Source organism: Engraulis encrasicolus, unplaced genomic scaffold (assembly GCF_034702125.1).
Source record: "Engraulis encrasicolus isolate BLACKSEA-1 unplaced genomic scaffold, IST_EnEncr_1.0 scaffold_28_np1212, whole genome shotgun sequence".
NCBI classification, from domain to species: domain Eukaryota; kingdom Metazoa; phylum Chordata; class Actinopteri; order Clupeiformes; family Engraulidae; genus Engraulis; species Engraulis encrasicolus.
Window position 1 is genome coordinate 1,680,198 of NW_026945577.1, and position 55,750 is coordinate 1,735,947.

General features: G+C 42.5%; 1 protein-coding gene across 1 annotated transcript; it reads right to left on the reverse strand.

The window, feature by feature from the left end:
• Positions 1–13,030: 13,030 nt before the first annotated feature.
• LOC134443108 (zinc finger protein 37-like) lies at positions 13,031–49,726 on the reverse strand. The gene is made up of 16 exons (XM_063193040.1): positions 49,302–49,726; positions 49,126–49,218; positions 48,610–48,789; positions 47,053–47,232; positions 45,475–45,654; positions 42,607–42,677; positions 40,644–40,698; positions 38,850–38,931; positions 35,288–35,470; positions 32,685–32,867; positions 30,095–30,277; positions 27,611–27,790; positions 26,240–26,413; positions 15,241–15,308; positions 14,815–14,983; positions 13,031–14,554 (listed from the first exon to the last, which is right to left on the reverse strand). The coding sequence occupies exons 1-16, from the start codon at positions 49,311–49,313 to the stop codon at positions 13,638–13,640; spliced, it is 2,910 nt and encodes a 969-aa protein (XP_063049110.1). The 5' UTR covers positions 49,314–49,726; the 3' UTR covers positions 13,031–13,637.
• Positions 49,727–55,750: the final 6,024 nt, after the last annotated feature.

Below are 55,750 nucleotides of genomic sequence, written 5' to 3' on the forward strand. Positions count from 1 at the left end.
TTTCTTTTAAAATAGGCTACCCATAATATGGCCATTTTAATGAATGCTACTTTTACAGTAATTACAAAAGGCCTATCCAAAGCATTGCGTCCTTGTCAAGAACAGTTGACAAATACTGTTGACTTGGAAAAAAAAACAATGACAACACGCCTTTGATGCACAAAGCTGTTCGATGTCGGGTTGCCTACAAAAGACCGTTAGCAGCAAGAAGTCACCCTGCATTTGTAGCCTTGCTTGAGCGTATTCTTGGACTCACACAGAGCCGTGAAGTTAGTAACGCCCGCTGAGATATCATATAAATTTATCACCCCTCTCACATTCTCGTCGCAACTGTCACATCACCAAACGTTTTATCCACATTTCATTTGCAAACATGCATGACAAGATTGTCGTTGATCCTAACCCTATTACTTGTGTAACTGGACTTCTTATTGAGCCTATTCACCTGCGCACTGCTGTCATGCTACTGTAGGCTATGTGGCCATTATTGATTCAAAACTTGTCGAGCTGATTGTGAGTTGCGTCAAGTAACATCCTAATTCCCTCCGACGTTTGAAAACTAACTGAAGCTTTCAAAAGGTTCATTACAAACCATTCAGATTGTTTATCGCGAGGCATTCCATGCAATGCTTGGGAGGGAGTAATGGCATGAGCTGTCACTTCACCTTTGCTTTCTTTAATCCTACCTGCGCTTTTCTTCATCATTTCGTCGCTCTCTCTCTCTCGCTCGCTCTCTTCCCCTTTTAATCGCTCGTTTGCTTTTCTTCAATAATACAAATCGGTTTAAGCACACGCCACGGCGATTCTCCAGTGCTCGCGCCATGTCTGGGCTCTCAAGTCGTTTCCAAATAATGGCAATTACCACGAACTTAAAATATTATTTTAAGAAAGTAAAGATGAGTTGAATTATAACCCATACACTCTTCTGTTCCTATACGTTTCTGACTCCTCATTGCCGACTTCTGTTGTGGTTGAGGTAGCCTAGAAAGGGATGCATTTACGATTATTAAGCTACACGCAGATTTACAGAAAGTGCACCTTTCTTCGCACATTTCGCCGCGCCTCCCTATGGACTCTTTGGCGCCTGGTTGCACCTTAATAATCTGCTGTGGTGCTGCCGGTGGCTGCGCTGTCATGATGAATATTTATGCAGACTACAAGTGACCATTGTATTTAGAATAGGCCTAACCCAAGTGAGAAAAATACTGAATTTAAAAATATTTCCTCATGGTCCAACGGGCCACACCCGAATTTTGGGCCGGGAAATCTCCCGATAGTTATAATGGCCACCCCGGCATTGGCACACATGGTACCTCTACTTCAGAAGGAACCTGTGCAGTCCCACCTGAGGTTTGCCAACGGACGTCAGACTGGTTTAGGATATGATAAGGAGGTGCTGTAGTCAGATGAAACCAAAACCAAGCTGTTTGGCATTAACACAATTCAATGTGTTTTGAGAAAGAGTACTGCTGTCTATGATCCCAAGAACACCCTCCTCTCCATCATGCATGAAAGTGATATCATTATGGTTTGAGGGTGTTTGTCTGGCCAAGGCACAGGACAACTTCACATCGTCAACGAATGTAATGTCCAATCCTGAGTGCAAACGTCCACCACTACACTGAAGGGTGGGCCATTTTTGGATCTCCCAACATGACAATAATACCAGAGCCATCTAATATCAGAGTTACGCCACTCCCATAGACCTCTATGGACCAATCTTTCCACAGCAATGGCGGCTCTCATGGAGCCTCACGGAGCGTTAACATGGAAATCCCCATTGACTTTAGTTCTATTAGAAGTTACTTAGTTCCAGGAGGTGGCCGTATAACACAGAAAATGTGGTAAACGTAATGTAATTTGTTTGTACTTAATCTTTGTTTGGTATGTGATGGTTCTGTGTTAGTTTCCAACGAACAGAAGTTTACTGTTAAGAAACATTTTAACCTACGCGAATCACACCACCAACCGACTTCCTGGTCCCCGGTTTGCGCAACTCTGATATTAGATGGCTCTGCTCCTCACCATCATGCATGAAAGTGGTATCATTATGGTTTGAGGGTGTTTGTCTGGCCAAGGCACAGGACAACTTCACATCGTCAACGAATGTAATGTCCAATCCTGAGTGCAAACGTCCACCACTACACTGAAGGGTGGGCCATTTTTGGATCTCCCAACATGACAATAATACACAACATACAGTCAAAGCAACAAAGGAATGGCTCAATAAAAAGCATATTAAAGTCGTGAAGTGGCCTAGACAGTCTCCAAATATTAACCCTATAGTAATTCTATGGAGAGAACTGAACCTCCCATTTGCCAAGCTACAGCTACAAACTATTAATGTTTTGGAGATAATCTGCAAAGAAAAATGGGCAAAAATATGTTCTACTATATGCACAAACATTGTCATCAACTAAAAGAAGCATCTGACCTCAGTGCTAGACAACTAGGGCTCTGCCACAAAGCACTTTATCTTCTTTAGCTAGAGGGGTCAAATACTTATTTGCCTAAATTAAATACAAATAAATTAAAACATATTATTTTAAGTTATTCTCTGGAATTTCTTTTTGATAATCTGTCTCTCCATGTTTGAATACATATCATAAATTTATAGACTGATCATGTCTTTATTAGTGGGCAAACGGGCAAAATCAGCAAGGGATCAAATACATATTGGACTCACTGTATATATATATATATATATATATATATATATATATATATATATATATATATATATATATATATATATATATATATATATATAAACTTTATTACAGGCTCAGGGCCCACATTGGACACATTACAATACACTCATCAACAATACAATAATAATTAAAAAAAAAAAAAAAAGTGAAGGCATTCATGCCAGTGTTCCCAGCTAATAGACATATATCTTACAGATATGTTTTGCACAATCAAGCCTGCTCATGAACTTGAAGGTAAGATTTCTTAACAGTGCCATAAAAGTAGTTAGACCAAATTTGCAGAATAACCCACTTGCTCTAGTACTCCTTGGTTTCTTTAGGAGGATCCTAAGACAATCATTGTAAGCTACCTTCAGTTTCAGTAGACTCTCCTTCTTGTATCTGATCCAGAGAGGAGCTGTATAAAGAGGGGAGCAGTAAGTTCTAAACAGGTTGACTTTGACATCAGTAGTGCAATGATGGAATTTTCTAACCAGCATATTGGCTTGGACATATAGCACTCTCCTCTGTCTGCTCATGTCAGCATCATCCTCTAGAGTATCAGTTAGGATGTGCCCCAGGTATTTTGTGTTCATGTTACTGCATGGGGCGGCTGTGGCCTTATGGTTTAGGACATGGACTTTAGATCAGAGGGCTGCAGGTTTGAACCCCACCCTTCCACTCACTAACACACTCCATGGCTGAGTTGCTCTTGAGCAGGGCACCTAACCCCCATACTGCTCCATGCTCCAGGGACTGTAACCAATACCCTGTAAATAACTAAGTCGCTTTGAATAAAGTGTAATGTAATATAATGCATGTGAAATCGCTAACAACTTACAACTAAGCCTAAATAAAGGAGCCTTGGTAAGTCAACTTTTATTCATCCTACAGTTACTTTTTATGGATCTGTATAGTATGATCAGCTTACTGTACCATCAAAAAAGACAGGGGGTTGCAGATTCTTGGAACAGAGTAGCCTTGTGTCTGATCAGAATAACATGCATTCAGCTCACAGAGAAAGTGTTGCACTTAGCCTCAGGCTCAGACCAGCTAGGTGCAGGTCACAGTATTTTTTAAAAAAAACCCATATCGGCCCCAAATATCGGATATCGGAAATCGGGTATTGGCCAAGGGTGATGGGAAAAAAAGGTATCGCATTGGCCATTAAAAAAACCTCTATGACCCCTAATTACTTGTAATACAGTCAATCCGGAAAGTATTCACAGCGCTTCACTTTTTTCACATTTTATTATTATTAATACAGCCTTATTCCAAATGCTACAAATGAATCTCTGTTGCCAAAATCCTACACAAAATATTCCATTATGACCATGTGAAAAACAAGTTGTCTTGACAGTTTTGAAAATTTATAAAAAATAAAAAACAAAGAAATCATATTTACAAAAGTATTCACAGCCTTTGCTTAATACATTGTAGAACCACCTATGGCAGCAACTACATTCATGTTTTCATTTCGAAATGAAAAGGGATTAGAAGGGAGGTCATCTGTGTGTGTTTCAACCGTTCAGTACATTGAAATTGTGCATTTTGAGTCTGAACCTGGCTAAAATAGATGGGTGTGAGTTTTGAATGAAATCCTATGGAGAGTATGTAGTCACAGTGCATGTTGACATGCATCCTTCTTTAGATGTAATTCAGATTTCCAATGTTGACGGCATTCATACATCGCCAAACGATGTCAGTCCCACTACCATGCTTGACTAGCCAGATGATGCACTTTTTTGGTAAAATTTACTTGTTTACCACCACACATGCTTAACACCATCTAAAGCATTTTTTTTTTTTAATCTTGGTCTCATCAGACCACACGACATGGTTCCAGTGATCCATATCCTTGGTCTGTTTATCTTGGTCTCAAGAGAGATTAACAACATACGTGTCAGAATAAAGAGCATTTTAAGGTAGAGGTGGCAGCCATGCTTGTTTTCAGGTTCCCTGTTGAGAGGGAGGTGGCTCACAGCATTTTGGGTAGAAGGCAGCCTCAAGTCAGCATCCAATGTTGCCTTCAACATATCCCCGGGCCGTTACACCCACAAAGTGCAGTGAACTACCAAAGGGAGGAAATTAAAAAAAATGAATGTCCAGTTAGATCACTGGAAGGACAGCTTCCTTTGCCAATTTGAACACAGCCCAGAGGTGCCGTGGCAAATCGCAACAGCACTGGGAAACGGCACATGCACTCTCCCATCTTGTGTAAGTACTGGTAGTCTTTGTTCTGCCTGCTATGAATTGCTAAATAAGATGTTGCGAACTGGTAGATGCAGTATGTCTATGTGTGCACGTGTGTGTGTGCGCGTGTGTGTGTGTGTGTGTGTGTGTGTGTGTGTACGTGTGTGTGTGTACGTGTGTGTGTGTACGTGTGTGTGTGTACGTGTGTGTGTGTGTGTGTGTGTGTGTGTGTGTGTGTGTGTGTGTGTGTGCGTGCATCATACCTGACTGACTACACGGATATGCATCATTAGCATCTTCCTCTTTAACTGGAACAAGAACATTCTGCTGGACACTATTCTCCTCTTTCTGAAAAACACACAGCAGGCATTCATTGTTTATGTGTGTGTGTGTGTGAGAGTGAGTGAGAGAGAGAGAGAGAGAGAGAGAGAGAGAGAGAGAGAGAGAGAGCGAAAGATTGTTCATGTGTATGTGTGTGTGTGTGTGTGTGTGTGTGTGTGTGGGGGGGGGGGGGGGGGGGGGGGGGGGGTGTAGATGCGCATACCACAATATTGGTCAGGCTCTCATCCTGTTGCCACTCTTTCACTTCCTGACTCGTCCTGCAGCAGAGACAGATCAGAGGTCAAAGTTCACAATGATGACAATAGCCGGGTTTGCAGATGCATATATTTGCCCGATCACAACGAGATCTGCGTGGTGGTCGTATAGGGCAGGGATGAATGCTCAGCAACCAACATGGACAGAAATACTGTATCTGTACTGTACCAAAGACAAACACAAACGCTGCGTTCTGCTGGAAGCAGCGAGTGAACGGCTTCACAGACATGTGAACTGCCCACGTACTTCATGTCAGCTTGATGAGTGCTGCCAATCAGTCAGGACCCGTCAGGACCCAGCAGGGCTGGACTAACCATCTGGCATATCGGGCATTTCCCAATGGGCCCTGCACCCTCGTGGGCCCCTATTTTCAGAAATGTAAGGGGGAATTTTTTTTAAAAATATTTCTGCACTGCTAAGTGTTAGGGGGGCCTCTTTAAGCCAAAAGTGCCCGGGTCCTATTCTCCCCCAGTCCAGCCCTAGGTCCCATTAATCACAAAATGGAAGAGGTCCCATGTCAGGGCAGTGAGGGTAGAGTAGTTGCCCAGCTGCTCCGCAGTAGAAAACCAGTTCCCACATACTGTACCATGTGACATGAATGTGGAGCAGAAGTCACAGCAATAAACCACGTCGTGGACACAAATTCTAACCAGAATGCATTATAATTTCACAGTGGGCATGTAACTACTGGAGATTGCTGCAGGATGCACCATCAAGAACAAGCCAATTGTGAAACAAAAATCTATCCAGTTCATTACCTCGCCCACTAACCCCGACTATTTCAATATTTCCAGTGTTCTCACAGGATTTCCAGTAGCAACTGCTACCAAAACAGTAATGGCCCTTGTAGCCATGGTCAAATGGTGGATACTACAGGGGTCCTTTATTGCATATTTGTGTCATGCCTAGGCCAATCAGGCAAATCATCAAAACAAAGTAAAATATGAAAATAAGATTTTTGATGTATAAAACCATACGATTACCATATGATATGATTACCTTACCTGTGATTACTCAGGTGCCTCTGCAGCTGCTGTTTCAAGTCCCCTAGTTCATTCTTCAGGACAGCAATACTCTGCAGAAAACAACAATTGAGCATATACAGTACACTCACTTAATGTGCATCTATAAAAACTCATGTCATGGCTGTAGTTGTTACACAAGTGTGATCTCTCCCTCTTATGTATGCTAGCCCTGACTCATTTTCAATGTGGACATTGTTACTCGTCCATAATCAACTGTGACCGGGGGTCTTAAAGGGTCCTGGCAAAGTGTGTGTTTTTAACGACTACGCCACTGGTGGCCTTTCACCACCAGATATACTTGTATACCAATGGTTCTTAGACCATGTGTTTGACAAGAGGGTTCCCACACGCAGGCAAGTGAGTGAAAAAGGCAGAGACGTAAGGCTTCAGTCAACATAAAAGTGAATATTTATTGAAACATAATCAAACAGAACAGAAAAACAGAAATATGCTGCTGATTAAATAAGATAAGGCACACAAGGGGTTTAATAAAGGTTGCCACTCATATTACCAATATTACATAACCAATAGGGCTAGACTAAAGCATCTCCAAGGGTTGGTCGGTTACCTGACCATGGATGGTACTGACACACTCAAAGCACTACAAGCATAAATCACAGCAAACACTATGGTGTTCATTTACCACTACAAATATGGGGACGTGCACAAAGAGAACGGCCCAGGTTATAGAAAGATCAAACAGGCTAGGTGGGACCAACCATTGGAGGCATTCAATTTAGATACTAACTTATAGTGGCAGTCAATACCTCCCAAGGCCATGGGGTGGTGAAGCTGTACAGCAGCAGCAATTAAGCATAAGAAAATAAACTAAAAGAAAGAAACTCAAAATAACAAAACAGGGCAATAACTGGATCTATAAAACTCAGGCAAGGCAAAGCAGCAGTAGCATCTCTGCTGAGACAAAATCACAGTTAGCTGCATGATCACAAATGTTTACAATTTAAAATAATCACGTATGAGTGCTCTTACAAAAGGTTATTAAGATCTTGCAACTACAACATTGAAGTTAGGAGCAACATACAAATTCAATCTTTTAGAATGTTTTCCCGCTGAGTACACATTAACAAAGCATAAACATTTTGATTTACCTCCAGTCACCAGACTCAGCCTCAAACTGGTTCCTGGCGTCTCAAGTGGTCACAAGGAATGCCTACTTCACATAACGAGACAGTTGCACAGATAGTTAGGCACTAGCCACAAATAAGTCTGACATTGTAAACATGCACTTGTAGCCTTAACATACACATCACATATAATGTAGGAAAACAAGTAGTTCATTACCATGTACAAGCCAATCAACACAACCAGCAGTCAGTGCACTGTGTCCTCCTGGCCAAACCTTCAGTAGAAGTTCAGAATCTACTCGGAAGCGTTTGGCAAGCTGCAGAGGCAAACCTGTTTGTAAAACAGGTCATGAAGTTCGGCTACACATAAATATATATACACAGTAACACACAGGTAAACAATAAAACATACCTCCAATTAAAAGCAGCGAGGACTGAGGCACAGATGACAGCCAAAACTTCTGCCTACCCACAAGCATCCTCAAGATTAAACCTTTGGTAGCTGGGTCCAGTCTACCCGAAAGCGTTTAATAAGCTGCAGAAGCGGAGCGCTTCTTAATTAAAGCAGCGAGGAGCGGGGCAGCGGTGTGATGGCAGGGCTTGTGCCTAACCTGCCGGTTAGTGCCCTTTTTATCAATGAAAAGCTAATTGCTGAATAGCCACCAACCTGCTACCTGGAGGGGGTGTGTCATCTAGAGGAGGAGCTACGGTGGCTCCAAGAGGACAACACACAGACAGGTAGACAGTAGGTCGGTTACATTCTTCCCCCACAATTTTATCGGCGTCACGCCGATACACTGCAGTTTCCGAACACCAAGACTTGGGTTACAACACACGGAAACACATAACCAGACAGGAGCGCCCACACACACAATCAGCACACACATACGCAGGCAGGCACCCACACGCACGCAGGCGTGCACACGCAGGTAGGCGTGCACACACACACACACAATCACCTCGCCACACACACAACCAGGCACCCACTCACCCGGGCTTGCAGACGCAGGCAGGCATGCACATACCTGCCTGAGCAGTGAGCATTCACACATTCAGGCCACCAGTCAAGCTGTACACAGAAATAACATCAATACATACAAAACACACCATATAAAACAATGTGAGAAGGCATAAAACCAGGCTGGGTTGGCGCATCCCTTGGACCTGGCCAAGGAGGAGAGGGGCTGCCATGAAGGGGGGTGGGCCCGAGTGCCAACCTGCTGGCCACCGCACTAGGCCAAATGTCCGGGTTCCAGGCACAGCCAACATAGTGAAGTCTCTGTGCGGCCTTGGTCGAGACCGCTGCAGCAAATTCAGTCTGAAAGTACCTTGAGCTGCACCTGTTGCTGTGCCTCCATGCCCGTTAGCTGCAACCACTCCCGACCATGTTCCTCCTCCCACAGGGCAACGAATAGCGGACAGCCCCGACTGTGACGAACTCCGATCAGCCCCACGAATAAGGGCTCCACCAAAAAACAAGGATGCATTCGTCGGCTGCTCCAGCTCCTCAGTCCTCGTTGCTGGGGAACAATGTCAAGATCAATGGGGCTGTGGCCAGCGGCTCCAGTGGCGGTCCAGCTGATTCTCAGGGTCCCACGACGTGCCTACTGCTGCTTTGCCTTAAACTAAAACTACCAAGCCATTGCCCTCTAAACAGATATGAAAAACAAAACAAAAAAAATGAAACCCACGTCTCTGTTCACCCGTCTTGCCGACTACTGCCACTTTGTGACCGGGGGTCTTGAAGGGTCCTGGCAAAGTGTGTGTTTTTAACGACTACGCCACTGGTGGCCTTTCACCACCAGATATACTTGTATACCAATGGTTCTTAGACCATGTGTTTGACAAGAGGGTTCCCACACGCAGGCAAGTGAGTGAAAAAGGCAGAGACGTAAGGCTTCAGTCAACATAAAAGTGAATATTTATTGAAACATAATCAAACAGAACAGAAAAACAGAAATATGCTGCTGATTAAATAAGATAAGGCACACAAGGGGTTTAATAAAGGTTGCCACTCATATTACCAATATTACATAACCAATAGGGCTAGACTAAAGCATCTCCAAGGGTTGGTCGGTTACCTGACCATGGATGGTACTGACACACTCAAAGCACTACAAGCATAAATCACAGCAAACACTATGGTGTTCATTTACCACTACAAATATGGGGACGTGCACAAAGAGAACGGCCCAGGTTATAGAAAGATCAAACAGGCTAGGTGGGACCAACCATTGGAGGCATTCAATTTAGATACTAACTTATAGTGGCAGTCAATACCTCCCCAAGGCCATGGGGTGGTGAAGCTGTACAGCAGCAGCAATTAAGCATAAGAAAATAAACTAAAAGAAAGAAACTCAAAATAACAAAACAGGGCAATAACTGGATCTATAAAACTCAGGCAAGGCAAAGCAGCAGTAGCATCTCTGCTGAGACAAAATCACAGTTAGCTGCATGATCACAAATGTTTACAATTTAAAATAATCACGTATGAGTGCTCTTACAAAAGGTTATTAAGATCTTGCAACTACAACATTGAAGTTAGGAGCAACATACAAATTCAATCTTTTAGAATGTTTTCCCGCTGAGTACACATTAACAAAGCATAAACATTTTGATTTACCTCCAGTCACCAGACTCAGCCTCAAACTGGTTCCTGGCGTCTCAAGTGGTCACAAGGAATGCCTACTTCACATAACGAGACAGTTGCACAGATAGTTAGGCACTAGCCACAAATAAGTCTGACATTGTAAACATGCACTTGTAGCCTTAACATACACATCACATATAATGTAGGAAAACAAGTAGTTCATTACCATGTACAAGCCAATCAACACAACCAGCAGTCAGTGCACTGTGTCCTCCTGGCCAAACCTTCAGTAGAAGTTCAGAATCTACTCGGAAGCGTTTGGCAAGCTGCAGAGGCAAACCTGTTTATAAAACAGGTCATGAAGTTCGGCTACACATAAATATATATACACAGTAACACACAGGTAAACAATAAAACATACCTCCAATTAAAAGCAGCGAGGACTGAGGCACAGATGACAGCCAAAACTTCTGCCTACCCACAAGCATCCTCAAGATTAAACCTTTGGTAGCTGGGTCCAGTCTACCCGAAAGCGTTTAATAAGCTGCAGAAGCGGAGCGCTTCTTAATTAAAGCAGCGAGGAGCGGGGCAGCGGTGTGATGGCAGGGCTTGTGCCTAACCTGCCGGTTAGTGCCCTTTTTATCAATGAAAAGCTAATTGCTGAATAGCCACCAACCTGCTACCTGGAGGGGGTGTGTCATCTAGAGGAGGAGCTACGGTGGCTCCAAGAGGACAACACACAGACAGGTAGACAGTAGGTCGGTTACACAACGATAGATTTGGCTACCTGTTTTCACAAAAATACACCCAACAATGCTTGAAACCTAAGGGGCCTGACTAAAAATCTGAAGAGGAAGTTGAAATAAGAAAATACTATTTAATAGGCACTTTCAAGTAAAATTCACGAGTTATAGAGAAGTGGTGCGTCATGCAATTTAGTCATGTGTAGCAACTCTACACAACACATCAGTCGGTTGGTTTTCTTTTGTGGGTTTGCATGTGACATAGGTCTATGAACCTTGTGTTTCTTTTCCCTCTCTCATAACTTCTGAAAACATGTTTATAGGCCTACATGTTATAAGCAAAGAAACTGGATCTAACAAGAAGCGTCATTTTATTTCTTTTCCGGTATCCACTTTATGTCGGGTGAAGGCCCCTTTAGGAGACCTTCGGTTAGGAGACCTTCGGAGTCCTGAGGTTGAGAATAAATCAAGTCCCCTTAGCGCTGCAGATGGCGGTAGCGCACGTCTTGAGCAAACACCTCAAAAATAGAAGAAGAAGGGGGGGACAGCGCCCCCTTAGGAGACCCAACTTGAGCCCACGCTTTTGCATTGAGTGGGCGTGGTTTGCGTTATCTTTCTCTTATCCAGTATTTTTGTTATAAGTGTGATGGAGACAAAGGAGAGAAACACACACCTGTTTGGCTTGTGTTAGTGAGTTGTCTTTATCCACCAGTTGTCTCTGTAGTTCATCCACCTGGAGCTTCAGCTGCCGGTTTGACTCCACCTGCTCTGATTGGCTCCTTCCATTCTCAGCTGCCCTCTCTTCCAGACGGTGGATTAACATGCACAGAGTTGTGTACCTCTGTATCTCACTCTGATTGAACCACACACACACATTATTTAAAAAAAAAAAAAAAAAACACCTCAACAAAGCACAAACGATACATTTTCTACCAGTGATACTGTATACAACCTGTTTATATTACCACAATAATAAAGTTATTGGAATAAACAGGTAATTGGAGTAAAAAAACTGTTAATTGTTTACATGGAGTCTGTCGGTTGCATCATGTGTTCCACTCAAGTGTGTGATACGAAACTGGAATTCAGGCTTGTGATTGGCTACTTATCATTCTAGACTGTTTATAAGCAGATTATTATAAACTGTTTATTCAGTGTATATGAGCACTTAAAGTTACTTCAAAAACCCGATTATAAACTGTTTATTGTAAACGGGCTCACTCAGTATTCCCTGCTCGCAAACCCCAACTGGGAAACTCCAACTCCCATTGTCATTATGTCACAGCGAGTCCCTGCCAGAACACGAGTGCCTTCATTGAAACCAATGGCCAATTTTTCAGATATGTTTTCCCCATTTTTGCAGACAAATCCGACACAATTTAAGATGGAAAGCCTATCAATAGAGCAACAAGGGGGGGGGGGTCTGTCAATGTCCTGAATGTCAATGTCCTGAATGTTTTTGCAAGATAGTAACCTCTTACTGCATATGGGGTTGCTGGCGGGTCTATTCACTTCGCTGAAAAAACTCAACTATATCATAACATTACTATGACATCACTGAGCCTAAAGTAACAGATGAAGACATGGCCATTACAATTTTAGGTAACAGTAAGGTTATAGCATAATGGCTCTGCGCTAAAGGGTTAAATAATAATAATAATAATAATAATAATAATAATAACAATAATAATAATAAGGTGGGGTTGGGGGGCAGAGTGGTTAAGGACCATAGGCCTCGGTGAATAAGTGTGATTTTAGGTGCTTCTTGAACTTAGCCAGTGTGGGGGCTTCGCGGATATGGAGAGGTAGACTGTTCCAAGGGGTGGAGGGCAGCATCACAGAAGGCTCTGTCACCAAAAGTCAATATCCTGGAACGGGGGATGACAAGCGGGTCCTTAACAGAGGACCTCAGAGACATCTGGCCTCATTTTGCCTCACCAGGTCAGAGGAACTAGAATGGCTTCCTGGTTTTAGGCATTCCTGAGTGGAGATGGTGGTGTGAGCACATCACTTCTATCCTCAATGCCTCACATCACAATGCCACAAGTACAAGACAACGACGGGAGGTTAGATAATGAGATGGACTCCAACAGACACACAATTTTTCTTTCTTCTTCACTTTGACATTTAATAAACCTTTCATATTTAATAAACCTTTCCTGTTACAGGTGATTTAGGGTAACCAAAATATTTCCATTCTCTAAATCCAGAAAAACTGGCAAAATAATGAAACAAAGAATTGAGAATGAATAAGAAAATGATCAGTCAGCAGTATACATACATTTCATTTCATTTCATTTTTGAAGCAGAAATAGAACTGTATGATTTTGGGTACAAAAGTTTTGGATGTCGCTCAACAAACTTTTGCAAGTTTTTACAAGGAAATAACTGTACACACATGAGTTTAGTTATTTATAACAGAACTGAAAAAAGCAAAATTGCCTGCTAAACTAGATGAACCTGAAAAAAATGTTGCCTGTCGAGTTGGTCTACTTCCGAAGTGTTAACACGCATGTGTGAATATGGGTATGTGTTGCATGCAAGATGGCCTAGTTCTACCCATGTGTTAACATGCAGGTGTGAATGTGGATGGGTGTGTGACAAGATGTTGTACATTTGAACGTTTGACAAACTGTTTACAGTTGCGGTTGGGTGGGCTTGTGTTGTGTGTGAGTGCAACGGTGTCTTCTTAGCTACCCCAAATGAGAAGATGATCACCCACATTCATTGGCATCGGGAAGATGCCTCCTTGTGTGAATGCGCTGCTGGTGCTCTTTGAGACGTCCCGCTCGGCTGAAAGATCTACTGCATTCTGTACATTGAAAGGGCCTCTCTCCTGTGTGGACGAGCGTGTGCATCCTGAGGAAGCTCACACGTGAGAAACGCTTCTCACATTGGTCACAGCAGTACGGCTTCTCTCCTGTGTGAATAAGCTTGTGCATCTTGAGGGTGCTCGCATGTGTGAAAGTCTTGCTACATTGGTCACAGCAGTACGGTTTCTCTCCTGTGTGGATGCGCTGGTGCTTTTTGAGAGTTCCAGAATCTCTAAAACATTTGCTGCATTCAGTACATTTGTAGGGCTTCTCTCCTGTGTGGATGAGCTTGTGCCTGGCGAGGTTGTTTGCTTGTGTGAAATTCTTGCCACATTCTCCACAGCGGTGGAGCTTTTTGCCTGTGTAAATGCACCTGTGCAATATCAGACCTTCAAACTGTCTAAAACATTTGCTGCATTCAGTACATTTGTGAGGATTCTCTCCTGTGTGGATGAACTTGTGTCTCCTGAGGGTTTGTGCATGTGAGAAACTCTTGTCACATTGGTCACAGTGGTGACGCTTGTCTCCTGTGTCAGTGTGATTCTGTGCGGAGAGAGCATTTGTCCTCGTAACATATTTGCCATGATGTTTGTGGTGGCAGGGCGTTTTTCCTGTGTGTGTGTGCTGGTCTTGTTCGAGATGAGGCTCCTCTCCTGTGTGAATGTCCTGCTGGTGCTTTTCCATTGCTGACTTGCTGGAGAAAACCTCTCCACAGACAGGAGACTTAAATGGCCTCCCATTATCCACCTCTGTCTCTGGGACGGCTGTGAAGTTGGGGACTGGAGACAATGGCAATTCTGATGCCTTTCCTGCTATCCCTACTGAAAACACACATGCGCACGCACGCACGCACGCACGCACGCACACACACACACACACACACACACACACACACACACACACACACACACACACACACACACACACACACACACACACACACACACACACACACACACACACACACACACACACACACACAGCTGTGAACAGAATGTCTATAATAATCACAAAAAAACAGCATTATTTTGTTAAAACTGTCTTAATTTAGTAACTGCATGAACAGCTGAAGTCTTACCATTCCTGGAGTTTTCTCCATCTTTTCTCCATCCATTGTTCTTGCTGGTTGTTCTTTGATGACTTTGTGTTGCACAACAGTCAACTAATTGCACTGATGATCTCAAAAACTTGACTGGATGTGGATCAGAGCTGACGACTGGAGTCATGTCTAACTTTTCATCTTCTTCCTGAAATGCATTGTCAAAGAATGCAAAGTGCAATCGTGTAGAAAATGTCAATTTCAAACAGTCTCTGTACAAAATGGCTGAATATTTTTGTATTCAAACATGGAGGAAAGAGGAAATAATTGAGCCAATACAAAAGAAAGGAAACACAATTGCCAATTTTGACAGACAACCCTTAAAAGTGACTCCTCCCTAGCACTACAAAAAAAACAACAACCACTGGTTCAAAATGTTAAAATAATTATTTCTTGGAAAAATACCTCCACCACTTCCGTTCTAATGTCTGCAGATGAGGGGCTTGTCTGTTCTCTGGAGGTGTCCGTTTCATCTACAGAACAAGAAAAAAGGCAGAAGTGACATACAAATACAAAGAAACAAATCAAAGAGAAATGCCCAGTAGAATTGTTGATTGTATGTAGTAGACATTGGTCCAATGCAATGTCACGTTCATATCACATTGATTTTGTTACTGCATCTGACCCTGCCCTGTTTTGCAGAGACACTGCCCTGACCCAAATAATTGCTTAGACCCCAGCCTATAGGGGGAGTCACTGAAGCAAGTTTTAAAGGCTGATGCTCTTCACCGTTTCACTTCAAGGCAAGACCGTTTTTTTGCAATCTGACCTTTATTGATGATACAAAATACCATATTACATCACATTACAGAGGCGCTTTTGACCAAAGCGACTTACAAGGAGGAAATTCAAGCAAGTAGGCCTACAGAGTAGGGGGTCAGTAGGATGCAGAGTACAGCAAGCAATGTAGAACATTTAGAGAGAAGAAAATGAATGGAGGACCTATGAAATGTAGTGCAGATTAGTAGTACCCATGATTAAAGGTGAGTAGAGTTAGTTATGTTATGCAGGAAAGCTCTCTCGGAAGAGATGAGCCTTCATTAGCTTCTTGAAGGTTGTGAGAAATGACCGAGCTCTTGTAGCAACTGTTATTAAACTGGTTGAGGAGAGCAAAAAAATAAGGAAGGTTAAGTGAGTTTTGACTTCAATTCATGATGCAATGGTCCTCTTTGGATACATTTATTTGTATGACCCTAAGGTACTTCCATGCCAAAGACACAAGTGAGATCACCCCTTTTTTCGGAAATGAACACGTTTTTTCAAAATGGCCGCCAATGCGCCGAAAATTCTCTATAGAGTCTATAACTTTGCTTCTGTTATCGCTATGATGACAAACTTGGTGTCGAAGTATACATTTTTGGGGACAAGGCATCCAATAAAAATGTGTCTTGAGTAAATAACAACAGTTTACCCTTAAAATGATAATTGGAGGTAAGATTTTATATTTCAAAAATGTGTGCAAAAAGCATATTGCGTTCATACATTACGAATAATTAAATCCATATCAAATTATTATTATTATTGTAGAGAATAGTAGGACAACTATGTTCACAGCTTGGCATGTCATACCTACAATAGTGATTAAAACTCATCGCTTAGCGTCAAATGGCCGCCAATGCATCAAAAAGTCCCTATGAAGTCTATAACTTTGACACCAAGTTTGTCATCATAGCGATAACAGAATCAAAGTATACAATTTTGGGGTCTAGGAAGTTATACTAACTGCATAACAATGAACATTTCCCAAACGGCATGGTTGACCCGCCTCCCTTGGTTTGCTTATGGTTGTTTACTTACTAAGTGGGAGGAGTTCCCTTATTTTCAGGAACTCAGAAAGTACTTGCATTGCTCTTGACCTGACTAGTTGCAACGCTGAAAGTCTTGCGTCACTTGGAGGGCACAGCCTGGCTAGATACCATGTGCATTTGCGCCCTGTTCCTCAGGACCATGGGATTCTCATTACATTACATTACATTACATTGCACTTAGCTGACGCTTTCATTTGTTCAAAGCGACTTATTGTTTATCAGGGTATTGGTTACAGTCCCTGGAGCAATGTGGGGTTAGGTGCCTTGCTCAAGGGCACTTCAGCCATGGATGGAGATCAGTGATGCGCGGGCTGACCCGAAGTCAGTGGGCGCTTGCAGTTAACCGAGGGCGACCGCAGGCACGGGTTATGAAATATTATTTTTAATGATACTCGGGTCGGTTGCGGTCGGTCAGGACCTTAAAAATGATGCCAAATTTTATAGGGCCTAGTAGGCTATAGCCACTAGTTTACTTTAGTAAACAGACAATTTTCTTCGAAATAGATCAAAGTTTATTTGGCTGAAGAACTACGATGGTGTCACGAGCTCTGCAGGAGACTTAATGAGGTTCCTGCGTCGCTGAATCCTCTGCACGCAACTGGTGCAGCAAGTGCAACCATTGAGTGCATTTAGAAGAACACAGAGGGTGTTCTCTACACAGTGCAATGATGGATATAGCCTACATGTTTTCTTATACAAGTGTAATGGTTTCGCTCCTATGTTGCTAACATAGTTTGATTTCATTTCCTGTGTCGTAGTAGTCAAGGCTACCAGGCAATCCACTTGACGGCTGGCTCCGTCTCCTCCCCAACTACGTAGACTACAGATTCATTTTCTCCACAGCTAGGGATTCGTGTGCCTATGCCTTGTCGAAATAGAATAGGCTAGGCTACTATGGCCCATACAATGTCCAAATTGATGAGTAATTTACAGTGGACATACATAATAAAATAGCATTGTATTTAGGCCAAACTTGGTAGTCTGGGTAACAGAAAAACATATTGTGATCAAAATGCTCATATTAGAAAAGAATCATTTGTGAGAAAATGTAATAATCAACATAGAATATAGGCTACTTTTTGTTGGACAGAGCATGTCACATTATAGCATCGTGAGTGCTACTGTTAATCAGGTGAGAAGTACTAGCCTACGTGATCATGAATTGATCTTTACATTGCAGACATCTAAGATTACCAGAGCTCACGCTTTGTGTAAATGATCATTTGCACTAGAAAGAAAAGCGTTCATTGCCTATAGTGGCATAGGAAAAAGCTAAACCAATTTCAGTTCTGGAAAAGGACATAGCAGAGGCAGAGCCTACCAAACCAAACGAAGATAACGTGTTGTAGGCTACATTGCCACTATGGGTGTTGTGAGAAGGTACTCCCTCCCTTCTCACAATCGCAATGATTTTCAAAACCGGTGAGCGTTTGTTTTGTTTGTCTGGACTGTCAAGGAGCGCACGCGCACATTCTCGGTCACATGCACACATGAACACACGGCAAACACAACCCCCGAGTCATCTCTCCTGGTGGCAGCGCGCACCGCGCAGAAGAACCTTTCCACTCATTGACTTTGGGGCGGGGACTGTCACACTGTGTCACACTTAGGAGTGCGTGGTATGCACGGTATACTATCGTGCGAGGTATTTTTTCCCCCAAGGTATGGATTTTGTCCATACCGCTCTACCGCCATAGCGCATTGCGTCCTGCAGATGGCAGTAATAGACAACGTTTTGAACATCCACAAGACTGTCTATCGTAGTAGCAAAAGAATGTGGTTGTAGAACAGAAGCACAATTTCATTTAAGCTTTAAGTGTAAAATGTATAGTTAGTGTAGTGAACTATTGTTTTAAACTGTATGTGATTTCGATTCTGGTCTCCACAATTTAATGTACAGTGGTGTGTGAAAAGCAAGTTAGCAAGCTAACAGCCCAAGTCATTCATGTCAATGCTGGTGTCTGACAACAGAAATGTGCTAAATCTATGTGCTACTGGTTGCTTTACATTTGCGCCAGCCTTACTGTATGTTACTGTGTCCAGGTGAGATAATATCATTCACGATATCTGGCTGGGTGTTAGTAACCAGATGACTGTTCACTGTTTAAAATGCGATTTAGCGATTTCGCTAACGTTAGCACGCTAACCGCTGCTGCAGTGATAGCTGCCATTTAAATGCATTAGTTCTACAATGCATTGCTAGCTGCCTCATGTTAAAGTTCGTTTTTTAAAAAAAAAACTTTAACAATAACAGCTGAACCATTAGGCTTGGCATGATCACAGATGCAAGCACACATTTCCAAATTACCCCCAGCAACTCCAGAAATAGAAAAAAGGTCAAATGAACGATTTATTGGATAAAATCCATGTTCAGTTTGACACCCCTCCCTTCCCTAGTTTAACCCCTTCTAGACTTGGTGAAATTGACAGTGTTGTAGCCTATTGCATTGCATTGCATTGCAAAATGCATTTTACATAGTTTTTGTTTGTTTTCAAAAGATTTGAATAGAAGAATTCACACACATTACAAAAATGCAAATGTTTAAAAAATGCAAAAGTAAAAAAAAGGTGTTTTGTACATTTTGCGACGGAATGCTTAAATTTTACACAAATGTAAAATACCGTGATATATACCGTGATATATACCGTGGCTAAAATTATACCGAGGTATACATTTTTGGCCATACCGCCCACCCCTAGTCACACTGACAATATTTCAGCACAGAAAGCCAAATCAAACCGTCATTAGCTTCAGAAAGAATAAAATGAAGTTTTCGTGCGACCGTCTCACTCTCCTGATCTCAACATCATTGAACCACTCAGGGGAAACCTCAAATGTGAGGTTCCAGCAAGACACCCAAAGGTATTATAGGAATCAACCATTCTGCCCGGAAGAATGTGCCGTTTTGTCATCTGAGAACATTAAGAGCCTTATCCACAACTACCACAAACAATTTAGAGCGGTCCCTGATGTTAAGCAGGGCCATATTCAGCATCGGAAACTAGGGTATGTAAACTTTTGAACAGGGTCATTTGGGTAGTTTGGGTTGTGATCAAAGTTTGAAAGAGTAAACACAGAATACTGCTAATAAATATCTTAAGCCAGTCACTAGCAATGAGTGAAAAAAAGGTTTTGTGTAATCCTTCATATTTTGAGAGAAATCGCCAAGAAAGCGTATATTCTGCTGCGGTATGTAAACATATGAGCACCACTGTATGTAGTAGAATAGTAGCATAAATTTCTAATTTGGTGCCTTCTTGGCCGAGAAACGGCAGAAAATGACTTTTTAGTGCTTGTGGATTTGTGACAATCGCCATAATGCACTGCAATGCTCAAGTTCCACAGGCCACACCCAGGCAGCTCTGCCAGTGACTTACTGGAGCTCAATGCCAGTGATTTCAAAAGCACCGGCACACTGAGCTGTGATAGGTCTGTTAGCGCATTAGGGCCAACCCCCTATGGGCGGAGTTGAAAGGGTGTGTAAAAGGCTTGTAGTCTCAAAAGAAATCCACCTCTCTTACACTTCCTCCTACAATGATGCAAAATGACGATTTTTACATCATTGTAGGAGGAAGTGTTAAGAGGTGAATACAGATTTCTCCTGTCTCCGGGGGAATTGAGAATTTTTTGCACGGCCATTTAAAAGTATGACTGGGTGTCTAGCAAAGGAAAGCCTAATGCAAATGGGTGGAGTGTCCCTTTAACTCACACTGATTAGTTGTCTAATTGCCTTACGTTTTGCCTCCTGTGATTGAGTGAATGTGTGCAGGTGTGCCCATGGAGGCCAATGTGCTGATTGACCGAGCTGTGGATAAGGGTTGGAATAAAAGCTCCAGCCTTCGGTCTCCACATTCTCTCTCTGCCCTGCTCTCTCCACACTGCACGTCGCTCAGTGGAAGCTGTGGGCAAATTAACTAAGACCCATCTATTGTTTGATCATTGTCTTTTATTATTAGATATTTTAGTATTTTTGTAACCGGTGGGTGGTGTTCATCTTCTTTCCGTTTTAGCACACGAGGCAGGTCTAGTTAGGGAGACAGACGAGATTCATGCCATTTCATTTCGAGGAGGGAAGTTAAATTGTTTTGTCAAAATATTAAGTTAGTATTAATAGGGCTCTATTTTATGATGCGTCCACGCATCTCTATATGAGGCTTTGTCCATCCGTTGATCCGTCCGCTGTGTCGTGTTTTCCCGATTAAGGATAGACCGGTATATATATCGGTCCAATATCGGGCCGATATTTGCACATCTTAAAGCGGAATTCACCTTTCAAACAATATTGTGCCCTATCTCTGTATTAGACCACATTATAACAGGGGATTATGCTGCCACTGGATATAATATCTTTATATTGAATATAAAAGCTTTTCATTGTTTTAGTTATGGTGATTTGAAGCGTCATCAAATCACCGGAAGAAAAAATAACGACTACAAATGCCATTAGAACGTTGCTGGGTGATTTGATTTGACGCGTCATCAATCACCTCGGTATGACGGGCAGCATGGAATAGAACAGCAGGCAGTCGATAACAAATTTCGAGGATGGAGATATTTACATTGTTCAGTATTCCAAGTATATAGGTTACTGCACAGTAGTAAAAGCCTTGGTGCATTCAATCCAACTGCTTGAAAAAAAAGTTTTGTCTGCATTGTTCGCAGTGCGCTCATTGTCATTACAAATCATTTATGATAGGCTATCGGAGCACACCAGTCCACGATGTCTAGCCTGCCAGGTGCAGCCTATTAGGCCTACATGCAAGTTGTAATGACACGCTATGCATAGCCTACATGTTTTTTGTTTTGTTATGTTATTAACTTGAATAGGCTATTCGTCTTTTTAAAAAGGCTTGCTGAATTATTTGAGGTCCGGTCCGGACCACGGTGCAGCAGCCAATAGCCTACCTTACGGTAGGCACGCCAGTGAAGTTGTCTTTAATTGAATCAGGCTTTATTATAAGATTATTCAAAGTTAGTTGATGGATTGCTGAAGGAGGCTGCGGCCATTTCTATCCTCAAACAAGGCGTGACCCATGCGTCCTCCTTGCACTGCTGGCGATGTTCGTGTTCCTCTTAGGCAGGTTGCAAATAAGGTAGCCATAAATGCATGCGCCGGCTATCATTATTGCACTTGGACTTGGTTGCATTTAAACACGAGCAAGAACAAGGCACACAAGGGCAGGCTACTGAAATCTACAGTCAATTCATTGTAGATTCAAGCACACTCCCCAGGCAGTCGGGGCCTCCTATTTTTCATAAATGATAAACAAGAGGGACAGGGGAGACGCGAACAGACAAATCAAATTAAACTCCTGACCAAAGTAAGCGACGATATCCAAATGCAAGTCTAACTCAACACCTCCCTCAAACTGGCAAGATGGAGATGGTGGGGTGTCCTTCCCGATGCACTATTTATGCGGGTTTGTGAGCTAGCCTACAGTTTCACGCAGGTGACTTCTAAACTTCTAAAAACAGTACAACCTGCCCAGAAATGCGTGCGCACGGTGAAACTTACCGAGGGGCGACTTTCCTTCATGTTGAACTTGCATTAGTCAATGAATGGGATGAAGACCATTTTTAAAAGCCAGCCTGCACATTAGTTTTATTTATAATTAATCAACTTCCTCTGGCTTGCCTATTTGGCTAACAGCACAGGTCCGGACGAAACGGCTTTTGGTTAAACACGAGCGAGAGAGAGAGAGAGAGACAGGGCGAAAAAGCGAGCGCTCTTTGATAAAGTTGGTTGAACGGAGACAGCAAGTTCGCCTTGCCTTTGGATTTGAGGCGATTAAACCGATAAAACATGAGCAGAGATAGATAGGCTACTTCCCTAGGTCTATTTAAAGAGCATTACTTTTTTTTCTAAAAGAGGCTAAATATAAGGCTACCTCTTCTCATTTTCCGTTTCAGCACTAATCTGAGGACAGCGACAGTTGTGACACGAACTGCACTTCTCAACAGTTTGTTTTTCCATTCGCTTTTTATTCGCTAGTAGTCATAGTTTGCGCAATGAGACCCAGTGAGGAAAATGCATGATTTTTATGTTTTTGTTTTTCAACAGTCTACATTTTCAACATCAATCTGTCTCGGATATTAGCAAAGGCCTACATTTGTCCTAAAACCAGCCACGACTGCTGGCAGCGAGCACTGAGCAGCCAGAACGCAAGATTCTTCGAATTCGGTGACGTGTTAACCTGACAATGGCCCGCAGTGCATTCTGGTTAACTGAGTATGAGAGATGGTCATCAATCATGACACCCAGGTTTCTTGCAACATTATTTGGGGCGACAGTGGCTAAGCGAATATTGAGTTTGTCATCATGGCAACATGAGTACTTGGCTGGGATCACCAGATCAGTTTTAGGGAGGTTTAGTTGAAGGTGATGTTCCTTCATCCATGCGGTCGTCGGAAGATGTCCACCTTTGATCGTCAAATTTTGCATGACCCTCCCCTAGCAAGCTTCTTAACTTTGAAGACCCTCCCTGACACGACGCCGTCAAAAAATGCATGACCCTCCCCTATGAAGTAGTAAATAGCCATATTCAACCTCATTTTTTTGACCAACGCTGCTGCTTACTGAATGTTGTTTGCACCCTTTTGAAAACTATAGCTTACTTCACGTACGCAGGGGCATTTCGTAAATTTAGCCGCATGATAATGTTCTTCAGACACAACAAAACATATCGAGCTTAAAAAAATTCACTCTCCCCGCTAGGGCTGGGCGATATGACGAGACATATCGTGAGGACGAGAGAAACTTGTCTATCGTGACCTTTCTCCTCTATCGTTTATATCGTGATAAAAAAATATTTTCATTATTACAGCTAATACACATTTTAATATAATTTCACCTCTTAATATAGCCATTTTATGATTGTAAACCTGTGCGAAAAATAATTTTAAAACTACTTGTGGGCCAAACTAGGCTATTTTATTTTTTTTACTCCCATGATTTATTTCTGGTCGTGTGCTGTCGAGAGAGCGCACGCAGCCTATTCAGTCTGTTTGACTCAAACTTTGAGTCTGCAGTCATTCCTCGTTTGGCGCCCCCTACAGTGCAGTACCCGGAAAAATGTCTTTGCCACTGCCTTGCCAGCTAACGTGACGAGCACCAGGCAGCAAGCGTGCGAATCATGGCTGGAAAAAGGCGTTGGACAACTTACCAAAAATGAGCCAACTAGATGCTGCGGTGAAGTTTGGCATTCCTACCTGCGCTGTTTTGTAGATTCTGAGCACGAGACTTCCCCCCCCGAGCCCTCCTCCCCCTTGCGCTTCTGTGAAGCGCATCTCTCCTACACAACCTCTGCTTTGCAATGGCTCTCGAGAGAAATGGAATTGACACGTTCCGTACGACGCACTATGGGCTACACATTTTGGGCGGTGATGAACAGTTAAAAAGCCCTTCGTGCACTTTGACTGGGACTTCTCGTGAGCACATCATTTTCTGAAATGTTTAACTTGACCCTCTGTAGCCTACTTGGAAATCCACCACCATTTTTCAGCAGAGGTAGGCTAAAAGTTAAAGTGACTCGATGCTATGCTGCGTATGCCATTGAGTCCCAAACAGTTAGGTTTAACTTCAGGGCAAGAAACGGTTTTGCAAATGCAATGCCCTTTGTTGTGTTCACCGATTACGTAACCTCCCGTTCCACCCTCGCCTTGTGCCCTCGTGCTTCATGCCTTGTGCCCTCATGCCACGCCACCGTCATCTTAGGCAAAACAATTTTTGTGGGACTTTTCTCCATTCAACAGGCCGATTGCATATAGGAAAATTATCTTATATATTGAATAAAACGTCTATCGACAATGACATCTTGCCTTGTGTGAGGAGGACACAAGCACAAGGTGAGGGACGGAGGCTAGATAATGGGCTGGACTTATAGTTAACCGTTTCTGCTACGCCACAAATGTAAACACTTGGATTTACGTGCAATTTCAAGTTCCCACCATTAGATGTCGCCCCACCCCCTAACAAAACACAAGCGATCACACGGTCACCTTCCCACACTGACGATGCATCCGTGACTGTGCAAGTAAGCAAACTCTGGATTTGATTTCACAATGTTCAACAATGTCCATACAAAAGAACTCAAGAGTGTGATTTTGTGTGTGTGTGTGTGTGTGTGTGTGTGTGTGTGTGTGTGTGTACCAAACATCTTCCAATACAGTAGGATTAAGCAAGGGGTCCATGTGACATTAGGTGAAACGCTCCTTTAGGAGACCTCAAGGAGTCCCAAGACTCCACTGAGAATTAACGTTGCCCTAGTACTGTAGGTGGCGGTAGTGCACATCTTATAGAAGCCGCCACCTAGGGGTGGGCGGTATGGACGGTATACTATCGTAAAAGGTATTTTTTCCACCAAGGTATGGATTTTGGCCATACCGTTCTACCGTGATATAGCGCATTGCATCCAACGTTTTGAACATCCACCCGACTGACTGCCTCAAGTTGTAGCAATGTGGTTGTAGAGAAACAGCACAATCATTTCCTTTGAATAAGCTTCAAGTGTAAAATGTATGGTTAGTGTAGTGAACTATTGTTTGAAATGGTATGTGATGGCAACACATTTCGATTCTGGACTCCACAATTTACTGGGCACGATATGCAAGCTAGCTAGCTAACAGCCCAAGTCATTCATGTCTATGCTGGTGTCTGACAAAATAAATGTGCTTAATGTGCTAACATTGGTTGCCTTACATTTAACACATTGCGCCAGTAGTAACAGCTGTATGTTACTATTTCCAGTTGAGATAATATCATTCATCATATCTGACTGGGTGTTAGTAACTAAAATGACCGTTCACTGTTTAAAATGTGGCATTAGCGATTTTGCTAACGTTAGCACGCTAACCGCTGGTGCAGTGAAAGCTGCATTAGTTCTGCAATGCATTGCTAACTGCCTCATGTGAAAGTTCGTTTTTCTTAACTTTAACAATGACAGCTTAAACCATTATGCTTGGCATAATCACAGATGCAAGCACACATTTCAAAATGACCATAAACAACTCCAGAAATAGAAAAAAGGTGCAATGAACGATGTAGTTGATACAATCCACGTTCAGTTCTATTTACTCTCAATGTGTTCAGTTTGACACCCCTCCCTTTTCCCCCTCTCTACCCTAGTTTAACCCCTTCGACACTTGGTGAAATTGACAGTGTTCTATTGGGTAGCATTGCATTGCAAAATGCATTTTACATAGGCTAGTTTTTGCTTGTTTTTAAAAAAAAATGTAGGCCTAATGGCAAGAATTCACACATATATGAAAGGACATTGTGTCATTTCCAAAAATCAAATGCAAAAAGGTTAAAAAAAATGTGTTTTTTTGTCTTTTTGCAACGCTTCAATTTTAAACAAATGTACAATACCGTGATATATACCGTGATACATACCGTGACTAAAATTATACCGAGGTATACATTTTTGGCCATGTCGCCCACCCCTACCGCCACCAAACACCACAGAAAGAGGAGGAGGACTTTGAGCTCACTCATTGGGTTGGGTCGCTTGCATTGGGTAGGCGGGATTCAATTTATCTTACTCTACTAGAAGGTGTGTGTGTGTGTACCTGCGGGTGAGCGTGATTGTGTGTGTACCTGCGGGTGCCTTGGTGAGCGTGGACTTGGGGGTGTTCTTGGGGGGGCGCCCACGTTTCCTCTTGACGGGTGGGGAGGCAGGGGCGGGGATAGGAATGCTGGGCTCCATTTCCTCCAGAGCCTCTTCCTCATCCAGCTCCTCATCCTCGTCCATCTCAGGATCGCCATGCTCATCTGACAGGCAGGGAGAGACAAGTCAAGTTAATCACCAAGGTCATCTGAGATGCAGCAGGGCGACACAACATAAGCACTTCCACACATACAGCATCTTGGAGAACAGAAAAATAGACCTCTTTTCTTACACTCAAGATACCCAGATGAAATATAAGACCTCCCACGTAAATATAATACCACACTTCCAAAAATTGGCGAAATATAAGGCTTTATAAGACCTTAAAAACCAAATATTAAAAGTAAGACTTTTTAAGGCTTTAAGGATCCGGTGACCCTGCCATTACGTAACCTCCCGTTCCACCCTCGCCTTGTGCCCTCGTGCTTCATGCCTTGTGCCCTCATGCCACGCCTTCGTGAAGAAAGTTTCCCCACCGTCATCTTAGGCAAAACAATTTTTGTGGGACTTTTCTCCATTCAACAGGCCGATTGCATATGGGAAAATTATCTTAGAACTAAGTAGCGAGATATTGAATAAAACGTCTATCGACAAGGACATCTTGCCTTGTGTGAGGAGGACACAAGCACAAGGTGAGGGACGGAGGCTAGATAATGGGCTGGACTTAGAATTAACCGTTTCTGCTACGCCACAAATGTAAACACTTGGATTTACGTGTAATTTCAAGTTCCCACCATTAGATGTCGCCCCACCCCCTAACAAAACACAAGCGATCACACGGTCACCTTCCCACACTGACGATGCATCTGTGACTGTGCAAGTAAGCAAACTCTGGATTTGATTTCACAATGTTCAACAATGTCCATACAAAAGAACTCAAGAGTGTGATTTTGTGTGTGTGTGTGTGTGTGTGTGTGTGTGTGTGTGTGTGTGTGTGTGTGTGTGTGTGTGTGTGTGTGTGTGTGTGTGTGTGTACCAAACATCTTCCAATACAGTAGGATTAAGCAAGGGGTCCATGTGACATTAGGTGAAACGCTCCTTTAGGAGACCCCAAGACTCCACTGAGAATTAACGTAGCCCTAGTACTGTAGGTGGCGGTAGTGCACATCTTATAGAAGCCGCCACCAAACACCACAGAAAGAGGAGGAGGACGGGGTATGCCTCCTTAGGAGACCGAATTTGAGCTCACTCATTGGGTTGGGTCGCTTGCATTGGGTAGGCGGGATTCAATTTATCTTACTCTACTAGAAGGTGTGCCTGTGTGTGTGTGTACCTGCGGGTGAGCGTGATTGTGTGTGTACCTGCGGGTGCCTTGGTGGGCGTGGACTTGGGGGTGTTCTTGGGGGGGCGCCCGCGTTTCCTCTTGACGGGTGGGGAGGCAGGGGTGGGGATAGGAACGCTGGGCTCCATTTCCTCCAGAGCCTCTTCCTCATCCAGCTCCTCATCCTCGTCCATCTCAGGATCGCCATGCTCATCTGACACTGAGGGAGAGACAAGTCAAATTAATCACCAAGGTCATCTGAGATGCAGCAGGGCGACACAACATAAGCACTTCCACACTGTAGGGTAGTTAGTTGCCCCTGACTAACTCCTAACTTTTATGTGTGCATTAACGTGTCAGTATGAGTGTACGATCTAAATGTATGCATGTCTGTAGGGAGAGAACACAGCGTTTACCTCGGGCCCAAGCGTTCACGCGACAGCTGGGCCACCACAATCTCCAGGCCCTCAGTAGGCGACCAATGCAAGCCCAGCGCTTCTCCTCATGCGCTCCTCTTCAGTGTTCAGGGTTCGTAGGGAAAACCCCACATATAGTCCTTAAAATCCAAAAGTCTTCATATCTTCCACACGTTGTGTGAGACAGTCTCTAAATATCCGATGATTCCTTAACAAACCTCTCGGCAGGTGTTGTCTCCAATTGCCTGCTCACGGCCTAGCAGGCCCAGCTAGCACGCGAGAGCCACCTCTCCTGAGGTCTCGCTCCGGAAGTTCCCCCGTGACCTCTGAACCCCTACCTTTTAACCAGTTGCATCTCCCCCGTGTGATGTGGATATGATAGTGGGCTGTACTGCTCTGTGCACCTACTGACCCTTTACATCGTAACACACACATACAGCATCTTGGAGAACAAAAATCAGGCTCTTAGGATCCCCATGCTCATCTGACATGTAGGGTAAGAGACAGACACAACGTAAGCACCACTAGTGCGGCAGCAAGTCTTAGTTAGCGCTGTGCCATGGCTCGTATTCAGCTCAGTTTTGTTTTTCACTTGTATGCAAGTGTCTGCACTAAAGAGTTTACATATAGCAATGTATATTATATTGTGTATATGCTAGACACCTTCATTTACTTGTGAATTAATACATTTGCTCTACTCGAAGCTTGAAAAGCATATATTGGTAAAAATACAACAAACAGAATTGTTCCTCGACAGCAACCAGCGTGAGTCAAGTGATTATTGGGAAGCATAACGTGGTTGGGGACAACGATGGTGGGGACGAGAGCAAGCAATAGGCTATTGCGTGCTGTTTATAACAAGTTCTTTTACATAGGCTATTCACAAATATTTTCAGCTTTGTTCAGTTTCATATTAGGCCAACTGGTATTTTGTAACATTAAGTAGGCCTATTTAAAATGCGCTAATATAATTTACTGACTTATTGCAGTCATTTTTTGTCAGACATTTTGTCCAGTCACATTTTATTTTCCCGGTCATTCATGCCAATGTCCGGCCACAGTTGGCAATTTGCGCATCTGTGGTGTTCTTGGTTCGTGGGACTCTCACATTGGGAAACGAGATGACTGGTGAAAACAGGCGATGAAAGATTTTTTTCGACCCCGTCCGTCAAACTGGTTGACTATGTTTTTTTTTTTTTTAAAGGCTGTATCGTGATGCATATCGCTATGGTGATATACATTTTTTTCCATATCGTCCAGCCCTACTCCCCGCAGCAATGAAAAAAATTATGTGACCCTCCCCTATTTTCTTCCGGTGACCCCGAAAATAAATAACGAACAGTCCCTAAAAAAAAAGGTCCTGAAGGTGATAATACCATAAAATAGTATGTAAAAACAGTAACTGCATGTTGTTAGTGTGACCGGGTCAAAGGCAATAAATTAAAAATAATGGATTTACCAGCCCAGACGAATGGTGTTTCATAGACATCACCCAATATCAAAAACTCAATATCTTCAGTGCTGTAAATGAAGCAAAGCTATCACGGGAGAGTAGCAAAATGCTTTTTTATTAAAAAAAAAAAACAAAAACAAAAAACAGCCTTGTCCTTGAATGACATAGTTTGCCATCAAATTGTTTATAAGTTTTCCAAACTTTTGGAAGCTTCTGAGATCTCTCCTTTTCCCCTGAATGTTTAACTTTCTAATTAACTTCCACTTATGCAGGGATTAAAGCCAAAAAAAGTCATCTGACTGTAGATGGCGGTAGTGCACATCTTATAGAAGCCGCCACCAAACACCACAGAAAGAGGAGGGCATGCCTCCTTAGGAGACCGAATTTGAGCTCACTCATTGGGTTGGGTCGCTTGCATTGGGTAGGCGGGATTCAATTTATCTTACTCTACTAGAAGGTGTGCGTGTGTGTGTGTACCTGCGGGTGAGTGTGATTGTGTGTGTACCTGCGGGTGAGTGTGTGTGTGTGTACCTGCGGGTGAGTGTGATTGTGTGTGTACCTGCGGGTGAGTGTGTGTGTGTGTGTGTGTGTGTGTGTGTGTGTGTGTGTGTGTGTGTGTGTGTGTGTACCTGCGGGTGTGCGTGTGTGTGTGTACCTGCGGGTGCCTTGGTGGGCGTGGACTTGGGGGTGTTCTTGGGGGGGCGCCCGCGTTTCCTCTTGACTGGTGGGGAGGCAGGGGCGGGGATAGGAATGCTGGGCGGAGCCTGTTCCACCTCCTCCAGCGCCTCTTCCTCATCCAGCTCCTCATCCTCGTTCATCTCAGGATCGCCATGCTCATCTGACACGCAGGGAGAGACAAGTCAAGTTAATCACCAAGGTCATCTGAGATGCAGCAGGGCGACACAACATAAGCACTTCCACACATACAACATCTTGGAGAACAAAAATCAGGCTCTTAGGATCCCCATGCTCATCTGACATGCAGGGTAAGACACAGACACAACGTAAACAAAGAAGAAGAAGCGTCATTTTGTTTCTTTTCCGGTATCCACTTTATGTCGGGTGAACGCCCCCTTAGGAGACCTTCAGTTAGGAGACCTTCGGAGTCCTGAGGTTGAGAATAAATCAAGCCCCCTTGGCGCTGTAGATGGCGGTAGCGCACGTCTTGAGCAAACACCTCAAAAATAGAAGGAGGAGGGGACAACGCCCCCTTAGGAGACCCAACTTGAGCCCACGCTTTTGCATTGAGTGGGCGTGGTTTGCGTTATCTTTCTCTTATCCAGTATTTTTGACGTAAGCACCACTAGTGCGGCAGCAAGTCTTAGTTAGCGCTGTGCCATTGCTCGTATTCAGCTCAGTTTTGTTTTTCACTTGTATGCAAGTGTCTGCACTAAAGAGTTTACATATAGCAATGTATATTATATTGTGTATATGCTAGACACCTTCATTTACTTGTGAATTAATACATTTGCTCTACTCGAAGCTTGAAAAGCATATATTGGTAAAAATACAACAAACAGAATTGTTCCTCGACAGCAACCAGCGTGAGTCAAGTGATTATTGGGAAGCATAACGTGGTTGGGGACAACGATGGTGGGGACGAGAGCAAGCAATAGGCTATTGCAGTGGTTCTTAACCTTTTTTTCTGAACGCACCCCTTCCCTGTGTCTAAGACATGCCGAGCACCCCCAACCCAAACTTCTACACGTGTATTCACACTAAAAAAATAATTAAGTGATTAATTACAATGATTCTTGCTTCAGCCATTAATCAATACCTTGATGACTTAAAATGGGGACCAAAATATGTTTTAATTTGCTCTGAATTTGGCCCAATTGTAATGTTTGCCAGCAGAATTTTGGTCACAACCTCAACACAAACAAAATTCCGCGCACCCCCTGAAATTTCTGGCGCACCCCCAGGGGGTGCCCGCACCCCAGGTTAAGAACCACTGGGCTATTGCGTGCTGTTTATAACAAGTTCTTTTACATAGGCTATTCACAAATATTTTCAGCTTTGTTCAGTTTCATATTAGGCCAACTGGTATTTTGTAACATTAAGTAGGCCTATTTCAAATGCGCTAATATAATTTACTGACTTATTGCAGTCATTTTTGTCAGACATTTTGTCCAGTCACATTTTATTTTCCCGGTCATTCATGCCAATGTCCGGCCACAGTTGGCAATTTGCGCATCTGTGGTGTTCTTGGTTCGTGGGACTCTCACATTGGGAAACGAGATGACTGGTGAAAACAGGCGATGAAAGATTTCTTTCGACCCCGTCCGTCAAACTGGTTGACTATGTTGTTTTTTTTTTAAAGGCTGTATCGTGATGCATATCGCTATGGTGATATACATTTTTTTCCATATCGCCCAGCCCTACTCCCCGCAGCAATGAAAAAAATTATGTGACCCTCCCCTATTTTCTTCCGGTGACCCCGAAAATAAATAACGAACAGTCCCTAAAAAAAAAAAGGTCCTGAAGGTGATAATACCATAAAATAGTATGTAAAAACAGTAACTGCATGTTGTTAGTGTGACCGGGTCAAAGGCAATAAATTAAAAATAATGGATTTACCAGCCCAGACGAATGGTGTTTCATAGACATCACCCAATATCAAAAACTCAATATCTTCAGTGCTGTAAATGAAGCAAAGCTATCACGGGAGAGTAGCAAAATGCTTTTTTATTAAAAAAAAACAAAACAAAAAAAAAAAAACGGCCTTGTCCTTGAATGACATAGTTTGCCATCAAATTGTTTATAAGTTTTCCAAACTTTTGGAAGCTTCTGAGATCTCTCCTTTTCCCCTGAATGTTTAACTTTCTAATTAACTTCCACTTATGCAGGGATTAAAGCCAAAAAAAGTCATCTGACTGTAGATGGCGGTAGTGCACATCTTATAGAAGCCGCCACCAAACACCACAGAAAGAGGAGGGCATGCCTCCTTAGGAGACCGAATTTGAGCTCACTCATTGGGTTGGGTCGCTTGCATTGGGTAGGCGGGATTCAATTTATCTTACTCTACTAGAAGGTGTGCGTGTGTGTGTGTACCTGCGGGTGAGTGTGATTGTGTGTGTACCTGCGGGTGAGTGTGTGTGTGTGTGTACCTGCGGGTGAGTGTGTGTGTGTGTGTACCTGCGGGTGTGTGTGTGTGTGTGTGTGTGTGTGTGTGTGTGTGTGTGTGTGTGTGTGTGTGTGTGTGTGTGTGTGTGTGTACCTGCGGGTGAGCGTGATTGTGTGTGTACCTGCGGGTGCCTTGGTGGGCGTGGACTTGGGGGTGTTCTTGGGGGGGCGCCCGCGTTTCCTCTTGACTGGTGGGGAGGCAGGGGCGGGGATAGGAATGCTGGGCGGAGCCTGTTCCACCTCCTCCAGCGCCTCTTCCTCATCCAGCTCCTCATCCTCGTTCATCTCAGGATCGCCATGCTCATCTGACACGCAGGGAGAGACAAGTCAAGTTAATCACCAAGGTCATCTGAGATGCAGCAGGGCGACACAACATAAGCACTTCCACACATACAACATCTTGGAGAACAAAAATCAGGCTCTTAGGATCCCCATGCTCATCTGACATGCAGGGTAAGACACAGACACAACGTAAACAAAGAAGAAGAAGCGTCATTTTGTTTCTTTTCCGGTATCCACTTTATGTCGGGTGAACGCCCCCTTAGGAGACCTTCAGTTAGGAGACCTTCGGAGTCCTGAGGTTGAGAATAAATCAAGCCCCCTTGGCGCTGTAGATGGCGGTAGCGCACGTCTTGAGCAAACACCTCAAAAATAGAAGGAGGAGGGGACAACGCCCCCTTAGGAGACCCAACTTGAGCCCACGCTTTTGCATTGAGTGGGCGTGGTTTGCGTTATCTTTCTCTTATCCAGTATTTTTGACGTAAGCACCACTAGTGCGGCAGCAAGTCTTAGTTAGCGCTGTGCCATTGCTCGTATTCAGCTCAGTTTTGTTTTTCACTTGTATGCAAGTGTCTGCACTAAAGAGTTTACATATAGCAATGTATATTATATTGTGTATATGCTAGACACCTTCATTTACTTGTGAATTAATACATTTGCTCTACTCGAAGCTTGAAAAGCATATATTGGTAAAAATACAACAAACAGAATTGTTCCTCGACAGCAACCAGCGTGAGTCAAGTGATTATTGGGAAGCATAACGTGGTTGGGGGACAACGATGGTGGGGACGAGAGCAAGCAATAGGCTATTGCAGTGGTTCTTAACCTTTTTTTCTGAACGCACCCCTTCCCTGTGTCTAAGACATGCCGAGCACCCCCAACCCAAACGTCTACACGTGTATTCACACTAAAAAAATAATAAGTGATTAATTACAATGATTCTTGCTTCAGCCATTAATCAATACCTTGATGACTTAAAAATGGGGGACCAAAATATGTTTAATTTGCTCTGAATTTGGCCCAATTGTAATGTTTGCCAGCAGAATTTTGGTCACATCCTCAACAAAAAAAACGAATCCGCGCACCCCCTGAAATTTCTGGCGCACCCCCAGGGGGTGCCCGCACCCCAGGTTAAGAACCACTGGGCTATTGCGTGCTGTTTATAACAAGTTCTTTTACCATAGGCTATTCACAAATATTTTCAGCTTTGTTCAGTTTCATATTAGGCCAACTGGTATTTTGTAACATTAAGTAGGCCTATTTCAAATGCGCTAAATAATTTACTGACTTATTGCAGTCATTTTTGTCAGACATTTTGTCCAGTCACATTTATTTTCCCGGTCATTCATGCCAATGTCCGGCCACAGTTGGCAATTTGCGCATCTGTGGTGTTCTTGGTTCGTGGGACTCTCACATTGGGAAACGAGATGACTGGTGAAAACAGGCGATGAAAGATTTCTTTCGACCCCGTCCGTCAAACTGGTTGACTATGTTGGTTTTTTTTTTAAAGGCTTATCGTGATGCATATCGCTATGGTGATATACATTTTTTTCCATATCGCCCAGCCCTACTCCCCGCAGCAATGAAAAAAATTATGTGACCCTCCCCTATTTTCTTCCGGTGACCCCGAAAATAAATAACCAAACAGTCCCCTAAAAAAAAAAAAAAAAAAGGTCCTGAAGGTGATAATACCATAAAATAGTATGTAAAAACAGTAACTGCATGTTGTTAGTGTGACCGTTTCAAAGGCAATAAATTAAAAATAATGGATTTACCAGCCCAGACGAATGGTGTTTCATAGACATCACCCAATATCAAAACTCAATATCTTCAGTGCTGTAAATGAAGCAAAGCTATCACGGGAGAGTAGCAAAATGCTTTTTTATTAAAAAAAAACAAAACAAAAAAAAAAAAACGGCCTTGTCCTTGAATGACATAGTTTGCCATCAAATTGTTTATAAGTTTTCCAAACTTTTGGAAGCTTCTGAGATCTCTCCTTTTCCCCTGAATGTTTAACTTTCTAATTAACTTCCACTTATGCAGGGATTAAAGCCAAAAAAAGTCATCTGACTGTAGATGGCGGTAGTGCACATCTTATAGAAGCCGCCACCAAACACCACAGAAAGAGGAGGGCATGCCTCCTTAGGAGACCGAATTTGAGCTCACTCATTGGGTTGGGTCGCTTGCATTGGGTAGGCGGGATTCAATTTATCTTACTCTACTAGAAGGTGTGCGTGTGTGTGTGTACCTGCGGGTGAGTGTGATTGTGTGTGTACCTGCGGGTGAGTGTGTGTGTGTGTGTACCTGCGGGTGAGTGTGTGTGTGTGTGTACCTGCGGGTGTGTGTGTGTGTGTACCTGCGGGTGTGTGTGTGTGTGTGTGTGTGTGTGTGTGTGTGTGTGTGTGTGTGTGTGTGTACCTGCGGGTGAGCGTGATTGTGTGTGTACCTGCGGGTGCCTTGGTGGGCGTGGACTTGGGGGTGTTCTTGGGGGGGCGCCCGCGTTTCCTCTTGACTGGTGGGGAGGCAGGGGCGGGGATAGGAATGCTGGGCGGAGCCTGTTCCACCTCCTCCAGCGCCTCTTCCTCATCCAGCTCCTCATCCTCGTTCATCTCAGGATCGCCATGCTCATCTGACACGCAGGGAGAGACAAGTCAAGTTAATCAGCAAGGTCATCTGAGATGCAGCAGGGCGACACAACATAAGCACTTCCACACATACAACATCTTGGAGAACAAAAATCAGGCTCTTAGGATCCCCATGCTGATCTGACATGCAGGGTAAGACACAGACACAACGTAAGCAAAGAAGAAGAAGCGTCATTTTGTTTCTTTTCCGGTATCCACTTTATGTCGGGTGAACGCCCCCTTAGGAGACCTTCAGTTAGGAGACCTTCGGAGTCCTGAGGTTGAGAATAAATCAAGCCCCCTTGGCGCTGTAGATGGCGGTAGCGCACGTCTTGAGCAAACACCTCAAAAATAGAAGAAGGAGGAGGGGACAACGCCCCCTTAGGAGACCCAACTTGAGCCCACGCTTTTGCATTGAGTGGGCGTGGTTTGCGTTATCTTTCTCTTATCCAGTATTTTTGACGTAAGCACCACTAGTGCGGCAGCAAGTCTTAGTTAGCGCTGTGCCATTGCTCGTATTCAGCTCAGTTTTGTTTTTCACTTGTATGCAAGTGTCTGCACTAAAGAGTTTACATATAGCAATGTATATTATATTGTGTATATGCTAGACACCTTCATTTACTTGTGGATTAATACATTTGCTCTATTCGAAGCTTGAAAAGCATATATTGGTAAAAATACAACAAACAGAATTGTTCCTCGACAGCAACCAGCATGAGTCAAGTGATTATTGGGAAGCATTACGTGGTTGGGGACAACGATGGTGGGGACGAGAACAAGCAATAGGCTATTGCGTGCTGTTTATAACAAGTTCTTTTACATAGGCTATTCACAAATATTTTCAGCTTTGTCCAGTTTCATATTAGGCCTACTGGTATTTTGTAACATTAAGTAGGCCTATTTAAAATGTGCTAATATAATTTACTGACTAATTGCAGTCTTTTTTTGTCAGACATTTTGTCCAGTCACATTTTATTTTGCCGGTCATTCATGCCAATGTCCGGCCACAGTTGGCTAACGTGAACCTTGCCGTTTATGGCCGCAATTTGCGCATCTGTGGTGTTCTTGGTTCGTGGGACTCTCACATTGGGAAACAAGATGACTGGTGAAAACAGGCGATGAAAGATTTTTTTCGACCCTGTCCGTCAAACTGGTTGACTATGTTTTTTTTTTTTTAAAGGCTATATCGTGATACATATTGCTATGGTGATATACATTTTTTTCCATATCGCCCAGCCCTACTCCCCGCAGCAATGAAAAAAATGATGTGACCCTCCCCTATTTTCTTGCGGTGACCCCGAAAATAAATAACGAACAGTCCCTAGAAAAAAAAAGTTCCTGAAGGTGATAATACCATAAAATAGTATGTAAAAAACAGTAACTGCATGCTGTTAGTGTGACCGGGTCAAAGGCAATAAATTAAAAATTATGAATTTACCAGCCCAGACGAATGGTGTTTCATAGACATCACCCGATATCAAAAACGAAATATCTTCAGTGCTGTAAATGAAGCAAAGCTATCACGGGAGAGTAGCAAAATGCTTTTTTATTAAAAAAAAAACAAAAAAACAAAACCGGCCTTGTCCTTGAATGACATGGTTTGCTATCAAATTCTTTATAAGTTTTTCAAACTTTTGGAAGCTTCTGAGATCTCTCCTTTTACCCTGAATGTTTAACTTTCTAATTAACTTCCACTTATGCAGGGATTAAAGCCAAAAAAAGTCATCTGACTGAACTTTTTTACCGGTTAGGCACCCGATCAAGTATCACTCCGTAACCCTACGAAAACCAATGTAGCCAGGCTCTGCCCTCATAACGAAACATACACTGGTTTTATGCAAGGAATGGTGCCAGAGTCAGCGCTAGGCATAGGCAGACAGGGCAGTCGCCTAGAGCTGATAGGCCTATGTCTTGAGGGTGCCAGTAATACCAAAAAGTGCCACAAAATCAGAACTTCAACCAACATAAAAAAACTTTACACTTCACATTAACAATGAATATTCATCATACACTCAGTGGGCCTATATACACTCCGTATGAATGTACCTGTAGGTACTAGATCAGATGTGCTCAATCAGATGTAGGCCTACAATGCTGTGTTTACAGATGCCAATTTCTAAATACAAAAAGGAAAGAGGGAAAGGGGCAGGCCTAGGCCACCAGATTGACTAGAACTGGCCGAGAATGGAGGGATAATGGATACTATATCAGACTGCAAACACTGAACTGCAATTTGGGGCATGTTTTGGTTATTTCCTCTTATTTGTACCCATTGTTTGTGAATCCATTCAGCATAATTTTGTGAACAATTCATAATGAGTGTTGCTTCAAAATGGCCTAGCTGATTTCACAGAATTATTGACTTGGAATTGCAATGCGTTGATACAGTGATCCAATCATGTTTTTTTTGTAGTAGAAGGCTATATTTTGTCTTTCACATCAGAATGTGCAAACACTGTTCTGGTGAAAGCACCAGCGCGCATTGCTTGCAGTTGTATTTCTGACATTTAAAAAATAATGCACTGGTCATATCAGAGGGAGAAAACTAGTTGTTGGTTATTTGTATGTTTTTCATCCGTCAGCCTTTTTCACGATTCATCCTGTTACAAATAACTTGTTGACGTTTACAAACAGGGTGCGGTAGACGGTCTACCTCTGTGTTCTACTGTTTTGAAAACCTGTGGCTTCTTCTTTGCTTCTCGATGTGCGGTGCCAGGCACACGCTTCGCAAGCAGACACAGTCACAGAGATTTGTCTATCGTTTAAAGGGACACTGTGCAGGAAATGGTCAAAAAATCTACTGCAACTATGCTGCTTATTGAAATTGGGCTGCCTATTGCAAAATTTGATCTTTACATAAAAGTTAACTAGGTATTAAGCAAATATTTTCTAGTATGGTCAAAGTACAGCTCTTCTAAACTTAACCAGGCTCTTCTATGTTACTTGGGATTTAATAATGCCGGCTTACTCTACAAGCCAAGACCAAGACAGAAAGACAGAGAGAGGGGGGCAAATAGACCGGCCGTGACAAGATTCAAGTGACAGAGAATCGCTGCTGTGCAGCAAGAACGATACGAGCGATAGAAGCAACTAGAGTATGTTCATTAAAAGCAGAAAGCAAGAATTCCAACATTCCCATTGGCTGTGGCGGGTGCTACCGCCGAACTGCATCAAATTTTGATCATAATTGAAGCTAATTTGCTTAATGTCGTCTGGAGTTCAACTACAAACTGTCGCTCTATTCGCGCAAACCTCTTCTAGTCGTCCGAATCGCTTTTGTCTCTTCTGTCTTCTCTTCAATACAAAGTCAATTACTTGCGGGAATCGCTCATGTCGCGCTTGGTCTATTCGTGCAGAGAGAGCGAGAGCGAGAGAGCACAATACCTGATTGACTAAGAGGATATCCATCATCAGCATCTTCCTCTTTGACTGCAACAAGATCATTCTGCTGGACACCATCCTCTTTCTGAAAAACACACAGCAGATATTTGGTGCGTGTCTGCGTGTATGTGTGTGTTTTTGTTCATAACCAATTGTGGTTATTTAATCCTGAATACAGGTAATGTGTTTCACATGACATTAAAAACTAACAAATAAATAAATCATAAATACATTCATGTGTTCACATCAATACATTTTACAGTTAAAACCCTTTAAAAAAGGTGGGACCTTGTTAAAAATACCTAATATAGTACCGTCTTAAAAAATGCTGCCCTTCTATTGTAAGGGCAGAGCAAGGTAACATATGCTTAATTGGTAAGAGATTGCAACAAACAAGAGAGGTTCACCTCCAGTTGGCAAAGAACCATGGCATGGTTGTCATAGAATCTCTGAAATAAATGATGGAAGTCCGCAACACTGTTAATGCTCCCAGTGATTTATTTGCAAGGTGCAAATAAATCACTGGGAGCATTAACAGTGTTGCGGACTTCCATCATTTATTTCAGTTATTCTTTTTTGTCCAGCACCTGTACCACTGATGTGCGCGCATTCTCCACCTTCCTGTCATAGAATCTCTGTCTAGGCTCACTCATGGTTCTTTGCTATGAGTCTCTCTGGTATAGATGTCCAATCCTACAGCTTGTGTAGACAAGGGATTCTTAATCTTTTTCACTTTCAGGCCCATTTTATCCAATGCAGAGAGAGCCAGAGCCAAATATTACCCCTTATATAACACTGTAGGATGGTCATTGAGTCATTTTTATTCTATGAAAAATAGACAGATGATAGATGCACCACAAAACTCAAGTCATTTCAAAGGGCAACTGTCTGGCTTTAAGAAACACCAAAAGAAATCATTGCAATGCATCGTAGAATTGAATTGAATCCACCAGAATTGTAATTTAATCGAATCGTGAGGGCATTGCCAATGCACACCACTATTGGCAACCATCTCCAATCACCTAAAGCAAATGAGCTTTACATACAGAGACATTCACTGATATCTAAACTTACACACGCACTTAAATTGGAAAAACAAAACAATACAAAAAATGCAAAAAAGCAATCAGACTTTGTTTGACTGGATGGAAGTCAACTTCACCCAGGGGTGTACCATCAATGACGTTCACAGCCAGTTTGAATTGACTCCTTGATTAACACCTGGGTTTTTGGACGGTTTGGAGAGACTGATTGACTAACATAATTCATAACTCAATTGTTTGTGACTTGTACCCTCTAAAGAACACCAAATAAAATGTGTAGTTTTCAAATGAATTTAAGTAAAAGTAATTAAAATGAATACTAACATGTGAGGGGAGAAGGTTTTGGGCTGCGGCCCTATGGTTAAGAATCCCTGGTAGAAGCCCTGATAGACTTGAGTGTTTGTGTGTGTGTGTGTGTGTGTGTGTGTGTGTGTGTGTGTGTGTGTGTGTGTGTGTGTGTGTGTGTGTGTGTGTGTGTGTGTGTGAGTGAGTGAGTGAGTGAGTGAGTGAGTGAGTGAGTGAGTGAGTGAGTGAGTGAGTGAGTGAGTGAGTGAGTGAGTGAGTGAGTGAGTGAGTGAGTGAGTGAGTGAGTGAGTGAGTGAGTGAGTGAGTGAGTGAGTGAGTGAGTGAGAGAGAGAGAGAGAGAGAGAGAGAGAGAGAGACACACACACACAGACAGACAGAAAGAGCAAGAGAAGAAGTGTGTGTGTGTGTATGTGTGCACGCGTGTGCGTGAGAGAGTAGGTTTGCCTACCACAACATTGGTCAGGCTCTCATCCTGTTGCCGCTCAGTCACTTCCTGGATTGTCCTGCAGCAGAGACAGATCTCAGAGGTCAAAGTTCAAAAGTGACAACTGATGACAATATCACAAACAAACAAAAATCTACCCATCTCATTAGAATCCTGGTCCTAACCTACGTTGACCACATGACTCTACAATCTCTATCTATGAGTGGAGTCCAATATGCGGACTTCCCTCCTCCCTTGCTCACTTGCCTGCTTGTGATCTCATGATGATGTCACTGACAACGGAAAATTAATTCAATATCTTGCAAAAGCGCAATTGTAAAGTCTTTTTCTCGTGTGCAATTGTTATGGTGAATGAAAAACAGTCCCTCAAAAGTTGTTGTGGCTAGGCTGACAGCTGGGAAACTTTATCATTTTCTCCACGGAGGAGGGGCCAGGAGGCGGGGCGAGGAGACAAGCACAAGTGGAGGAGGCAAGGACGCATATTGGGATGCACCCTATCTCTTCTTCCTCTGCCTTCCTGCTATTTCTGCCTCTCCTCTCTACCTCTCCTTTTAAATCCATCTCTAACAATGATGTTTTTCCCATTTGTTAAGCACTTTGAGTTGCATGCCATGTATGACACAGTGCTATACAAATACAATTAGTATTATTATTACCTCGCCCACTAACCCCACCTGACTTCAATGTTTCCAGCGTTCTCACAGGATTTCCAGTAGCAACTGTTACCAAAACAGTAATGGCACCGCCCTTGTAGCCGTGGACAATACTCATGAACAGCGTGACGTTTTCCATGTGCGTTATGCTCATTTGTGGGGGAGAACAACCCAAGCAAGTCAATTGGTGATGTTGGGGTTTAATAAATGAAAGATACTGACCTGTAGACTAGCATTGTTCACGCGCAACATGCTGAAAACGTGTTGTGTTGCTAGCTGTTCAAATAATAGAGCCAAACAGCCGTGACTGAAGCATGTACTGTGTACATTTAGGGTAGTCGATGTACTGTAGCATGAAAGTTGATGAGACATTCGGTTTGTTTTCACCCATAGAGGGGCGTAACCAGAGGTCGCGTTAACCGACAAATGTCAGTCATTGAAGGATGACTGAAAATTCTGAAGCCTGTCCGTCATTTTGACGGATCATATCGAGGGTGATAATAAATAAATCGCACATTTGCTCTACTTGATAGGGGTGTACATAAACATCGTGCATTTCAATTTGGCAGGGTTATCAGCGCAAAGACAATTCTGGCTACCATCATTCGCCTTTCTCCCTCTCCCTGCTTCTGATCCCATGCAGCAGCAGAGCGCGCCTTTGCACTTGCTCCAAATAATGAATTACAATAACGACGATGTTGCCACCATACGCGTGTGACTTCGATTAATTTAAGATTCAAAACTATTTGTAGACCTAAGCCTACTACATTTACCGACTATCTGATTTCATGCCAAAGGGGGCAAAGAGAGAAAATGATTCGCGATATAGAAAGTTAACTTGGCAATTGAATTTCGAGTGAAAGGGGATGTATTCACAGCTGTTTACTCTCAGTTGGGCCCAATTGCGCATGTGTTGTTACCAGTGCGGGGTCGCGACCCCCCACATTGAGAAAGGAGATGACGAATAAAAAAATTACGATGACGGATTTTTTTTGACCCTGTCCGTCAAAATGACGGACTATGAAAAAGTCTAGCGCAACCTCTGGGCGTAACGCACATTTAGGAGCAAAGTACCCGGATGGCCGTCCATGAGTATAAGGTGGACACTACAGGTGTCCTTAATTACATGTGTTTGAGGATTCACCTTGTTGGCCTAAGTATTGCACAGTAGATATGGAAGGATATAGGAGATAGAAGCCATACCTATGCCTGTGTGTGTGTGTGTGTGTGTGTGTGTGTGTGTGTGTGTGTGTGTGTGTGTGTGTGTGTGTGTGTGTGTGTGTGTGTGTGTGTGTGTGTGTGTGTGTAAATACCTGTGATTACTCTGGAGGGTCTGCAGCTGCTGTTTCAGGTCCGCCAGTTCATTCTTCAGGACAGCAATACTCTGCAGAAAACAACAATTAAGCATATTATAAACACTCACTCGATCTATAAAAACTAAAGTCATGGCTGTAGTTGTTACACAAGTGTGATCTCTCCCTCCTGATGTGAGAGTGAAAGCCCACAAGGAAACTCCAACTCCCATTGCCATTGTGACACAGCACTCCACAGCACACAAGTGTTAACTGCACACAACAAAATCGCATTCATGCCTCACCCGTGCAAAGGGGAGAGCACTGGTTAATTATGACTCGTTCAAAATGTTGAGAATACCAAGAAACCCGAGCTAAAACTCGGGGAAAGTGGGCGTGATTATTTGGTGACGCAATGTCAGATCGATATTTCTCGAGGTTGATCTCAAGCGGAAGTATATAACAACGAGTTCACGAGCCACAGTTTTGTGTGACGACACACGCATCATCAACATGGCGCCCATACATGTAACTGCCATGAAAACAGTATCATATCGGCTAAAATATCATCTGGTAATCACCATCAACAACACCAGTTAATATCATTCAACTGCAGATGCACATATGTCAGTAATGCTGGTCTCTGACGGTTTAATTTAGCCTACTTAAGATAAAACTATATGTCGTGGATGTAAAGGCTCACATGGTGGTGAAAAAAAGAAAAGAGGACCAAAACAAAACAGGCATGATTCCCGATTGTTCCGGGATCTGTGTCGTTCATGCGCCAAAGTCCAGAACTTGGTTGTCACGTGAGCAAAGTCGTCCGCTGTCTCGAGATCTCCCGAGCCTGTGAAGCCACCATGGGAGGGATACAGCTCTGACACCCGATCTGCGTATTTGAAGTGTCTTATCTGCTCATTGTCACATTATGTTCGATAGGCGACAAAACTTATCTTGTGAAAATCTGCCCTGTCTGTGTTCATTAAAGGGTCAATCTTTCTTTGGTGCATGAAATTTATTTTTGTACATACATTGTCATTCAGCAGGGTTGTAGCTTTCATATGAGTGACTTCTGAAGTCAAGTGATTAATTGAAAGTCAGGTTATTAGCTCAGTGTTTCCCATATATTGAGGAAACTATGGCGTACCGCCATAGCTTAAAATTGGCCGCCATAGTTTCCGAAAATGTAAATAATAATAATAATAATAATAATTTTTTACTTTTTTTTTAAAAAACGATTTCCGTTTTTTTAAAAACGATTTGAAAAACGATTTCCTTGGCATTTCCCTCCTGGAGTATATACATCCTATAGAGAAAACCTTTGCTTGAAAGACAGAGAGATCAAAAGCCTAGTCAAATTGTTGTAGTTAACATGCCTTTGGGAGCAATGAAAAAGGACAGTTGGGATTTCACAGTGCTCCTAAATTCTTATCTGTGCTCCTATTTTGTTTTATTTTTTTCCATTGCATAGACCCCTGCATGAGGGACAAATGAAAAGTGTGTTGCAAACACAAATGATTCACGGTAGGCCTACTGCATTTTTTTAAAAATATAAATGACAATGTACTACTGTACATGTCAAGTGTAAAATCTTATGTAATTTCTCAAAACATAAATGGCTGAAATGTAGACCTATAGTTTCTCCATGCGCCAATGTCATACTTCACTCATTTACGCTGTGTGAATCCCCCCCCCTTAGTTCAACTATGTCAAGTAGTATGCCATTTCAGTCATATATAGCAACTCTACACAAACACCTTAGTTGATTGTATTTTGGTGGAATTCCATGTGTCCGACGGTGAACCTTGTGATTGTTTTCTCCATGTCATAGCTTCTGAAAACATGTTGATAGGTGTTATAAGTAGGGCTGGGTAAAATAATCGATTTAATCCATTCTGAATCGATTTTATTTCAAATTCACATAATCGATTCACAGGACACAAAATCGATTTTTTTGGTTCTTTTTCTTTTTGTTTAATTTAGGTCTATGGAAAATACCCAGTAGGTATTAACAGAGACGATCTAACAAGCAACAGTATCTCTGGTATTAATCAATTAGGCCTTGGCCTACTTATTACAAATTAGAAATCTGTTAACACTGTCAAGCAACAGCCCTTTGAATTTTTTATATAAAAATAGGCTGCAGCATCTTTTGGGGGAAATCTTGGCACCAAGAAGGCAACGAATTGAATCGATTCGGAATGAATCGAATCGAATCGTGATTAATCGATTCAAAGCCCTCAGAATAGAAATCGAATCAATATACAGCAGGGGTCCCCAAACTAAGGCCCGGGGGCCGGATGCGGCCCGCCAGCCCCCTTTGACCGGCCCTCCACCTCTCTGCACCTTACCATTTGAACTGGCCCAAAGAAGCAATCCTTACAGAAAAAAATAATGATAAACTATATTTTTAAAATATTTTATTTTGTTTATCAACAGGCTTTCCTACAGTTTAATTTTCACAAACCTACTGTGAATCACCAGAAGTTTCTTGTCTTGATAGTTTCTCATCTCACTGTTATATAAACAGGCCTACCATTTCTATTGTATCACTCATAAACTGTCAATCACCATATTTTTCTAACCTTCCCTTGCTATTTTTACATGGTTATTAGAAATTAAAAGGAATGCCTGTGGTATTTCAAATTGAAAACATGTGAAGTACTCACTTCTTTTGCAAATCACTTGTAATGATGAACTATTTTGTGCTAGAAATTATGGCTATAACAGGCAGTGGCCTAGTATACAGCCCACATGATTGATCCCGGCCCCTGATCACAGTCAGGAACGATAATGTGGCCCCCGGAGGAAAAAGTTTGGGGAACCCTGATATACAGGAACATGGCTGCAATACCCAGCTCTAGTTATAAGTGTGATGGAGACACACACCTGGTTTGCTTGTTTTAATGAGTTGTCTTTGTCCTCCAGTTGTGTCCGTAGTTCAAGCAGCTGGAACTTCAGCTGCCAGTTTGACTCCACCTGTTCTGATAGGCTCCTTCCATTCTCCGCTGCCCTCTCTTTCAGACGGTGTTTCAGGTCCCTCAGTTCAGTCTTCAGGACAGCAACACTCTGCAGAAAACAACAATAGTGTGTACACTCACTCAGTGTGCATCTGTGGAAACTCATGTCATGGCTGTAGTTGTTGTACGAGCGTGATCTCTCACCTCTTGTGTGAAAGTGAAAGCCCAACAGGGAAACTCCAACTCCCATTGCTACACAGCACTCCACAGCACACAAGTGTTCACTGAACACAACGAAATTGCATGTATGCCTCACCCGTGCACAGGGGCAGCCCCCAATGATGCCCCAAGGGAGCAGTTTGGCGGGACGGTACCATGCTCAGGGTACTTCAGTCAGTCATGGAGGATGGGGAGAGCACTAGTTAATTACTCCCCCCCCACCAACCTGTCGAGTCAGGAGTCGAACTGGCAACCTTTGGGCTACAAGTCTGATGCCCTAATCGCTTACCCATGACTGCCCTAGCTGTAAACTGGCTCTGACACATTTTCAATGTGGACATCTTTACTTGTCCATAAACATGGTCGAGTAGGCTGCCTGTTTTCACAAGAATACAACCAACAATGGTTCAAACTAAGCCTGAAGTTTAAAAAAAATCTGGAGAGTTAGTTCAACTAAGAGAATGGGCACTTCAAAGTAAAATTCACAAATTATAGAGAAGTAGTATGTCAAGTAGTATGCCCAGAGATTCTTTAAGTATATAGAGATATGCCAATGTAATAGGTTGCTATGGGCGCCTAACATGATCAGGTTCAGGTTTGCCTAAAGGGGCTTGTCATAATACTCCCAGCATTGAATAGAACAGTCCTTAGGTCTGCCTAAAGGGGGATTGCCCCCCCTCCCCCTTGCAATAATAGAACCCGGAAACAATGGGCCAATGGAACCTCTCTCTCTCTCTCTCTGGTATGCCATTTAGTCATGTATAGCAACTCTACACAAACACCATATCAGTTGATTGTATGTTGGTGGAATTCCATGTGTCTGTCTGTGAACCTTGTGTGTGTTTTCTCCATGTCATAGCTTCTGAAAACATGTTGATAGGTTTTATAAGAAGGGCTGGGTAAAATAATCGATTTAATCGATTCTGAATCTATTTTATTTAAAATTCACATAATCGTTTCACAGGGCACAAGATTTTTTTTTCTTTTTGTTTAATTTAGGTCTATGGAAAATACCCAGCAGGTATTAGTCAATTAGGCCTTGGCCTACTTATTACAAATAAGCAAACTGTTAACACTGTCAAGCCACAGCCCTTTGAAATTTTTATATAAAAATAGGCTTCAGTATTTTTTGGGGGAAATCTTGGCACCAAGAAGGCAACTGATTGAATCGATTCGGAATGAATCGAATCGAATCGTGATAAAAGCCCTGGGAATAGAAATCGAATCAATATACAGGAACATGGCTGCGATACCCAGCTCTAGTTATAAGTGTGATGGAGACACACACCTGGTTTGCTTGTGTTAGCGAGTTGTCTTTATCCCCCAGTTGTTTCTGTAGTTCATCCACCTGGAGCTTCAGCTGCCAGCTTGACTCCACCTGCTCTGATAGGCTCCTTCCATTCTCCGCTGCCCTCTCTTTCAGACGGTGTTTCAGGTCCCTCAGTTCAGTCTTCAGGACAGCAACACTCTGCAGAAAACAACAATAGTGTGTACACTCACTCAGTGTGCATCTGTGGAAACTCATGTCATGGCTGTAGTTGTTGTACGAGCGTGATCTCTCACCTCTTGTGTGAAAGTGAAAGCCAAACAGGGAAACTCCAACTCCCATTGCGACATAGCACTCCACAGCACACAAGTGTTCACTGAACACAACGAAATTGCATGTATGCCTCACCCGTGCAAAGGGGCAGCCCCCAATGATGCCCCAAGGGAGCAGTTTGGCGGGACGGTACCATGCTCAGGGTACTTCAGTCAGTCATGGAGGATGGGGAGAGCACTAGTTAATTACTCCCCCCCCCACCAACCTGTCGAGTCAGGAGTCGAACTGGCAACCTTTGGGCTACAAGTCTGATGCCCTAATCGCTTACCCATGACTGCCCTAGCTGTAAACTGGCTCTGACACATTTTCAATGTGGACATCTTTACTTGTCCATAAACATGGTCGAGTAGGCTGCCCGTTTTCACAAGAATACAACCAACATTGGTTCAAACTAAGCCTGAAGTTTAAAAAAAATCTGGAGAGTTAGTTCAACTAAGAGAATGGGCACTTCAAAGTAAAATTCACAAATTATAGAGAAGTAGTATGTCAAGTAGTATGCCCAGAGATTCTTTAAGTATATAGAGATATGCCAATGTAATAGGTTGCTATGGGCGCCTAACATGATCAGGTTCAGGTTTGCCTAAAGGGGCTTGTCATAATACTCCCAGCATTGAATAGAACAGTCCTTAGGTCTGCCTAGGTCTGCCTAAAGGGGGATTTCCCCCCCTCCCCCTTGCAATAATAGAACCCGGAAACAATGGGCCAATGGAACCTCTCTCTCTCTCTCTCTCTCTCTCTCTCTCTCTAGTCATGTATAGCAACTCTAAACAAACACCATATCAGTTGATTGTATGTTGGTGGAATTTCATGTCATAGCTTCTGAAAACATGTTGATAGGTTTTATAAGAAGGGCTGGGTAAAATAATCGATTTAATCGATTCTGAATCTATTTTATTTAAAATTCACATTATCGTTTCACAGGGCACAAGATTTTTTTTTCTTTTTGTTGAATTTAGGTCTATGGAAAATACCCAGCAGGTATTAGTCAATTAGGCCTTGGCCTACTTATTACAAATAAGCAAACTGTTAACACTGTCAAGCCACAGCCCTTTGAAATTTTTATATAAAAATAGGCTTCAGTATTTTTTGTGGGAAATCTTGGCACCAAGAAGGCAACTGATTGAATCGATTCGGAATGAATCGAATCGAATCGTGATAAAAGCCCTGGGAATAGAAATCGAATCAATATACAGGAACATGGCTGCGATACCCAGCTCTAGTTATAAGTGTGATGGACACACACACCTGGGTTGCTTGTGTTAGCGAGTTGTCTTTATCCCCCAGTTGTTTCTGTAGTTCATCCACCTGGAGCTTCAGCTGCCAGCTTGACTCCACCTGCTCTGATAGGATTCTGTCATTCTCAGCCGCCCTCTCTTCCATACGGTGGATTAACATGCACAGAGTTGTGTTCCGCTGGATCTCATTCTGATTGAAACAAACACGCGCGCACACACACGCACACACACACACACACACACTATGTTTAAGAAAAAAGACAGTCTCCAACGCCAGCAAATAACATGACCTATAACACATTTCCTGCTGTATTATATACAGACGACACTCAATGTAACAAGCTTGCTTTGTTTGCCTCACGTGCCCCCCAAAAGATGATGCAATACCACATGCTGATCGTGATGCGTCATGCTAATCTAAACAACTGTGCTATGGCTACTGCTTCTGACAAGTGTACATTTTTTGTAAATTCAGATGTTGATATAGAACTACACATTGCAGAATTGTACAGACAGAGTTGCCCACCTGCAATGCTTCTGTGATGAATAGACTGGCCTTCTCGAGGTCACTACAGGTTTGTTTGTGATTCGCGTTGATATGGAGAGAAATCTCAATTATCTAAAAGCAGATACAGATCAGTTAAAATGAATCATGTCTGTGTGTGAATTAAGCAAGAATATGCTGATTTGCGCCCAACTCACATCAGAGGCCATTGGTGTTCAGATATGGGACTTCAAGTCAACGAATGATGGAACGGCTTCTTCGGGATAACATATGGTGCCTATTAATTTGAAATGACAGGTTTACACAAATGATAATAGAAGCAGATTATGTTCCTTTTCGTGAACTTTAAAGCGAAATGATTTTGCACGCCTTCAGTCACCGGTGTTTGTTTGTCCGACCGACGTATAGCTATGTTCTGACCTACAGGGGAGGAGGATAAGTTATCATGCTATTGTCACAAATGTCTAATACACGCTCTATGCCTCGCAAATTTTTACCGTGTTTTTTCTCCAAGTTTTCCTTTTGTTTAAGTGCTAAAAAGCTAGTTCACTCTTTCAAAATACACGTTCACGCCTATGCTCACTCGTCATCCACGTTCTTTGCTCCAGCTGTCCTCTCTCTCTTCTTGAAACCTTGATTTCTGACACGTTCAAGTTCTGTTATCGCCCCCTGCTGCTACGGGGGGAAATCTAGGGACATAGGGGAGACTGGGGTAAGATGAGCCACTTTTTACATTTTTCGTCACAGCTAAGCGATTAAGGCGTATTTGGTAAAACAAAAACAAAACAAAAAAAATCACATCATACCACATTTCAAAGTGTCCTGATACTATTAGAGCAAAAACTAATTGATAAACTGTCATGGTTAAAATTATATTGCCTTTTCAGTGGTGGACAGTAACGAAGTAAATGTAATTCGTTACTGTACTTAAGTAACATTTTCATACTTTCATACTTTACTCAAGTATTTTTATTTGGTAAGACTTTATACTTTTACTTCACTACATTTCAAAGCGAAATTTAGTACTTTCACTTCGTTACATTTACAGAAACACTCGTTCCTTACTCGTTCCTTTTTTTAGGCGATACACGGCAGGTGAATTAATTCATTTTTAATGCCCTGATCAAATGAAATCTGAGATTGTGTGAAGGAAGTGAAACTGAATCCGATTGGCAGACTCAGAGATTCGCCATTGTGATTGGTTGTAATGTGTCACGTGACAACAAGCTCTACCTTACAGATTTAGTTTTAGAAGGAAAGCGAGCAGAGCAAGACCACTGATGTGCCCACTGTTGCGTCTTGCGAGACGAATTGAAATAAGAAGAAACGCCAACGGTACTTTCTAGTAACACGCGGAAAGCACAGCAAAACAATAAAGCAGGCGACAATAACGTTGTTAGAGTGTATTAATCTGCACGCCGTATTCGTTGTGTGAGGGGGGAGAGGTTTAGCTCGCAGGCTGCACTCGCCTGACAAGACGAAATTTGTCAGATAGGCTTCGCGTTTGAACTGAATAATCAGCGAATTGATACTTAATGTAGGCCCTACTGCTTATTTGACTTACTGTGTTATATCTGTGTTATGGCTTACAATAGAGTCACATAATTGCCGCTTTTGTAGCGTGTTGGTTTCTTGAGTCAAGTACACAGGATGTCTTAATGCTTATTCCAAACCATCCAGGCGCACAACTCCGTGAGCATTCTTTCCCCTCAATACATTGCAGTATTTTCTGAAGTAGTTGGGGATATCAATTAGTTAGGCCTACTTGTCTAATAGACTCCCCTGTCACCAAAAATGATTTGCTTCAACTTTATGGAAAAGAGGCTTGTGTAAAGGGTTTGTATCTTTACATGAGGATTGGCATGCCCACCATATGTTGCAAAGTGAGGCTACATGCAACATGTATCCTTGCAACATGTAGGCCTATCCTTTCCCTTAAGTCAGGGCTACAGTGGATATGTGGCAATACCACTAAAGTGAGATTGTAAAAAACAACAGTAACAAAGTAAAAAAAAAAGTGGACTTTGGCTAAATATTGGCCCAGTGATGTGCACAGGCACAAAAGGCTTTTTCATGATCAGACAGATAAGTGTTCCAATTAAGTTGTATCAAGTAGGCTATTGCATCTAGCAAATAGAGACCATTACAAGTAGGCCTATATGAAGATGTTCCTATCTTTAAAGGTTGCTTAGAATCACAAGAAGTCTGTTTGTCCATACATAGGCCTAAGCCAACCTTAACATAACCAAACATGACATAGCCTAATAATAATAATAATAATAATAATAATAATAATAATAATAATAATAAGAAGAAGAAGAAGAAGAAGAAGAAGAAGAAGAAGAAGAGGTCTACCAAAACCATAATTATAACAAAAATTAAACATAAAGTACTTTATTGGCTACTCTAACTCCTTGCTGTCACAAATAAGTAGGCATATACTGGACTGTAGGCCTACGGCTGGGGGGTATTATAGTAGTTGTTCTAATAGGCATATAACCAATTTCAGCATCATTATAGCATAATCAGCATAATCATTCTTAATATTAATGGCCCTTTCATGTGTTCTTTTGGGCATGTTAGAGTCAGTATTAAATGTTTAGAGAGGTGAAAATGAACTTCTGATGCTATAACATCCATGGACTTACTCCACAGTGTTTCTTAGGCCTGTTATGGCCTAGTTCTAACATGTTGGTATAGCCTATGCAATTATTATTTATATGTAATTAGTTATGACCAAACTAGGCCTACAACACTTACATATTAAAATTGCACCAAAGGCTTCATTTTTAAGTTTTTACTTTTTACTTTTAGTACTTAAGTATTTTTGACGGCAGATACTTTTGTACTTCTACTCAAGTAAAAAAGTGAGGTGAATACTTTTACTTTTACTTGAGTAGTTTTCAATGCAAGGTAACTGTACTTTTACTCAAGTACATAACTGGTGTACTTCGTCCACCACTGTGCCTTTTTAAAAGATTTTTTCAGGTGGCTCATCTTACCCCTTGTATGGGGTAAGGTGAGCCACTGCTTGGGGTAAATTGAGCCCAGGCAAAAATCTCAGCTAAACAACTTTTATTTATTATAACAAATGTAACTAATGACTCTATGAAATAAAACAACTAAAGCAACAGAACTATGCCAAAAAATACATATTGTGGGCCCTTACAGCTTTGTTTGAATACAATGGCGAACAATGCAGAGTGCAATGTAGAAAAAAAAGTTAATATTATTGTTTGAATTGGCTGAAACATGCATAAAGTCATTAATCTCAACTCACCTGGGTATGATATGAAAGAAATTATCTGATTATGCTGAAATATCATAACATGGTGTTCAACCGTCCATTATGCATCCCATTAGGATAAGCAACTCCTCTTCTCAATCTCGACTCATCTCAAAAGGCTCACCTTACCCCATGCCAAAATGTATGTAAATAAATGCTCATAAAATTATCATAAAAGTGCAAAAAGACTTAAAATATCACTCATATAGTAGCTTATTACGTAACATTTCAGACATGATGAGACCAGAAATTGTTCTATTTTTGTTTTCTCTAAATCATCCATGTTTTGAATATACCGGTACATGGAATTCAACTAAAGAGCAAAAAAACACATTTTCACAAATATCTCTCTTGCCAAATTTGGTACATGCTTCACTTTTTCACAGGTGTTAGAAAAGGATTTCCACCACCTTAGAATGTGGTGACATGTTAAAATGTATTCACCTTTTTCGAGAAAAAGGGGGTGGCTCACCTTACCCTGTGGCTCACCTTACCCCAGTCTCCCCTACCATAGCCAAATTACCGCTATTATAAATCCAGCATGTGACGAAATACATTTATTAGATGAATAGAGTAGTATATACAGTAACAGCAATAACCTAATCTGAAAACCATTAGCTATTTTAATGTTGGGTAAGGTAGCACTTTGAATTTTAAAATGGCCTTTCTTGTGAGTTTCTGCAGACCAGAAGAATTGATTCAGCGGGCAGCATGTAGCCTCCGGGCTTGAGCTTGCCTTGCCACCTCTGAATTATATTATATAATATACCGGTGTACACACACACACACACACACACACACACACACACACACACACACACACACACACACACACACACACACACACACACACACACACACACACACACACACTTCTGTATGGGGGACATAATGTCCAACCCCTGTAAATTCATTGTTGTGCAAGTTTTGCAATTAACACATCAAAAGCAAAAGCCTTTGTCATATTTTCTGAATGATTAACAGAGAAAAAATATACAGGCAAACAAAATACAAAAAGAGAAAAGGTCATTGTAGATCCTCCCCTCCTTTCCTCCAGCCTGTGACCTTGTGCCTTGGTGTTAGTTAGTTAGTTAGTTTAGTTTATTTGATAGGGACAGATACATAACATGTAGGTTGCATAACAACCAAAACAGCAAGCATCATAGCATTTATAGCCAAAAGCTAATTTCCAATGCTCGTCCCTAGAAGGGCTTTTAAAACAATACAATAGCAGCAATAACAAATAAAACAGTATTATCATAAGAACAGCCTATACACTCATTCAGTCCAATCATTCATTTTTGAAACTTTCAATCATACTTAAAATTGGTGTACATTCTTCCATCCATCTCATGCATTCACTAAACATCATAGTCACATTTCCTACCAATCCTACATCTGTCCTGTACTGTGTACATGGGGAAAGACGCAGTGTGTATCCATGGGGAAAGACGCAGTGCATAACAGGAAAGTTACAACTCTGTCGGCAACATTGATTTTAAATAGCAAATTAATGCATTTCCTGATGTAATAGTGTAGTGCAGGGGTCCCCAACCTTTCTGGGTCTGAGGGCTTCCAAGGGCTACCCAAGGACTACTGAGGGCTACCCGAGGGCTACTTTTGTTCAAAAACCTCTACTGGTGTCTTGGCACCATTCTCAAATCACACATTATTGAATGATAATTTGCTTATAGGTTATAAAGGATAAGTAATCTCATATTTAAATTGAGAAAAGGACTAACTGTGACTAAAATCTGGTAGTCGTCACTGTTTTAAAAATCCTTGGTGGGGCACCTCAGAAGCTCCTGGAGGGCTACCTGGCGCCCGCGGGCACCACGTTGGTGACACCTGGTGTAGTGATACTGTTGTGTTTCTTCAGTGACGATCTATTCTAGACAAACCGCAGCTTTGAAATAGGCCTTTGTCATGATTTTTAGTTCTTAAAGGTACATTGTGTAAGATTTTTTGTTGTTTATTTCCAGAATTCATGCTACACATTCACTAATGTTACCTTTTTCATGAATACTTACCACTACCATCAAATTCTAGGACTCATTACGACTGGAAAATTTGCACTTATCATACGTGAACTAAAGTTTGACTGCTGTAAAACAATACAGAGCAACCCTTCCACCCTTTCCTCCTCCTCCTGTGTGGGGAAATCAATAAGGTTTACTCACTGTAAAGCAGCACAGACCGGCTCTGTTTTGTTTTTTTAGAATGTGGCCAGGCAGCAGGATGCGTAGGCTACTCTATGCTGCTCTATGAAAATCTACTGCCCATTACCAAATTTGATCTTTCCATGAATATTTCCTGAATAATAAACCAACATTTAGCCTACTAGTATAACCAAAGTACAGTAAGTTTGGAGAAGATCCCCCTTTTCATGTATAGAAAGTGCAATTTTCCCAGCCACAAAGACTACTTATAATTTGGTGGTTCTGGCTAGAATTCATTTACCTGACTCTTGCCATCTGATATGCGGGTGGTGAGGCATGGGAATGCCCCCGCGTGACGTAGCTAAACGCAGCCAGATGATGTAAATCAGGTTAAGAATTCATGAAAAAGGTGACATTTGTGAATGGGCAGCATCAATCCTGGAAATAAACAACAAAAAATATTACATGTTGCACTTTTAAAATGAAAACATCAAGCCTCACAGGGCAGGAGGAACTAGCCTGATTATCATCGACTTTCAAATCTCTTCGAGACTTGGTGAGACAAGTTTCCTGGTGAACCAGTAGCCTGTAAGTAACAGGCTACTGGTACACTGCCCTTTCACGCCTCTCCTCAGGCGGGGTTTAGTCAAAAGATGCTTGCACGCGGTTGGAGCAACCTTATATGAATGACATGACACTTCGACCACTCACGTTGAAGCTTTGTGACGTAGGACGTGTCGTCACGTAAGCGCTGCCAGGTCGGGAACCAAAACAGAACAACATCCTTTAGAAAATCAACTTGAGGTATTTTGGATAACACCGCTGAAATTACTGCTTCCATCCCGACGCATGATAACTCCTCGCACGCCGCCATTACTGTTGTGATTCAGGGAGGGGGCGGGCACAGCCGAACTACCCTGGGGGAGGGAGTTGCGTTCGATAAACGTCATACCCACTGAAATCCCTCCCTACGATCCTGATTCGTCGTGCTGCCCCGTTTATTTCGTAAAACGGAGGAGAGCGAATCACAGGTGTACCAGAAGGTTTGTGTAGCCCAGCCCCCTGGGCGTCAACACATAGCTTCTGGTTCACCAGGAAATGAGACAAGAGCATAACCATTAACATTTCCCAAATGGTTTGCTAATGATTGTTTGCTTCCCAACAAAGTGGGAGGAGTTCCTGTATTTGCGGGAACTCCGAA

Coding starts and splice junctions, on each gene's coding strand:
- LOC134443108 (XM_063193040.1), bottom strand. Junction 40,699..42,606: donor ACCCTCCAGAGTAATCACAG/GTATTTACACAC, acceptor TCTCTGCTGCAG/GACAATCCAGGAAGTGACTG. Junction 26,414..27,610: donor GCCCACCAAGGCACCCGCAG/GTACACACACAA, acceptor CCTGCCTGTCAG/ATGAGCATGGCGATCCTGAG.